This window comes from Camelina sativa, chromosome 10 (genome assembly GCF_000633955.1).
Source record: "Camelina sativa cultivar DH55 chromosome 10, Cs, whole genome shotgun sequence".
Lineage (NCBI taxonomy): Eukaryota > Viridiplantae > Streptophyta > Magnoliopsida > Brassicales > Brassicaceae > Camelina > Camelina sativa.
Window position 1 is genome coordinate 20,238,458 of NC_025694.1, and position 51,859 is coordinate 20,290,316.

Sequence of the window (51,859 nt, forward strand, 5' to 3'; positions counted from 1 at the left end):
ATTGTAACTTGTAAGTATGAACGAAAAATAGATGAGCAATCTCTAAAGAGTAGAGGAAGAGTGTTTGCTCTCTCTAGGGTGAGTGACTAATGCTAGAAGTAAAAATAAGCAAAAGTTCTGATCCCTCCCTCGTTGAAGAGAATGTAATATCCCTACTATATCGGATAAAAAGTGGGGGTTTGGAACGGATCCGGGTCTATGTATAGGTTTGAAGTTGAACCGATACAATGCGCTCGAGTGTTTTTCACTTACCACTTTTGTTTTCTTGTGTCTGTAAACAAACAAACGAATCCTAAGATTTGTAGGTGACGTAATTTTCATACTATTTGTAACCTAAGATGTGTCGGACTAGACGTCGAGTTGTTTCCTCGATATAAGCTCTTGTAGTTGTAGCTTTAATCCCTAAGTAAATCAGAGATATGAGTAGAGTTAATAATTTTCATCGTTTTGACTCGGAAAGATGTTGAATAAGTTTGAACTTTTGAATATGCCGCGTAAAATCTAAAATTAAAAAATTTACAAAAGAGTTATCAAACATTCATATAAAACATTTTCGAGATTGTTATTATTATATAACTTTTATAATAATACAGACCAGTTTTGCTTCGTTTGCTAAACGAATAAAACAAAGCTGTACTTAAAACGAAGTGTTTGTACAATGTCTGAATACTTAAAGAACAACATAAAAACATAACATCAGCTACTAAACTTATTCACCACAACAATGTCATTACCTTGTTCTTTTTGAATCAAGAATCTGATCCTTATTTACCCAAAGTGGCCAAACCCTCCAACGAATGTCCGGCCAAGGGACACCGAAAGATTAAAAAGACACATAAACCACTAAGCGGATTATGCGAGCAATGAAGAAGTAATGAAGTTCTACAGGAGACTTACGAGGAGGAGATGAATCGTTTAAACACTGGCGCCAAATCCACCACCACCCGGGGTAAGAATCTGTAGGATTTCACCGGCTTCCACGTGTACGGTATTCTTACCTCCAAGGTAGATTCTCCGTTTGTCTTTAGTGATGAGATAGTTTGCTCCACGAACTCCGTTCTGGCCACCGTTCAATCCACGTGGCGAGTGAACTCGTCTCTCTGAGAGGATACTAACAACCACAGGCTTTCTGAACTCTATCTCTCTCACTAATCCATCCCCTCCTTTATGCAACCCTTTGCCTCCACTATTCTCTCGCAATCCAAATCTATGCAACAGAACAGGGTACCTGGTAAAACCCATGTGTCAGTAAAGTAAAAGTAGGTCTGACCATTCAGTTTTTTTTTTAAATCTGTTTTTGTTTGCTTCTTATGTCCACCCCTAAGTGGAGGACATTGTACTTATCCTAATTGAGTTTGTAGTGGATTGTAGCTTTCTTAATAGCTTAGCATATAGCTACAAATCTAACAAGTTAATTAAGAGTTCAGTACCTTTGCTCGAAGATCTCGGGATCAGTCATCCGAGTGTTAGTCATATGGCATTGGACTCCGCTTGTCCCGTCCCATGTCGGTCCAGCTCCGCATCCTCCACCAATGGTCTCATAGTATCCAAACGTGTCATCTCCAAATGTGAGATTATTCATGCATCCTTGGGAACAAGCACAAGCCTGGAAAGCAGTTAGAACAACATCTGTAACTCTCTGGGATGTTAGAACGTTGCCTCCAACAACAGCTGCTTTCTCGCTTGGAGACAGGAAAGAACCAGCGGGTATGCGAATTTCAACCGGAGCTAAGCAGCCTTGGTTTAGTGGAATGTCGACATTAACTAGACAGCGGAGGCAGTAAATAACTGCTGCAGATGTAACTGCTTCTGGGGCATTCCAGTTACCATAGACTTCCGGGCTTGTGCCTGTAAAATCGAAGAAGGCTTCTCCTTTGTCAGCATCGATTGTGAGTTTTAAGTGAATCACGGATCCGTCATCCATGTAATCCTCTTCTTCTATGGTCACGGAATTACCAACCCTTGATTTAGGCGTTTCCGATGAGACTCTAATAGCAACAGACTTAAGCATTTCTCTCACTGCTTCTTCTGCGTTAAGCTGCACGTATTTCATGTAAGCCTGAACAGTTCCAAGTCCATATTGCTCAATCAGCTCTTTAATTAGAGCAATTCCTCTTTGGTTTGCAGCTATCTGAGCTTGAAGATCCGACAGATTGTCCTGAATCCTTCTGGTTCCCGGAATCTCAATTGTTGTCTCATCAGAAGAAGGGAATTGAAGAAGTTTAACGATTCCTTCTTCCTGGAAAACACCTTTTTCAACAACTTTAAACGATTTTATAGCAGCACCTTCTTCCCAAATAGCCTTTGAGAACGGGGGCATGCTTCCTGGAGTTATGCCTCCAACTTCTGCATGGTGACCTCTACTAGCCACGAAGAACACAAGCTTCCCTTTGTCAAAAACAGGCGTGATAACGGTTATATCAGGCAAATGGCTACCACCGGCGCACGGATGATTAGTTACTAAAACATCTCCTTCGTTCAGATTTTCACCCCAATGTTTGAGCTGCCAGCGAACTGTACTCGACATGGCACCCAGATGAACTGGAACATGTGGCGCATTAGCAACTAAGCCGCCATCAGGACTAAACAAGGCGCAAGAAAAATCCAACCTTTCCTTGATATTTGTTGATATGGAAGTACGTTGCAAGGTTCTTCCCATTTGCTCAGCTATACCCATGAATCTGTGATTAAAGATGGACAGCTGAACAACATCTGCAACATTCTCTGCAAGCTTTACACTGCTAGTTGCAGATTCTACCTCGATTTTAATGTTCCCATATTTTGTGATGATGGCTTTGCACTGAGGTTCTACAATAACTGTACTATTCCCGTTCATGATGATCGCAGGGCCAGGAATCTCATGGCCAAAACCTAAGTTCTCCAACTTGAACAACGGTGTGTCATGCCATCCACCTTCAAAGTAAACCTTGTAGAGCCTTTCAACCTTAGGAGTACCAGGGGCAGCTTCAACTGCCCGTGGTTTTAGTATACTAGTCACTCCAATTCCCCTAACCCGAACATCACATATAAGGAGATCTCGGTTTTGAAGTTTAAATCCATACTCTTGCTCGAAAAGCTTGAGAAACTCTGCAGCATAATCAAATGCCGAGCCATCTCCAGTTTTCTTACCCTTTACCATGATTGCTGTATCTGTGCCGTCATATCTTATATTCAAATACGTCTCAGTGGAGATATTTTCATCCTCAAAACCCTGCTCCTGGAGTTTCTTTCTCACTTCTCCTAGTAATAGATTTTCCCTTCTATAGGCCTCTGAAAGAGTTTCAGGGCCATAAACAGCTGAATATGGCTCTTGAGCATCTTCAATAACATCTGCCAAACCCATTCCATAAGCACTCAAAATTCCGCAGTATCTGTGAACAAGAACTTCTTTCATGCCCAAAGACCTAGCAATTGCGCAAGCATGTTGCGGTCCAGCACCTCCAAAGCATGCAAGTGCATGATTCTTTGTTTCATGACCTTTCATCTCTGTCAGTTGACGTATGGGACGACACATTGTCTCATTAGCAACACTAATAAATCCCATTGCTGTTTCCTCCACTGACATGTCCTTAGCAGATGGATCCTGGCTCTTTCTATAAGAATTAATCTGTGCAACAAGCTTTTCAAATGCTACTCGTGTTGCTGCTACATCTAAGGGTTGATCTTCGTTAGGCCCAAAGATGGATGGAAAATAATCAGGAATAACAAACCCCAAAACGAGGTTTGCATCAGTAACTGCTAGCTCTCCTCCTTTCCTGTAACAAACTGGACCTGGGTGCGCACCCACAGAATCAGGTCCTACCCGGAAAGCACCAAACTGAAACTTCAGCTTCGACCCACCACCAGCAGCAACAGTGTTTATGTCAAGTTGTGGCGCTTGTATGATTGACCCAGCAATCTGAGTTTCTATCACTTGCTCATAACTCCCATCATAACGGCTAACATCCGTTGATGTACCACCCATATCAAATCCAATCAGCGGTTTTACAGTTTCAAGACCAAAGAGTGTCTGTGAGTAACCAACAACTCCTCCTGCTGGACCTGATAACACAGCTTTGTGCCCTGAAAACCTACTTTCCGGTGCTAGACCTCCATCAGATTGCATAAATAGAACATTCACTTTCCCAAGATCATCATCAAACTTGGAAATGAAACCCGACAAATACTCTTTAATCACCGGTGTCAGGTAAGCATCCACAGTGGCTGTTAGACCCCGAGGAACAGCCCGAACCATTGGCGTCAACGCAGAAGACAAGGACACATGTCTAAAACCCAACTCTAAAGCCAACTTCTCAACAGCCATCTCATGCTTTGGAAAAGTATACGAGTGCATCAAAACAACAGCCAAACAACTTATCCCTTTATCAAGCAAACCCTTCAACAACGGTTTCAAACCTTCTTCATCAAACGGCTTCACAACTCTAAGAAGCTCACCAGAAACTCCTTTAATCAAAGACCCTGAATCATCATCATCACCATCAAGCGCAAGCTCAACTCTTTCATCAACCTCAACCACCTCTTCATAAAGATTCGACGGTTTCGCCACAGTAAGATCAAAAATATCAGGCCTAGCTTGATTACCAATCTGCAACAAATCCTTAAACCCTTTAGTAACACACAAAGCTATCCTTTCCCCTTTCCTCTCCAACAACGCATTCGTTGCCACAGTTGTACCCATCCTGATCCACTGAATCTTATCAGTTGGTATCTTAGACGTTCTTGGTATCTTCTTCCCTGTATACTCCTCAAGTATCCTCCTGATTCCTTCAACAGGAGCATCATCGTAGTTGGATGGATCTACTGATAAAAGCTTCAACACACGACCATCAGAATGCCCTGGAATCTCAGCGTAAACATCAGTGAATGTACCTCCCCTGTCCATACAAAACCTTAGCTTCCCTTCAACTACAGTCCCCATCTCACACCTCTCTGCATCATCAATCACAACTCAAACCACATAAATAAAGCTTAAATCAAAATCAACCCAACAAGTAAATTTCGCTAATCACCATGACACAACACAACAACAACGATGCTAAGAGATCAATTCAAATGAAACGAGGAGAGTCAAGTATATGTATCAAAATCAAGATAGCCATGGAAATACCTTGAAGATCGCTGAAGGGTCGAGTTTTTAGAAGAAAGCGTCAACACTGAAGTGGGAGGATGATGACGAAGAGTGGATCAGGTGATGATGATTGATGATTGATGAATGAGATTGGGATATGAAGGATCTCTCCATTAAAGCCAGCTTCCTTTGGTTTTCAAGGTTGACTAACTAAACCATTTTGGTTTTTGGTTGGTTAAAATTTAACCGGATAATAATATGTAGATTTTGTAAAATCGTTTAGTTGAGCATGTTTCCAATCAGACTACTGATTTGCCGACAATAAAATAATGAGCCTAATAATAATAAAATTATACATTTGAGAGAATAATGAAGGTGACGATGACAGGTTTGGACCATTCTGTGTAAGGATTTTTTTGCTTTTCCGGTTTGATTACCAGTTGGTTAGATTAGAAGTTCAACTTAGAACTTAATCGAGTATGTTTTATCAAAGGTTTTAATTACTCTAGCAAATCATACTTGATCTATGTTCTTTATTAATCCATTTTTTTCTTTTTTGAATTTTCACACAGATTAAGAAATGTTTTAAAATGACATTTTAAATTTTGTTTTTATTGAATATTATATAAGTTTTTTTTTTTTTTAAGTAAGAAATAGCATGAATATGAAATGAGAATAAAGAACAAGTAATTTTTTGAAACCTTTTCTTTCAAAACATGGATCAATTAGGAACAAAGGAATACATTTGGGGTTAGATAGCTTTGCATATCTTTTTAAAAATAATTATTGGTGGACCGTGGACGCATGTTAAACATATTCTTTTTTGTCGGCCTCATAGAGTTATATATCACTCTTCATAGACTTTTGAGAGTTTTTTCACACGTGTGTTAACCAAGATACACTATGGAAAACCTTGAATCGTGCCATGTATTATGAAACAACGATCTCTACTCTCCCTCCTTTCTCTGCGAAACTTACGTGCTTCTGCATATTAGTTGACACAGCAAACAATTTATTTTAATCTAATTACGGTTCGCAACTAAATGCAATTTCTAACCCTAGTATATGTAGACGTAGTAATGTGACAAGAGGTCATTTTGATGATATATGTGTAATCTTTCCATAAATAAAGAAGCACAACATAACAGAGAATACTTTAGATGTGATCATGTGATCATGTGATCAATATTTAAACCAAGTTAACGTAATTGTTTCAGAGTATTTAGTTGGATCCGATTTAGAATTTAAAGCCAACATGTGAATTTCATAATTGTTTGCGTTTACATGTGTATATAAATGATACGTGCTATGTTAGTGTGTGCTATGGTTTCAAATTTGATATATACTAAGATTTTGTAAACATATTTTGACAAGTTCCCGACGTCATTTACCTCATGTGCTTTGTAATGGTTCTTTTTCTCAAATATTCCAATTTTCCGACGTAAGCCATCGTTATCTCCGGCTTGTATCTTACCGGAGCTCTCCAAATGAACTCTTGCAATCCTGGCCGCGACCTCGGAAGCATCTTGGCATTCTCCCATTAACTTCGTGATGTGAGACCTAGGTAGCCTTAGTGTCACCCTCGTCGGCCCAGGTCCAGGCCCATCTCCACATTCTAAACTACCGACACCGATGTCGGAAACCGTTCTCCTAGAAAGCATTAACATCTCCAGACGCTCCTTGGCGCCAACATGTATATTACCAGACATAACTCTCCGGTATGGAAGCTTATTCCTCTTATCAACCAACGAAAGTTCCACCAGAAAATACGTTTTATTCGGCCTTAAGATCTTATTTGGCTCTAGCGGTTTGGCGCGAACTCCTAACCGTTTCACGGTCTCCGGGTCTAGCAGCACATGTCCGGGATACTCCTTCGTGGCGTCACTCGCTGTTACCGGAGTTTTGAGCTGGAAAATATCACCGTTGATCTTCATAACTTTCACCTTGTTTCTCCTCACCATTATAGTGTTTCCCATTTTTTTTTTCCTTTATTGTTTTAATTGTATAGATCTCACAAAGCATGTGCTATCTTTTTATATGTTGAGGAGGTTTGGTTAAAGTTTTTTGATTGGTGTGTGAAACTTTGAAATTCTCTGGAGATTCCTATTTTTTTTTAAAATAAAGTCTTAACGTTGAAATTTAATTAATTAATTATGTTGAAAAGAATAAACGTGAAAAAGTCGGTCCATCTCGATACATTTGCTCATAGCTTTTTTTCTTGCTAATTTAAAAAGCAATCAGTAGTCGCCAAGATTATCTTAATAATAATGACCAGGTACGTATGTTATATATTCAATTCTGTTAGGCGGTTATCCAAATATACTCCGTCGCCATATCTACGAGAAATTTTATTCTAGCTTTTGTCCTATCCCAAATTTCCATCATTTGAAGTATGCATTAATACAACCCTTTATACAAAATATGCATTTATGGTTCTTAAAAAAAAAAAAAAATATTATTCGTGGCTTTGATTCCATTTGCATGATTCTCCGAATTCATCAGTGTTCTAGTTGGTTGGAGGATCGAGTAGAGTACTGATGCATAAATTATTCAAATGAATTCGGAGGTTCAAAGAGACAGTCAGGAAATAAAATGAAGCGGCCGTGAACCATTAAAAAAAAAAGTGATTTACCGTTGACATTTTTGCCAAATAAACGATTTTATTTTGATTTTCTTAGTTTTAATATTTTGTAAATTTTAAAATACCTTTAATTTTGTTTATATTATTCTCTTAAAAAATTTCAGAACTAAAATTCAAATTCTTTTCTGCTATAATTTTATTTTGTTGTTGTAAATAATTATTTTACCAATGAACTAACCATTAGTTTTTTCTTCTTCATTTGGTTTTATGTTAAGAAAGAAACCACTAGTTAACGTTCGTTTCAACTGAAAGGTATTCTCTTCGGTCATTTTAATCGTTTTTAAAGGTATTCTTTGCTACAGCTATAGAAAAAAATTGTTTAAGTGAATAAATTAATGATGGTGTCTATCAATTCTTATACATATATTAAAAATGTATTCTACAAAAATTAAATGCATATGTTCTTCATGTAAATTTCCAGAAAATTTGAAATTTCTAGTTTTACTCCAACAGAAATCACATTATATTTTCAGATGTCAAAAAAATATCAAAAAATCACATTATACATTTTGAAAGCTTCCTCTCGGTTGGTAAGTGATGTTAAGCAGATTATTTGAAGCAAGTTGTCGGGTTTGGATTGATTGGCCTTAATTATGTTCTTCGTATCATGACAGTGACAGATTGACAACTTAATTAATACTTTCCACAAGTATAAGCTCACGCGATTGATAGACACATGAGGGACCAACTCTTAGCTATTGGACTTGGGGGATCGGCGCTATGAAACTGGACTGCAAGCTTGGTTTGCCACTCGAGTTTAGTAGTTTAATGTATTAAAGTTTAGTTTTTCAAAACTTATAATAAATATGCTGTACTAGTTGTACCAAAGTATTTTTCATTTTAAATATAATTTAACATTTATTCAAAAAAAAAAGAAAAAAAAAGCTCATCATCAAGATACCTTCCTTATTTGTAAGTCACGGTGTTTCCTAAAGCACATAAAAGAGAGATAAAGAGTAATCATATGGTTTAACAAAAAAATAAATTACATAACATTAATTAAAGTAGTACCAAAACAACAACCAAGAGGAAAAAAATGCTAATTAACATTTAACTCTTTCTTTTTGTTTTTTGTCGTCTCACTTAGCTCATTAACATTTAGTTTATCAATAATTATAGCTCTTTATTATCATATATATATTTGAAAAAAATTAGAAAAAAAAAGAAAACAAATAGAGATATTGACTTGACGAAAAAACGTAACCCTGATATCCAGAAGTCACAACTTCGTTAATTTATTCTCTCGCCGCCGGTTTTAGAACCTTATTTTCAGGTCCGGTTTACTGTAGAAACCAAACCGAATCTCATCGACGAACTGGTTTTGGTCCGGTTATTAAACAGTGGAGTTGCACACTTAAAAAAGTCTTATGGATCAAACAAAGGCTAATCTTTAAAGGTCAGCTCCTGATGCCATTCTCCCTCCCGACAACAACAACCACTTCTCTTCGTCGATCTCTGAATCATCACTTCAACCTTAATCGAAATCTCCGGTTTTGCTCAAACCTTGAATCAAATTATAAATTTAATCCTGGCTGTGTTTATTTAATTCGATATTTATATTTGTGTTGTTGTTTTTGATTGATGCTTTAGTAAAAAAAAGATCGAGAAATTGGAGAATGACGACGCCTCCTGTTCTATCTCTCGCTCTTCCTTCAGACACTGGTCGTGTTCTTAGTATCCAGTCCCACACTGTTCAGGTTCTTCTATATCGACCCTTTAAGATTACTTCTTTTATTGTATAAATTTTTCAATCTTGATTTGTTGGTTTCAACAAGAAAGAACAGAGCTTTATGCAATTGAACCTGAATTTTGGTATAAATATGTAAGCTTTTGAATGTATTAGTGATAAAAAGATTCTACTTGATCACTTTTGCTGAATTTTTACATAAAGGTTTAGACTTTATTGAATTGAAGGATAGTTATACTCGGTTCCTTAATTTACCAATTTTTGAGGATAGTCTTGTGTTTATTGGTTCTATTCTATGAGAGTACTATGATTGATTTTATTGACAATGAAACACCTGTTCATGTACTTAAGAGTTGTACCATTTTTTTTTTTTGTTAACTTTGTGTTGGCCAATATTGTGATGCCGTTTACATTTTAGGGATATGTTGGTAACAAATCAGCTGTGTTTCCTCTTCAATTGTTGGGGTATGATGTGGATCCAGTTAACTCTGTACAATTCTCGAATCATACGGGTAAGATTCATTCACAGTAATGTAGAGTAGAGCCTAATGTTCTTGAAACAAGTGTTTATAGTGTTTTCAGGATTGGAGTATGCAAAACTACTGATTTGGCTGCTGTACTAAATTATTTATTTTCCAGGGTATCCTACATTCAAAGGACAGGTTTTGAATGGTGAACAATTGTGGGATTTGATTGAAGGTCTTGAAGCAAACGATTTGTTGTTCTACACTCATGTATTAACAGGTTCTCACTTTGAACACTAAATGCCTCTTATGCTTCAAATGCTGTTGTATCGTTGTTGGGTCAAATCTGAGTTTGACAATGCTTTTGGTGGGAAGTTCTTTTTTAAAAGAAGCAGTGCTTTTTATGTTTTTAAAATACAGGATATATTGGATCAGTGTCGTTCCTGGATACAATTTTGAAGGTTATCAATAAGCTTCGCACTATAAACCCAAATCTTACATATGGTGAGTGCACTACTACACCCGCAAAATCCTTTTGCTTTCTCTATTTACTCCCTTGAAGGTTTCTGTGTTTTGGATACCTTGGAAGTATTAAAACAAAGATGTAGTTATGTTTCTCTGTAGTGAAGGCATGATCTGATATATGACCAAGATCTCAATGGTTAAATTATGCTAATTTAAGTCTATTCTTATTAGTATGTGATCCGGTGATGGGCGATGAAGGAAAGTTGTATGTGCCTGAAGAATTGGTACATGTATATCGTGAAAAGGTAAAATGTGACTAAAAGAAATGTGGTTATGTACTTTTATACTTTATATACGACCCTTATTCTCAGCATAAACGATTCATTCACTGAGTTCAAAGATTTGTTTTCCTAATCTGGCAATCCATTGCCTATATTTGTAAGAATAGTTGATGTGAAATCTCCTGATGGTATTATTTTGTGGTTAGGTTGTTCCCCTGGCTTCTATGTTGACTCCTAATCAGTTCGAGGCAGAGAAGTTAACAGGATTAAGGTACTTGATTATTAGCGAAACTTGCATTCTATTAGCCAATGAGGTCTCATGGAATGGAATTGTGTTTGAAGTGGTTTTCCTAGATCATCAGTTCATATCTTTTGCTCCTATGAAGTTCATGCTCACATGAGAGTGAGATTTAGCTCTTTGCATGAGTTAGCTGATAGTTATATTAGTAGTGAAAAGTATGAGCACAACACATCGGGAATCCCCAATGTTTGATATTTTCTCCTGTTATGGCTCCAAACATCACAGTCCGAAATAAATGTACAGGATAAATTCTGAGGAAGATGGCAGGGAAGCTTGTGCGATTCTTCATGCAGCTGGTCCTTCAAAGGTTTGTATTCTTGAGCTGCCTAAATGGGTTTCCAAATAATTTCGTGTTGGTTATGATCTCCATCTGTAGAGAGTTGAGAAGCTACTTTGCATAGTGTGCAACCATTCAAGATTAGCTTTACTATTTCTATAAAAACTCAATGATTTTAATGGTTGGCAGGTGGTGATCACTAGCATTATTATAGGAGGCATTCTATTGCTTATTGGAAGCCATCAAAAAGGAAAGGTAAGTTTTTGGAAAAGTATAGCTTTTTTGGTAGCCTGAGTATGTAAAGTGGCTTACAATTGCTTTTCTAGTCCTTTTCCGAGTAAACTGATCTTAGTTTTTTTCAACCTCAGGGTCTGAAGCCTGAGCAATTCAAGATTGAAATACACAAAATCCCTGCTTATTTTACGGTACTCACTTCAGAACTTCCAGGCATTTAAATGTTAGCATAAATGTAGTTTAAGTTTGTACAGATGAAGTACAGAGTGGGTTGCTAGTGCTTGGCAAGTAGGAGCGTTTTGTTCCAGTGGTACTGACATGTTAAGGCCAAGATGAAAGTTTCCTTGATGCCGGAATTTGGAACATGCTAATAAAATACCAATCATATGGTTTTCACTTCTGTTTCTACATTGTTTTTGTTAAATGTTGAAGTTTTAAGCTCTTTCGGATACACCACTTGCAGGGAACAGGAGATCTCATGACTGCTCTTCTACTTGGTTGGAGTAATGTAATGCTTCTTGATTTCCTTATGAAAGCAAAATATTGTCTATCTGATTGTCCTTATACGCTTTGACGTTTATTGTTTAAATAATTTTAATATGTAGAAATACCCTGACAACCTTGACAAGGCAGCTGAGCTTGCAGTTTCAACGTTGCAGGTAAGTCTTTTACCTGTGTGTGCTAATTGTTATTTGGAAGACATGGAAACTAATGATTGAATAACTCTGTAATGGTGTGTAGGCGCTATTGCGAAGAACACTAGATGATTACAAACGGGCGGGGTATGATCCCACCTCGAGCAGTTTGGAGATTAGATTAATACAAAGCCAGGGTGAGATTCGTAAACCAAATGTTGAACTGAAAGCTGAGAGATACAGCTGAAGCAGGTGGAAATGTAACATATTTATCTCAAATAAAAAAACATAGATGATTATGGGGCTACATTAATTATGCTGCACGATTCTTTTATGCATATAAAACCTTTCAGACTTTAGAGTAAGAGGATGTGCAAGAGCTCTTATAAAGCGTTTAAACAGTGGTTAGACAGATGGGTTTTTGGCTGTTTTGTTTGGATACTTATAGTTCATCATTTTGTTAGTGTTAATACGTTAACAACAAAAGACGGAGTGAAGGTATGCATTCATCTCTTGCAAATCTTTAACAGCGCCTTGTCTTCTTTATGGGCGTGCAACTAGAGGGCCTAATGAAGATCTAATCATGTTTCATATTTGTTGGTATTTGCTCATATGCATGTTTAAGTTAACTGTGTCCACATAACTGTGTACTAAATGAAGCTCAAAGGCCATAACCCTGGGGATTGGAATACTTGGATTTCTGAAGAGAATTTGATGATATGGGGTGCATATATAGCTCTATGCTGATCATTTAGCGTTAAGATTGTTACCATTTAAGTATAGTTTTTAGCTAATGTAGGAACAGAGCTCTGTTCTTCCACGTTCTTAACAAACACTGAACCAAACACAAAAAGACTATACTAATATGCTTGAAATGAAACCAAGGAGTGAAAACACATATATCTAGTTACGCTAACTTCAGTCAGTAGTAAAAGCCATGAAGTGGCCTTGAGCTGAACTGTTCATGATTCATAGACTGAAGTGGTCTTGAGCTGAACTGTTCATAATTCATAGACTGAGGAACAAGAGATTGACCGTTCATCATCTGGCCCCGGAAAGCTCTCTCATTCATCATCATATTGTTCACTCTTCCTCCACTCTGCATATTCATTGCTTCTGCTGCAGGGTATGCAGTAGAATATCCAAGATCCATGTCCCTCATCAGATTTGGTTTCACCTCTTCATAGCTGTTGTGTCTTTGCGGTATCTCCCCAAATAGCTCTTGGAAATCTTCAGGTGAATTGCTCAGATCAATGTAATCTGCATCGTTCATCATCACAGGTTTCATGTTCATCATCATCATCTCTTCATCACTCTGATTATGACTCTGCCTTTCATAACTTGGGACATTGTTGAGATTTCTTCCGAAGTTTTGTGTGTTCCCCAAGCTTCTGTTCTCTTGGTTAAGACCAGCTTGATGGTAAGGGGTCAAGAACATGGGCTGAGCATGTTTCCCTATTCTGCTCAACTTCTTGACCAAAATCTCTGGATCTAAGTTACCTCTAACAATCACTACTTGCTGATCTGTGTCTATATCAACAGAGTAAACACCTGAAACCAAGAACCATGGGACAAAAACTCATAAAAAACACTACTTGGACCAACCTATAAGATTAAAGATCTTATGTTCTGTTTATTCGCACCTTCAACTTTTCTCAGTGTTTTCTTCACTTTCCTCTTACATCCTTGGCAGTTGATGTTAACCTGGAGGAAATATGTCTGTCACAAAACCAAAAACGAGGTTACAATGTTGGAAAGTAAAAAAAAGAAGAATGTTTGTGTCTGAACCAAAGAGAGAAGTGATGTTTTACAGTACCTTCAAAGGTTCATAGACGTTTCTTGGCATTCTTGACTTCTGGACTTGATGATCTTCCTTAACTTCACTTGTGTTTTTGGGACTCTAAACAAGACAATGTGGTTGTATATAAGTAGAGAAGTAATAATGAGAGATATAGATATATAGAATATATGGAGAGAGAGACAAAGATTCTGGTGGACATTGAAATCTCGATCTTGTCAGCTTTTTGAGCAGGTAAGTCCCAGAGGACAACACACCAGTTTCTTGTGATGAAGATGGTTTGTGTTGGTCAACTATCACTGGCTCCTCTAAGTGTTAAATTTCATGTGAGAATTGTAAAAGATAATAAGAAAAAGTAAAAATAAATATGGGGAATAACCGAATAAGTATGGAGGAGGACCACTTGTAAGAAACTTTTGAGTATTTGAAAATTTCAGAGCTTTTGAGTATTTATGTTTTTTTTTAGGTTATAACTTCTTTATCAAGCATAGGTCTGCGTTGTGGCTACACACTCTAGTCTCTGTCGACTCTCTTCAAAGCTTCTTCAGCTTTTAAATTTATTGAGAACGACTTTATTAATTCGAACTTTCTTATTCTTTTTCTTATTACAATGAAAATTAACTAATTATATATTTCTTAAGATAATTTTCAAAATTTATAGTATAGATTCTAAAAAGAAATTTATCAACACATCAACTAATTAAGCCTGAATAATAAAAAAAAAAATCAGACAGAGTTGACAATTAGGTTTTAGTTTGGATACTATGGATTCATTTTTCAAAACCTGAAAACCCAATAAATTGAAATATCTGCTGAACTTAACCATACCAAATAGAAATAAAATGCCAAAGGCTAAATCAAGCCAATAATATATGACATTTTTGGTCCATATATTTTGAACTAAATAACCTGCAACCATTTTTTTTTACAGCAATAATCTGCCAACCATTAAACCTAAAATGTTAGTATTTATCCTTGAGAAGTACAAATATGAAACTAACCTTAAAATGTGTAAAACAATTACATTCAATTGCTATTAGAAAAAATTAATTTCAGTTAGTTAATTAATTAAATAAAGAATTAATAAAAAATAAAAAAACGCTAACAGATCAAATATAAAAAAATCTTGAAAAAAAAAAATTTCTCTCTCTAGTAAATTATGGACGAAAATTACTAAATATTTTTTTTAAAAAAATATAAAACAATCAGAATTTCAAAAACTAAGATTTTATATCCAAGTACACAATATAATTATTTTTAATAACTAAATTTTGAAGATTTTGTTAAGATTTCAAATTTTGATTCTCCTCTCATCTTTATTTTCTGTTATTTACAAATTGTTTTAAATTTTCATATAATACTTAAGATTAATAAAATGCAGATTTTTTTCTCCATATGTTGTGATTTGGATTTTTTAAAACGAAGATATATTACTCAATCTATAAAAAAAGTGTGTTTTAATTTCCACATTGGTAAAACTAAATTTATATAGATGACAAATTGATAATTTTTATTTGTTCACAATTATAATATTAAAATTACTATTTCATATTTCACAAAATAATGATAAAAATGCAACAAATAAGCATTATAAAACTGTAATATACGTCAAACATAAAATACTATAATATTATAAAATAATTAGTATTCAAAAAGGCTAATAGATTTACAGAAGAATTAAAAATAAATATTATCTCAAATAAAATAATTTTTTTAAAAAATATAACAATAAATTTTATTGTTAGATTTTTTTTAAATGATAGTATTTTATTAAAAAGCTATACAGTACCATAATCATAATTATAGACTGTATTATTTGGGTATCTCAACAATACAATATTAATATTTTTGAATTTTATTTTTAGTATTCTTAAGTTTTATTTTTGTAAACCAAACTGATAAATAGAAATATGACATGTGTGCTCATAGTTTCTAATGGGGTTCTCGCAATCTGTAGTTTGAGAAACGTTGTTTCACATTTTTCTTCCTCTCTCATACTTTCTCATATTTTATTATTTTTTTTGGTTTATATACGCTGGGAACAAACTCCCGATGGAGTTGGTGGTCTTATGTGTGATTTAAACGAGTACTATACTAATATCATTTAAACTTTTTTAACAAATCTTAGAAGATAGATTGAATGACTATAAAATGAAGTGTCATACATAACATAATGAAATGTAAGAACAAAGACGCAACATCACTAAATTAATAACAAGACATAAATAACCAAAAAACAAGAGAACCTACAAAGACAGTTAGACATCTTTTAATCCCTGTCGACACATACAATCGTGCTTGATTTAACTTCTGATATATACAAAGCTCCATCCCCACACTTCTTCACGCAATAAAGTAAACAAACATGAATTATTTTTATCTTGAGAGGTTTGAAAACTCACATCAGGAATCCTCTTCGTCTCCAGCGGTTCATGGCTACGAAGAGTAAGAGATTCGATATGAGAACTTCTCCACTTCTGGAGTCAATGGTGCAATACTATTTACAACCACATTGGAGACAGGCAAAGGGCACCTTGTACCAACAATAAAGTCATTGTAACTTGTAAGCGTCATAATAACCAAATTTAAATGTTACCTTTAAGAGGCATTCGCCACATCCTTAAGTTCACAGAAAGTGAAAAAAACAATCGGGTTTTCCCTTTTAACAAGTGGGATGCTACATAGTGATAAAGGATCTATGTGTGTTATGATGATACACGACCTATAGGGGGAATATGAAGAAAGTTGCAGGAGAGATGAAATTTCCTGGGTGGTAAGGGAGATATGTGGGCTCAAAAGTTATGCTTTAGAGGTAAAACGTATCTGCCCATTTACACTATATGCTGCTTTTGAAATTTTAATCAGTCACCTGATTATTGTATTACTCGTCCATATTCATTACAAGGAATTTCATAAGTCTTCATTACAAAATTTTGCCCACAAAACCCTACGCAACTACACATTAGGAATATATATTCATTAGAATCTATTATCCGAGTATAGTTCAACACTACAAATATTACAAATTTACACTGGTGTTTGTTCAATTTTATAATAATTATTTTCGTTACATTAACTGTCCAAAGAAAAAGTGTACAACTGTTGACAGAACCATCAAAACCGTAAAATTTAGAGAACCTTTTAACACTTGCTAGTGTTGAGTCCACAAACGAAAATTTGATAAGAAAAAAAGAAAAATCAAAGTAAAAAAATTGTGCCAAATTAATCTAATTACACTGCAAGCATGTTGATTCTTTTGCATGAGTTAATGGTATATTATTTTATAAAAATATTTTACATTTTATTACAATGTCTTTTCATTTTCATGTATTGTTTTGTTTTCTAACTTCCTCTTTTATATTTTTGTTATGATTTTTTTTTAATATCGTATTTCAATTTAGATATATTTCCATTATTGTGATCCTTACAATGCCACATCTCTTCGACACAAAAAATCGACTGAAAATAAGGTTAGATGAACAAAATTTAAAATTTTGAAACAAATGTTTATATATACACTTTAGGTGACTAAAAGTTGTTTATACAATTTAATTGTAAAGAAAAAGTGCTTATATATTATATCTCTTTAGTCTTAAGGTTCAGAAGTATATAAATTTTTGAGAATTGTTGTTGGTCAACATGCAGCCTGATTATAGATTCATTCCTCACAGTTTATTGCATGACGAAGAATTGGAGATGAAGATTTCGTGTAGAAATTGACCAAAAATAGAAGGGAGAAGTGTATAGAAGGTCATTTAAATATGTTTTTACATTTCTGTTGAGAAGGTCTAACTGGTGTCATCAAAAAAAAAAAAAAATATTGTGATGAGTGTCTTAAAAATAAGAGAGAAGCTCTTTAAGAGTCTTCACTAAAACTTCCTCTAAAAAACAATATTTATAATAATAATTAACATAAATATTTTTTATGGAACACTCTTTTTTTTGTAATTATGGATGGTAATAAGCTTAACTATCACCATCTTTGTTATTTTTTAACCCTTTTGTCGTTATAAATATATATATAAGCTTTGACCTGATAAAATTACTTCCCCTAAGATATATCTAGTTTATAAACTCAAAGTTATATGTAATATAAACTCAAAAATTATAGAAATATTAAATAAATATAATAAATAATGTTATGATTCATCAAAATATTTTCTTTAATATGCTGTTAGAATTTATTTTATCATCTATTTCCTCGCAACTAATTTTTTTTATAATCAAAATTTCTATTATTATATATATAAAAAATGTTTCTTACGTTCTTGTATAGTATGAGATTAAGGTCCCGATTGGTACCGACTATTACTTGTGGTTGTAGAGACTTTGGCTTTAAAAATTTGATTGTAAAAAATTTGGCTGCAGAAACTTTGGCTGTAAATATTTTGACTGTTAATTTTATTTAAATAATTTGTCACTGTAATTTTTTATAATTATATATCATTTTATAAATATATATCATGATAAATATTAATCGATATGTCACATAGTGACAAAATAATTATTTTTTTAATAACAAAATTGTATGGAAATACAATGGTGATGATAAAAATAATAAATTTGTAAAGAGAACTGGATGTCCAAAGAAAGAAAAAAAAATGCTGACAATTAATCTACAAAAAAAAAAATTGTAGACAGTTTTTAATTCTGATGAAGAAAGAAGTTTTTTTTTTAAAAAATTTTGTTGGTTTTACAATGTCATTTTGAGACTTTAAAAAAAAAGAAAAGTAAAGAAGGAAAATATTAAAGTGACTGTTGAAACTTTAGAAAAAAAAAATCATAGAAATCTTATTGTCAAATAAAATGCTTTTAAGATTTTTACATTTTTTAAAAGCTTTAAAAGCCTTCACCAATCAGGACCTATATACTGATGATTTAACATTTAGACTAGATATTTTTACGTTTCATTTTCATTTTAATTATTCAATAGTTATAGTAATGATACTAATATTCATGAGCTAGCCCGAAGAAGGGGCAGGTTGTGGCACTCCCCATAAGTGTTGATGTCATTGTCACAATCGTGTATTATTGTCGATTTGGTACACCCAGAGCCGTTGCAACAGTTGTAGAAAAAGAAGCAGCAGCTTCGGACATCTAAATTTGAAAAATAATTAAGGCATATATTTATCAAGGTCACATACTCACTATATATAGTTTTATCCCTATGGGTTTATAATATTGCAATTTTATTTAAAACATGTTCTTAGAGTACCTCCATCAAAGTATCTAAGAGTATCTAAAATATTAGATGTGATTAATTTTTTTTTGTATGATTTAGTTTAGAATCGTTGTTTATCTAAGATATTTTTGTTAGGTTTAGAAACTTGTGTCTATCAGTTTCTGATTGGGTGGGAGAAAAATAAACTTTTCTTTTATTTTTTCTTTCTCTCTCTCGTCTCTATCTTTGATCGACAGAGAAAACAACACGACGATAGAATCAAACCGATCACCGTAATAGACACCATCGATGTGCGAAGTGCCGATCATCCGGCGTCTCTCTCGAAACCAGTAGCCCTAATTTTGTAAGATCTCTCAATTGGGTTTGTAGTAATTTTCGATCTGTCAATAATTTTAACGGATGATCTGATTTTTTTTTTATTGTCTCTGTTTTGTTAGATGCGACGGAAGCTTTGGACGAGAATCAGTTTTCAGACTTAACGATTGTGACTCCGGTTCAACATCAGCCTGAGCCGATCGAGTCAGTTATTACTACTACTCATCCATCTCCGACGAAGAGTCATGGACGTCAGGTGTCACGGAGGAAGAAAAGAGCGGGTGGATTAAGAATAGGATACAGCAGACACGAGATCAACAATCTCGACGAAGACGAAGATAATTCCGTCAGTCAACAATCCGATTCCATTAGTCAAGTATCGGATTCCGTCGCGCAAGTGTTTGATTCCGGTAACCAATCTTTGGACTCTTGTACTCCTCCCGCTGATGTCGATGTTGCTGTTGTTGTTAGTAATGGTAGCTATGTGGCTGCAACAAAGCTGACTTTGAGTGATTCATACTTGTCTCTGATTATTTAGTTTTCAGCTTCTGATTATGTAGTTTTCAGCTTCTGATTATGTATTTTATTCTTAGTATTGCTTCTAGCTAGTGTGCTATCAGCTTTTATTTGTTCTGTATCTATCTATGTGTGTGGTTATTTGTTCAAAGTGTTTAAATGGTGACAATGCAGGACTTGAAGAGAAGCAAAGGAAGGTGGTTCCAGTTACGCAATGCCAAACAGTTCCAGATGAGTTATCTTACTCAACTATATTCTGTTTACTTATTCATTGATATCTTTGATGGTTTGGTTGCATTAGTGAGCCTATTTGGTAACAAATCAGTTTGATTGACACTGTTATTGTTCATTGATGTCTCTTTCTCTTTCTTAGTCTTTTGGATATTTGCGTCATGAATTTGCATCATTAAATTGACAAGATCAGTTTGGTAAATGTCACACTTAAACACTCAATGCTTTGTAACTTGTCATGTTTGCTTGTATTGTCACACTTAAACACACATTGTTGGTTGTTGTCACAGTAATACACTTATTGTCTAGTGTTAGGTTATACTCAATGCTTGGTAGTTGTCATTGATTGCTTGTTATGTCACATTTAAAAACCAAATACACTTACACCTCACTTCTAGTTATATATTAAGTGTTTAGCTGAACCTAAACACTTACCTTTCTTCTCCTTTACATACCTAACCAGACAATCAACCCTTCATTATTCTCGATCCTCTTTTAAACTCAACCCAGAAACTTGCCTATGGACCCATTTAGTGAAGCTTTAGGTTTTCTGGACCTGTAAAGTAGTCAACAAGAAAGCCACACCCTTGAAACCCATTCGCATGCTGAGGAGGACCCTGTAGGTGAACAAAAATCAAATGAGCGTAGAAGGAAGTGGTCACACACAGAAGATGTGGCCCTCATCGGTGCTTGGCTCAACACTAGCAAGGATCCAATTATTGCTGTCGATCAAAAATTTGGTACTTTTTGGTCACGAATTGCAACTTATTATGCTGAAAATCCTAAGCTAGTTGGTGTATAAAAGAGAGAGCCTAGTCATGTAAGCAAAGGTGGCAAAAGATCAACGAAACAATCTGCAAGTTTGTTGGAAGCTATGAGGCTGCAACAAAGCTGACTTTGAGTGATTCATACTTGTCTCTGATTATTTAGTTTTCAGCTTCTGATTATGTAGTTTTCAGCTTCTGATTATGTATTTTATTCTTAGTATTGCTTCTAGCTAGTGTGCTATCAGCTTTTATTTGTTCTGTATCTATCTATGTGTGTGGTTATTTGTTCAAAGTGTTTAAATGGTGACAATGCATGACTTGAAGAGAAGCAAAGGAAGGTGGTTCCAGTTACGCAATGCCAAACAGTTCCAGATGAGTTATCTTACTCAACTATATTCTGTTTACTTATTCATTGATATCTTTGATGGTTTGGTTGCATTAGTGAGCCTATTTGGTAACAAATCAGTTTGATTGACACTGTTATTGTTCATTGATGTCTCTTTCTCTTTCTTAGTCTTTTGGATATTTGCGTCATGAATTTGCATCATTAAATTGACAAGATCAGTTTGGTAAATGTCACACTTAAACACTCAATGCTTTGTAACTTGTCATGTTTGCTTGTATTGTCACACTTAAACACACATTGTTGGTTGTTGTCACAGTAATACACTTATTGTCTAGTGTTAGGTTATACTCAATGCTTGGTAGTTGTCATTGATTGCTTGTTATGTCACATTTAAAAACCAAATACACTTACACCTCACTTCTAGTTATATATTAAGTGTTTAGCTGAACCTAAACACTTACCTTTCTTCTCTTTTACATACCTAACCAAACAATCAACCCTTCATTATTTTCGATCCTCTTTTAAACTCAACCCAGAAACTTGCCTATGGACCCATTTAGTGAAGCTTTAGGTTTTCTGGACCTGTAAAGTAGTCAACAAGAAAGCCACACCCTTGAAACCCATTCACATGCTGAGGAGGACCCTATAGGTGAACAAAAATCAAAGGAGCGTAGAAGGAAGTGGTCACACACAGAAGATGTGGCCCTCATCGGTGCTTGGCTCAACACTAGCAAGGATCCAATTATTGCTGTCAATCAAAAATTTGGTACTTTTTGGTCACGAATTGCAACTTATTATGCTGAAAATCCTAAGCTAGTTGGTGTATAAAAGAGAGAGCCTAGTCATTGTAAGCAAAGGTGGCAAAAGATCAACGAAACAGTCTGCAAGTTTGTTGGAAGCTATGAGGCTGCAACAAAGCTGAAATCAAGTGGCCAGAATGAAGATGATGTCATGAAACTGGCTTATGAAATCTACTTCAATGATTATAAGGTGAAGTTCACCCTTGAGCATGCTTGGAGGGAGCTTCGCCATGATCAAAAATGGTGTGGTTCTAATTCTGCGAAAGGTAATGGAGCATCAAAGAGAAGGAAGTGTGATGATCTTCATTCACAGTCATCAAGCTTTGTTCCAGTTACTCAAGTAGAGAAGGAAGTTCGGCCTATTGGTATTAAGGCAGCAAAGGCGAAAGGTAAAAGGCTTGTAAACAAGCCAATAAATCAGCCCGAAGGTTCTTCTCTAGTGGAGTTCCAGACCATGTGGGAGATAAGGCAAAAGGAATTTGTCTTGAAAGAGAAACAGAGTGTGATTAAAGAGAAGCAAAGCAAACATAAAATGCTTGACCGTTTACTTGCTAAAACATAAAATGCTTTGAAGAATAAGATAATTAATGACATGTTGTCAAGTTAGTTTCAGTTTGAGTTTATGATTGCTTTTGTGTTGTTTCTTTCAGTTGTTGTATGATTCTTTTGACTATGAGTTTATCGGCTATGTAATGAATTTACCTTGTTTTAATGATATGTAATGGTTTTACAATGGGATGTGTTTTACAATGAGATGTGTTGTTCATGTAGCTTGGTATTAAATGAGATATCTAGTTTAGTTTGGTTGTATGATTGATTTGTGTTTCTATGTGTCTTTCTATCAGGACAAGAAGAAGATCACGGACATTGTTGCTCTTGGTCACGGACAAGAAGAAGAAGACATTGTTGCTCTTGGTCACGGACAAGAAGAAGAAGAAGACATTGTTGTTGCTGGTCACAGATATGATGCTGTTGGTCACGAATATGTTGTTGTTGGTCACGGTCACGGACATGTTGTACCCACGATATCAAGCTCCATTATATAACAACATCTTTGTAAACACATAAATGAGAGCTAGAGCTTATTCCATTTCCATTTTGTATCCACAATATCAAGCGTTTACAATATATTCTTCTTTTTTTCAATTTATTTTTCTCTTTACAGTTTATTTTTCCTTTTTTACAATATATTCTTCCTTTTTACAATAATTTTTTTCCCTATAAAATGGCATCTTCTTCTAATAACATTGAAGAAATGATGGATGGGTATTTTGATCATGCAATGGACAATTATTTTGATCAAGCATTCGAGAATCATTTCGATCATGCAATGAATCAATTTGCACCCGAGAAGAAGAATTGAGTCCACATTGAAAGAAAACGTGAAGAGGGTCACCAACGCTTATGGGATGATTATTTCCGTGAAGATGCAACATATTCTCCTCAAATCTTTCGTCGCCGTTTCAGAATGAACAAACCCTTGTTCATGCGTATCGTCGAACGACTCTCAAATGAAGTTCCATACTTTGAACAAAGAAGAAATGGTCACGGAAGACTTGGTCTCTCTGCACTACAAAAGTGTACAGCAGCCATTCATATGATGGCATATGGTTCTGCAGCGGATGCCTTTGACGAATATCTTCGGCTTGCTGAAAGCATTGCGATGTTATGTTTGGAAAATTTCACTGAAGGAATCATTCATTTATTTGGAGATGAGTACCTACGGAGACCCACACCAGAATATCTTCAACGATACTCAATATTGGAGAGGACCGCGGATTTCCCGGGATGATAGGAAGCATAGATTGTATGCACTGGGAGTGGAAGAATTGCCCGACTGCATGGAAATGTCAATATACCAGTGGATCTGGAAAGCCAACAATTGTTTTAGAGGTTGTAGCTTCACAAGACCTCTGGATATGGCATGCATTTTTTGGAGCTCCAGGTATATTAAACGATATTAATATTCTCGATCGCTCACCAGTTTTTGATGACATATTACAAGGTATAGCTCCCAAAGTGAAATATATTGTCAACGGACAACAATATCATCTGGCTTACTATCTCACTGATGGTATTTATCCAAACTGGGCTACTTTTATCCAATCAATTCGAATTCCACAAGATCCGAAAGCATCCTTATTTGCTACATGCCAAGAAGTTGTGCGTAAAGATGTCGAGCGTGCTTTTAGAGTCTTACAAGCTCGATTTGCCATAGTCAAAAACCCAGCTCTCATGTTGAGTAAGGTAAAAATTGGAAATATAATGAAAGCATGTATCATATTGCACAACATGATTGTAGAAGACGAACGTGATGGGTATACTCAGTATGATATGGCCTCATTTGCACGAGACGACTCAAACAGAACTTCACAAGTTGATTCTGCGTATTCTACAGATATCCCTTCAAATCTCGGCAATATAATGGGAAATGTGATGACAATTCGAAATCAAGTTCGTGATAAAAAAAATGCATGATCGACTGAAAAGCGGATTTGGTTGAGCATATATGGGAAAAGTTTGGTACAAATCAAAATTAAAATTAATCATTTTGTAATCTATTTTTGATATGCTTTTATGTCATGTTTGTTTAAACTTTTATTGAATGCAATATTTTTAAGTTTTTAAGAGTATACAAGTCTTATAAATTTTAACAAAATATCATAATAATTTACAATTACAAAGAAAAATATTTTTAAGAACCTCAAATTTAACAACCTTCAATGGACCTACGAAATGTTAAAGTTTTTTAAAAAATTCTTAATTTCACTTTTATTCAAAATTAAGAATAAAATCTATTTTAATACTTTCATTACAACTTTTGATGGAGGTACTCTTAGTATGTTAATGAACTAAAAAGAACTACACACATACATTATGCGTAAGTTTTTTCTTACGACACCTACGCTATTAAACAACTAGACATTAAAGTTACAAATTCAGTTTTGATAGCTTTCTCTTTGGTGCTTAAGCGTTATCTTTTGATTCTAATTAAGATAACACAGTAACAATTTTTCCTTCAACATTTTCTCACCAAATTGATTCTATCAAACTTAAACCGTAGTTATATATTTTTTCTTTTCTATTTATTCTGTTTGGTTAAATGTTCTTTTCCTAAAATTACAATGTAGTAAAAAAAAATGTTTAAGAACTAATATTTAATTTAGTTTGTTTTTTATTTAGTTTTGTTATAGGAAGTTTTGTGGACATTTTTATTTATTTAATCTAAGGTATTTTATTTTTGTTCGCTTCTTATACTAATTAGTCTTTCGCACGGCTGTGGGTGTACCTCAAGACGCCCTCTATGCTCACGCGGGTAGACAATTGTACCATGATTGTTTTAGTATTGCTTAATCGAGACACGTAAGCTGGATGAAGGACAAAACAAAATATTGACGGCTCAATTTCAGCGAGAAATAGAGCTCCTAGACTCGAAGTTTCTAGGGATGCAATGTAACTGCAAGTTCGGACCTTGTCTCGAGTAAAGGAAGCTAACAATTTTGCTATGAGAAAACTTCTATTAGAAGATTTGTGGCTTAACACCACTGGAGTACCTTACCAATCAGTACCTTGACTATATTACCGTAATGTGATGTTAATGAACATATATATATATATATATATATATATATATATATTTTTTTAATACCAAACCTAAACTANAAAAATGTTTAAGAACTAATATTTAATTTAGTTTGTTTTTTATTTAGTTTTGTTATAGGAAGTTTTGTGGACATTTTTATTTATTTAATCTAAGGTATTTTATTTTTGTTCGCTTCTTATACTAATTAGTCTTTCGCACGGCTGTGGGTGTACCTCAAGACGCCCTCTATGCTCACGCGGGTAGACAATTGTACCATGATTGTTTTAGTATTGCTTAATCGAGACACGTAAGCTGGATGAAGGACAAAACAAAATATTGACGGCTCAATTTCAGCGAGAAATAGAGCTCCTAGACTCGAAGTTTCTAGGGATGCAATGTAACTGCAAGTTCGGACCTTGTCTCGAGTAAAGGAAGCTAACAATTTTGCTATGAGAAAACTTCTATTAGAAGATTTGTGGCTTAACACCACTGGAGTACCTTACCAATCAGTACCTTGACTATATTACCGTAATGTGATGTTAATGAACATATATATATATATATATATATATATATATATAATTTTTTAATACCAAACCTAAACTACTATAATTTTTTGTAATTATTTAATGTCTGTTTCTCGGTTCAAAAAGTTAAGGTTGAAAAACGTAAGGGACAATTCCTATTATAACCGAGATAAAACGTTTAAGAACATCACATATAACTGATTAAATAAAGTAAGAAACTCTCCTTTGATCAACACATCATCATTAGAGGGCATCAATTTTTTACAAATGTTCAGATTATAAAATCATATTTTTTTTACGCATTATAAAATCATATTTATATAGGTTAAGTTGAACTAAAACAATTTAAAAATCATAAAGACATATATATCAATAAAAATTGTATGTAACTAAACTTTTAAATACATATAAGACTAAGAAGAAAACTAAAAAGGACTCTAAACCTATAATCACTTTAAACAAAATTATTTTGAGTTTACGTAACATTCTATTGTGTTAGAAAAGTAAACCGACAAAAATGAGCAAAACATATGTAAATTATAAGCAAAACATATGCAGAGTATAAGCAGAAAAGTAAGGTTTTTTCTTAAGTGTTTTTTTAGTGGCATGACATAGCTCTTCCATTTCCATGTAACCTATTTGTTAGTTTATGAATATATTAGTATTTTAGAGAAAAAAAAAATAATTGGTAAAAATTTACAATTCTGTTTTGAAAAAATTTCATTTGGGTTTTCATCTTCCCTTATGGTTTTTTTGTTAGTAAAATGCATTAGTTATTGTATGTATAGTTGTAGAAACCCAAAACTGAAATACATCTTACGAAATTATACTAGTCATGGAACAAGAAATAGTTTTTAATACTTTTATGTTCATTAGAATTTTGGAATAATCAAGTATACACATATAAAAAGTAAAGTATTATATTGATTTTACAAAACACGTTTACACTAAATTTCGAAATAATTCTCTCATATGGTGAAAATTTGATGGAATTTCTGATCGCTGAAAGTTTTGTATAGTATCTTTATTTCTCCTAAAATCCGTTTAAATGTGTGTTCATTCTCTAATGGATTGTGTTTTCTCTGATTCTTACAAGGCATCATGGATCCAGACCAATAGTATTAATTAGTCTAAACAGAAACGAGATTACGAAACTTTATGAGATATCATGACTTACTTAATAGAATGCCTGTCTAGCGGCTATTGCACCCACTAGGCATTTTGAGGCTCTTATTAGGATAAAGAGAGTTTTAGATAATGATTTAGACTTATTTGGTCTCTATTACTTATTCATATGGAAAAAGGTTAGCCGAAATGTTCCTATATAGGTCTATCAGAATGTTCATAGAAGTTCCTATTCTTCTTTATTTTTTTTCCAGATTTTGTATCAACTTCTCAGATGGCAAACATAATATTTCTTGGATCAGCCTGCTGGATCTGGCTTCTCCTACTCAAGAACTCCAATTGATAAAACTAGTGATACAAGTGAACTTAAGAGGATCCAAGAGTTTCTATTAGTTAAAATAACTTGTGTTTTCTATAATCATTTTTTCTTTGTGCTTGTAATGCTCTTGGTCTAAAGTTATTGACTAATACTATATTTCCGATACCATCCCAGCATGACGCAGTCATAACCGTATTTGTTAGCTACATTCAGTACTTCAAACGCTCCCATCTAAATTACTTTCCAAGTGATACAATCTTTATACGTACTAATTTTTTTATTCGAACCTAGCATAAATGAAACGGTTTAGGTTTTGTTGGGCCCAAATCCTGTGAGGGGGAGGAGTGTTTTAGCACATTCCTAAATCTCACACATTTGGTTATAATAAGTTGAGAATGATTTTTCTACAGAAAGAGAAATCATTTTCAAAGGGTATAGTACCACTTAAGTCAAGAAAAGAAAAAGGAGTAATTGTTGTTTCAGATGGTTGGGTGATCGTACTAGAAAACCTCTCATTAATTTCATTGGTATTTTTAGAAATGATCCTCAGTTTCTCAAGGCTATAGAATGTTTTAGCAAAAAGATTCATTTTTTATTTATAATTTGATGAAAAAATTAGGGAAATATATAAAATAGGCATTTTTTTGGAGAGAGATTCGATTTTAGCCATTACAATAGTGAAAGGCATTATAATACACGCGAACATCACTGTGACTGTGACTGACATTTTTACCCTTATGTTTTTTTTAGCGTAATTGTCATGATGTTAGAGGGGAGAAAGAGAGTTCTTTCTAAACTGAATATATCAGTCATCAACTTTGCTTTGTTTCAAAGTCTACAATGCAAAAGATTATTTTATAACAAGATTGGTTGTTTCAGGCGAAGAAGAGGTTGCTGGTGAGGGCAGTTGAGGTTTCAGGCAAAGAAGGGGTTGTTGGTATGGATGCATCTAATCTAACCGTCACGGAGAAAAACACCACCGGTGATTGAAGTTGGGTTACGGCGATAGGCTGATTGGAATCACAATATTACTTCTGGTTCATCATAAACACTACAAGTTTTAACTACTTGAGTGATAGAGAATAAGCCAAAAACACATTTTTTTCTCTCTCTGACACGGTTTCCAATGGCGAACCGCTGGTTCCCTGATGGTCGTGCTTCCGCCCTGAATCCGAGACTTGCCACCGCTGGTGGTATCCTCCCTCCTCCGCTCCTCCCTCTTGACCCCCCTGACCCTTCCTCCCCGTGCACCCTTTCTAACTTTCCTCCCATTTCCCCTGCTGTCACCAAAGCTTCGAGGAAGCCCTCATCGCAAACTGCCAAATCCAATAGGCCTGCTGTGAGTATCTCTCCCCCTGCTGTTGCTTCTTCGGCTGATCCTACTGCCTCATCCTCCGATGTGGAAATGCAACTAAATGATGACGGTGCCACTGCCCCCATTATTCCAGTCATTTCTAACCCTAGATCTGGCTGCACTGTAGCAAAACCCCTTGCTACCAAACAACAATTTACTGTTTTTGCCCCAAAAACCTCTTCTCCATTACTCACTAATAAAGCCTCTACCTCCCCTCTCCTAACCTCCCCAACTCCAACTCCCGTCACCATTACAACCCTCCCTCCCTCAATCCCAACCACTCAAACCCCCACTGACCCTTCGGACCTAACCCCTGTCTCCACTAAATCACTTACCTCTGCTGAAGTGATACCAGAACCAACTGCTTCACAAGCTTTGCCCCCACTTCCTAAGCCTAAAATTTTGGTGGATAAGCTTAGAAAATCAAGTGATAGAACTCTTCGTCGGATTGCTCCTGCCACGTACACTGGCTCGGGTAGACCCACAATTCACATTCCAGATGAAGTCTTCCACCGAGGTGCAGAGATGCACAAGGATTTCATTCTCTGTTTCTTCAATGGTAGGCCCCCTCTCTTTCACCAGATCCAAAGTGTCCTCAACCACATGTGGGGGCAAGGGACGCCGCCTGGAGATTCATGTTAACCACCATTCGAACTCAGTCCTTGTGCGTATTCCAAATGACTACATCCGGGCCAAAGTTTTGGAAAAATGTATCTGGTACATTGGGGACTCTATGTTCCATACTGCTCCTTGGGCGCCCCAGTACTCTTCAGCTACTCCTCCATTGGACTCAATCCCCATTTGGATTCACATGTTGGACATTCCTTTAGACCTGAGAACCACTGAAGGCATTAGTCTTATAGCAGGTCTAGTGGGTGAGCCTAAGGAAACAGATGACTTCACCCTTAACCTGGTAAGCTTGCGGGTTGCTCATGTTAAAGTCCTTGTTGACCTCACGAAAAAACTGCCAGATATAGTGGAGTTCACTCGAGATAATGGTCAAGTTGTAGAAGTCCCGATTGAATATCCTTGGCTCCCACCCACTTGTACCCACTGTCATGAACTGGGGCACATCGCAAAAAACTGCTTTCAGTTGCCTCCTCCTCCTCCCCCTGAGCCTACAAAGCCTCGGGCTGTGCCTAAAAAAGCAAGTAAAGACAAAGGAAAATCAGTTGCCCAGGCTATTTGGAAAGAAAAAGACTCTTCGCAGCGATAAGAGGACTCTCTACCTTCCACTTCTGATCCGCCTTCTATTGTCGTGGAAAGTTCTGTTGATATCTCTACCTCTGCTCATCCCCCTACTCCTACCCCTCCTCCTCAAACTGCTATTCCCGCGATCACTAACCGGTTTGCAGTCCTTTCTCAATTAGGGGCTCCCTCTCCCCTTCCTCCTGCTCCAGCCCTATCAGACCCTCCTATACCTAGCCATTCCCTTCCTGACCCTAAACAAACTACACCTTTTGAGTCTCATACCATCTTAGCAGTCAATATCCCAGAATCTGACCATGATCTTCCAATGGTTATTGGCCTTCCTGCAGCTTTCACTCAAGAGGGCACCCCTTACCCCTTCTCTCCCAAAAAGCTTCTTAAACGCTCTAGATCCCAGCCATCCCTTTGCAGTCCCCCTTTGCAGCCCACTTCACTGCCTTCTAGCCAATCTACTACACCAACCCCCTTTTTGGCTACTACTCAAGAGCTACTATTGGCTACCACTCCCCAGGGAGTGCCTCCAGCCCTTCCTTAATGGATACAAAACATTTTTTTTGAAATATCCGAGGCCTAAATGACCCGGATAAGCATCAGCCCTTTTGTAATTGGCTTAGGCTTCATCAGCCGCTTTTTGGAGCTCTTTTGGAAACACATATCAAAGAAACTAGTTTGAACCGAGTAATGGAAAAGGTTTGTAAAGGATGGAAGTTTACGTCGAACCACTTATCTGATGAGGATGGCCGTATTGTGATAATTTGGAAGGAACCCGTTGAAGTTCGAGTCCTGCATCAATCGCGTCAAACCGTTACCTGTGAGGTCAACATTGCAAACAAGATTCAGTTCGTATTTACAGCTGTTTACGCTTCCAACTTAAGAGAGGAAAGAACTGACCTGTGGGTGGAGCTCTTACGGTTGCAACAGATGTTCTCCCTGGATANTACCCTCATACTACCAAACCAAACAGCCTTTGTGAAGGACAAACTATTGCTTGAAAACACTATCCTCGCTGCTGAGCTCGTGAATGGATACCACAAGGCTTCTGGACCAAAACGCATTGTTCTTAAAGTCGACATTGCTAAGGCGTTTGATACCCTCTCCTGGGATTTCCTTTTTAACTGTCTAAAAGGTCTTTCCATTCCGGACCAATACTTGAGATGGCTCAATGCTTGTGTATGTACCCCTAACTTTACTGTTGGTTACAACGGGATGGTGCATGGCTACTTCAAGGGGAAGCGGGGGCTCCGTCAAGGTGACCCTCTCTCACCGTACCTGTTTGTCATTGCAATGAACAACCTATCACTTTTGTTGAATAGAGCAGCTGAGGAGGGTAAGTTTGGATACCATCATAACTGTGCGGATACAAAGCTAACTCACCTTTGCTTTGCTGATGACCTTCTTATCTTTATGGATGGATCCCTCTCCTCAGTTCAGAATGTACTCCAAGTGCTACAAGATTTTGAAGAGCGATCGGGTCTAGCCATAAGCCTTCAAAAGTCTTCGTTTTTCACAGGAGGTCTGACAGATGAAGAAGTACAGTCAATTGCTGCTTCCACTGGTCTAACTCATGGGTGTCTTCCAGTTCGGTACCTAGGTGTCCCACTCTGCACCAAGAAACTAACCCTTCAAGACTGTGAGCCTCTACTGCAACAAGTGAAAGGAAAAATAAGCAATTGGAGTGCAAAACACTTATCTTTTGCAGGCAGGAGGCTGCTCATAAATACGGTAATTGCAGGGATCTCCAACTTCTGGTGCTCCACTTTTCTCCTCCCAAAAAAGTGCATATCTAAGATCCAATCCCTATGTAGCGCTTACCTGTGGCGAGGAAGCATTGAAGGTCGTCATACTGCTCGAGTTTCCTGGGAAACTGTTACAAAACCAAAGGAGCAGGGAGGATTGGGAATTAGAGACCTTACCATCTGGAATAAGGCGTGCATTATAAAGCTTATCTGGCTCATATTTTTCCAGTCAGGGTCTGTGTGGGTTGCCTGGTTTCGACTGCGGTTCTTGAGGGGATCCCTTAGTAACTACTGGAAAATGAAGAAAAGGCAAGGTTTTTCCTGGTTAGCAAATAAATTGGTGAAGATGAGGGATACGGTTTATTGCTGGATAAAGATGAAAGTTGGTAATGGTGCTACCTGCAGATTCTGGTCAGATAATTGGTCTCCGTTTGGTAACATAAAGACCTATCTTTCTGCCCCTGCTGATTCTCGACTTGGAGTCCCCCCTAATACCACTCTTAACCAACTCTTCTCGCAAGGATGTTGGCTCCTCCCCCACGCTAGAACAGATAAACAGGTTTCACTTCTCACATTCATAACCACTTTGAATCTTAACTCACAGGAAGACTACTATGAATGGGAAATTGAGGGTCGTACCTACAACCGCTACTCTACCGGCCAAGTCTACAATCTGCTCTGTTCTGTCCATCCTCCGGTTCCGTGGTGCAAGGTGGTTTGGAACAAAAGAGGCATACCAAAGCATAGCTTTCACTCTTGGCTGATGGTCTTGAATCGCTGTCCAACCCGAGATCGTATCCTCAGCTGGGGTCTCCAGACGAGTCCTACTTGCCTTCTCTGTAACTCTCAGCCCGAGACAGAATGTAGTACAGAAAATCTGATGCTGGAGCACAAGACAGAATGTGCAACTAAAGGCTGTTCGATTATGTCTGATGGGTGGCGTGACTCTGTTGTGCAAAAGACATTATTAACTTTTTTGTTAACTCTCCATAGGGATCCGTTTTCATCAAATCAGTTGATGTTTCAACAGATGTGAAAGATGCTAATTTGCTGTTGATAAGCTTGATCGTATGATGGAAAAATTTGGGGAATCTAATGTTGTCCAAGTGATAACGGACAATGCGTCAATCTATGTAAAAGCTGGTGAGTTTGTTACTTTATAAGATTCTGTTTTTTCTGATTGATACTAACAAGTCTTTGTGTTTTATTACTATTGTAGGCCAATTGCTAATGGTGAAAAGACCACATCTGTATTGGCTTCTTTGTGCAGCCCACTGCATATGTTGGAGGATATAGAAAAACTTCCTATGGTGAAATCTGCAACCAAGAACTGCATCTACATGTACGACAACATCTATAGTCACACTTCTCTTGTGAATATGATGAGGAAATTCACAAACCAAGAAAATATACATAGACCAACTGTTACTCGGTTTGCTACATCATTCATCACACTTGCGCAGTATCACAAGCAGAGGAAAAACTTGAGAAGTTTTGTAACTTCTGAAGAATGGACTGATTTAAAGTGGCCAAAGGATGTAGGAGCACTGAATGTGAAAAAGTTCATCATGAGCAACATATTTTGGCACAGCGTGTTGTATGCACTGAAGTTAACAAGGCCTCTAGTTAAGGTTCTTAGGTTGGTTGATGGAGAGAAAAAACCAGTTATGGGGTACATTTATGAAGCCATGGATAGGGCTAAAGAGGCCATTGCTAAGACCTTCAATGAGAAGGAAGAACAGTACAAAGATGCATTTGCAATCATTGATAAGAGATGGGATTGACAACTCCATCATCTTTTGCACGCTGCCGGCTACTTTATGAATCCAGAATTTCAGTATAATCTAGAGTCTAGGGTTAACTGTGAAGAGGTTGTGAAAGGTCTCTATAGTGTTATTGAAATGTTGGTTACTGAACTTGCAAATCAAGATAAGATAGACACAGAGTTGGCGGTGTTTAAAAATGCTGAAGGACTCTTTGCGATGCCCATGGTGAAAAGACAAAGGAAGTTAAAAGCACCAGTTGAGTGGTGGTCTTCTTATGGAGGATCTACACCAACACTTAGAGACTTTGCTATTAAGGTTCTGTTGCAACTTGGTAATACTATATTTTGCTTCTATTACACTCTGGTAATACTAGGTACAACTAGTAAAACATATACAACTGGTAAAACAAGCATAACTGGTAAAACAGGTACAACTGGTAAAACAAGTACAACTGGTAAAACTATATTGATTGAAAATACGAATTATTTTTTTAAAAAAATTGAAAAATCCCCAAAAATTCCTAAAAATGCAAAAATCCCCAAATTATATCACTCTCTCGAGATCTCCATTCTCTCTTCTAGAAATATACGAGATTATCCATCAATTCTTTCACAATCTCGGATTCAGATTCACTCATCACTTGGGTAAGATTTTTTTCTTCCAATCGCTATTTTCTTTTAATATTGTCTCAATTTTTTACGATCTCGGTATCTTATTATTCCGTTTCTTATCTGAATTTCATTAAGTTTGCTAACATGGACGAGGAGGATCCATACTACAGAGATATGAAAAGGAACAAAAAATTAATCGACGGATTATCTGCCTACGCTGATGGTGATGGTGACTACGATATTCCTACATTTTGTTCATGTGGTGCACGCATCATCGAAGAGATTTCTTCAAACGAAGGAAGGAGATACTTCAAATGCATTGTGTCTGAGGTGATTTAAGTGTACTGGCATTGATTCGTTTATTGTCGTCATAAATTCTAGTGTATTTACCAAGTTTTGTGCAAGACAATGGCTTCTATGTTCGTAAAAACGGGGATGATGCTGTGAAAGAAGAGGTGAGCAAATTAAGGATGGAGGTTAATGAGCAGTCCGTGAAGCTATGAAACCTCGGATTTCAGATGGAGCAAATGCATATGGAGATTGGAAACCTAAAAGAGTTTGTGATAAGTGTTGCAGATTCCAATGCAGAAGATATTGCAAAACTGAATGAATTTGTGTTCCATATGACTTGATTCTCATAATTTATCTTGTCTGTACAATCTTCTTTTATCTATGTGTTGTAAGACTTCCCTTAAGAATTCTCTATGTTTTATCATTTTTTATTAAGTAAAACAACATAGTTTTACCAAGTTGCTCAAAGACAAAAATAATTTAAGATATTAATACCAAGTTTTACCTAGTATTTCAACATATTATCAAGTAAAACAATATAGTTTTCCTAAGTTTTACCAAGTTTCTCAAAGACAAAAATAATTTAAGATATTAATACCAAGTTTTACCGATTATTTCAACATAAAATCAACACAACATAGTTTTTCTAAGTTTTACAAGTTGCTCAAAGACAAAAATAATTTAAGATATTAATACCAAGTTTTACCAAGTATTTCAACATAAAATCAACACAGCATAGTTTTCCAAAGTTTTACAAGTTGCTCAAAGACAAAAGTATTTTAAGATATTAATACTAACTAACTGTTATACTCTAGTTTTACCAAAAAAAACAAATCTTACCTTTGATTTCTCTTCCAATGATGCAACTCTCTCTCCCAATGTTGTGACTTTTTCTTCCCACCCATTAAGACTATCCACAATTTCTTTCATCTTATCTTTCATCTCACTTTTAAAGGTGTTTCAGAGATCCACGAAATCAGATACACTAGGGTATACCGATTCTTCAATCAAGGCTCTTTCCTTGTTCACGTTCTCATGTTCCCCTCATACTCCTCCTACACCTACTCCTCCTACTCCTCCTCCTACTGCTCGGGACTGAAAATCTTCATTGAACATGTTTTCAAACAAGACATGATATCCTCGTATATAACGTTGCATCCAAATGTTGACAACAACATCATGTGCATCATCGACGTCATCTTCTTTAGTGATTCCAGCCATAAGAGACTTCTCATTATCATTTTCAGGTATTAGGATACTATCTATGTCCTGTAAACATATAAAGATTAAAACCTATTACCCGAAACTCATTCATATGCAAAGGATAAATAGGATGATAAGAATAACTATAAAAACTAACCTTAATTGTACCAAGTTTATCATTTATTCTCTCAAGAGGAAACCCTCTCAGTTCACTTTTCTTGAACTTTATCCTACACATCCTAGGACATGTAACGTCTCCTCCTGGATTATCTTCTACGAATTGAGTCCTCAAATGTTGAATCGCCTCAAATGCTAAAAGCTAGACAACAAACATATAGTTATACTTAGCTTCAATTATAAGAACAATTAGCAACATCCAATACTAAATACATTTTACTTACCTCCAAAGGAATACATAAACATGGAACTGGCCATAATACACCGTTTGTGACGATCCCATCAAAATGATCCATCGTGTGAGCTATCGATCCAAGCATGTAATCAAAAGAATATCTCCCCCAAGGAAACATCTTACAAAAATTAAGATCATTAACCGCGTTTTGCAAAAAATCATCAATTTCTGTTGCTTGTTCTCATGTCTTTACCGGTGCTCTAACAATGCTGGATAAGAAGTATAGGACATCCATCTTCAACCTATCTCGAGACCGTTTCATAGGTACCATCTCCTTGAACTTTTCTCTCACTTCTTCACGAGTTACCTTCTTAGACGAAAAATGATTATTCACAAAGGTCTTACTTCCAGCTTTGTTATAGTTAATTGGATAGTTACGGCAATTGAATCCTGATAACAAGGCGTGTTACTTGATATCATAAGGGATGTGAACACCATTAACAACAAACCAAAATTCCCTTTTCTTTTCAATGCATGCCGTCCGGAGAAGGAGCATCCACATGCCCATAACCTTGTGATTTCCATCCCTTGGCAAGTGCCAAATGTGTTTTAACTGTGAATGGTTCTCATACCAAATCCTCTCAAACGTAGTGAGCGGATGCTTCAATTTATCAAATGTTGTCAAAACTTCCTTTATATAACACCTCGTAGATAACTTAATCATCTTGTTATACTCTGCCGCTGGGAATTACATTCTTATAGGTTGTAGTGCCATCGGTTCATCATCATCGGCATCCTGCAACAAACAGTTGTCTCAAGTATTACCAAGTTATACCAAACTAATAGTTCTACCAAGTAAAACTAGGTTTTTCCAATACATATAGTTATACCTAGATATACTAGTTTTTCAAACCCAAGCAGTTATACTATGTTATCCTAGTATTACAAACCCAGAAAACATGTTTTCCCTACTTCTACATGGTCAACCAATCGGTACTACGTACCATTGCCTCGGTGGAGTCGCCCGAATCGGTCTCTCCCAATGATGAGTCTGAATCTACTTCTTCTTCGCCATCGAGATCAGGCTTGGTCTCTTCTTCTTCGTCGTCACTTCCGACATCCTCTTCGTCTCCCTTCTCATATACTCCCGCAGTCTCTGAGCCAACTCCCTCATCCTCTTTACCACTGCTTTCGACTTTGTCATCATCATCTCCATCACCAATCGCAGGGAGATTCGCAGGCTAAGAAATCTTCGCCGGCTCCGAATTTTGTTCTTCCTCAGCAATTTTACTCTTCTTAGTTCACCTCGTCTTCACCATTTTGCTAAAAATTCATGAGTGTCCACAATCAATCAAACAACACAACAATTAAAGCCTCCAATTAAAGTGAGCAAAGGATCTCTCGTTTCTCTTAGTATCCTCTAGTTTTTCACGAAGAGAGAGGAGGAGACAACCGTTTGGAATTAAAAAAAATAGTGGAGTAGATAGATCCGATTGGGTTTGTGGGTCGTTTGTGGGTGAGGGAAAAAAACCTAGGTATTTTGGTAATTTCTGATTTTTAACTAGGGTATGGTTGTAATTGTGTTTGTTTTCGATTTTAAAATAAATCAAAATAAAAAATGTTTTGTATGGGGGAGTTTTCAGATTTTTATTTGAAATTTAGGGACTCCTCAGACGATTCCTCTCAAATAACATATAAATAGAAGAGCTAACTATATATTCAACTGGAGTCAAAACTATGACCTTGATTTATATGTCCCTGAAAATAAAATTTGAAACATATTTCCCTCCAAATCAAAATTTGAAATTTTTTTAAAATGTAAAACTAGATGATATTTTTTTAATACAAAGGAGTCTTTCACCTATATAGGTGCTTTAAGATTTTAAGTCATTCATCATGCAAGTTTTCTTAATTAAAACCTAAAGAAAGCCTATTTTTTATGGTCTTTCAGCTAAATGTTGAAAACAATAACATTTCCTTAATTAACTAAAAATAGCTAGGCTTAGAATAAAAGAGAAAAAAGTTGTTTTACCTTTTTTGACTGAACAAAACCAAACCAAATCAGTGCATGGAAAAGTTCTATAGATCCAAAGGATTCGATGGTCCCTCTCGAATATTACTCTATCTCAAGATTTGAGAATGTATGTTTCTAATAAAAAGATGTGTCAAACTTTCATTTTTTATCTTAAAATAACTTCTTGTTGACTTGTCTGCCCAGTTGCTTTCATAACTTATAAGGCGGCTCTCTTTTTCTATCAACCTTATCTATGAATCAATGGTTTTGCTTGTAGCATAAGTGGTCCTATGATTGACTTTGACCTTAAGAAAAAAGTTCCATTCCTTTTTTCTTGTGGGTTATATGCGATTTGTATCATATTGTTTTGTTTTCTACTAAACTAAAACGATGGAGGTTGCTTCATTCGATCGTGCGAGTGAGCTTAAGGCTTTCGATGAAACGAATACGGGTGTGAAAGGACTCGTAGACGCAGGAATCACACAGATTCCACGCATTTTCCATCACTCATCTGCCAACCTAGCAAGCCCTAAATCCCTTCCCTTAGACTTGCTACATCTCGAGACGATCCCAACGATCGATCTCGGAGGACGGAACTTTGACACCGCGATCGAACGCAAGAACGCGGTTGAAGGGATTAAAGAAGCAGCGAAGAAGTGGGGTTTCTTCCAGGTGATCAACCATGGAGTTTCACTTGATCTTCTTGAGAAGATGAAAGATGGAGTTCGTGGGTTTCACGAGCAATCTCCACAAGTGAGGAAAGAGCTCTACTCTCGCGATTTGACCAGAAAGTTTCACTATTCAAGTAATTTCGATCTCTACACTTCTCGAGCAGCAAATTGGAGAGACACAGTTACTTGTAACATGGCTCCAGATCCTCCGAACCCACAAGATCTTCCAGAAATTTTAAGGTATATCTATGAATCCATATCTTTAACTTGATGTGCAAGTCAGCAAGTGTAATCTCTCTATTCATTTCTATATATGGCGAATTGTTTTAGGGATGTCATGATAGAATATTCAGAGCAGGTGACGAATTTGGGTGACTTTCTCTTTACGCTACTATCAGAAGCTTTAGGGTTGAACCCTAATCACCTCAATGACATGGACTGCTCTAAGGGTTTGGTGATGGTTGGCCATTACTACCCACCGTGTCCAGAACCTGACCTAACTTTAGGCACAAGTCAGCACGCAGACAACTCTTTCCTTACCGTCCTTCTTCCAGATCAGATCGGAGGCCTTCAGGTACTTCGTGAAGGGTACTGGTTCGATGTTCCTCATGTTCCCGGAGCTCTAATCATCAACGTCGGAGATCTCCTACAGGCAAGTTTGCTCAACCAAAACATTGTTCCTCAATTATGCACAAGTATCCATATAATGCTAGATTTGCTTAAGTGATCGTCCTCTTGGTTCAAAGGTTTTTTTGTCTTTTTGGGTTTTAATGCAGCTTATAACAAACGACAACTTCATTAGTTTAGAGCATAGAGTACTGGCGAACAGAGTAACTAGAGCTCGGGTCTCTGTAGCATGTTTCTTCACCACTGCCTTGAAACCGAATCCTACAGTATACGGACCCATTAGAGAGCTTTTGTCTGAAGAAAACCCTCCCAAGTACAGAGAGACCACCATTACAGACTACACTGCTTTCTTCGTTGCCAAAGGACTTGACGGAACCTCTGCTTTACTCCACTTTAAAATATGAAACATTGTGAGCTACTACTTTCATACATATACGACTCATGATATATTTTAAGATGTTGGAACTTGGAGTGTGAACCACATGTAGAAATAATAAATTAATATTGTTATTTCGGTTTGGTTCAAATAAAGGTGTAAATTTTTAAACGATATTGTTTCATTATAGCCTATAGAAATGATTAAACCATTACACTGTATGCAAAGTTTAACAGATCCAAAAGGATTCAAATTTCAATGGTATCTCAAGATCTTGAGAATAACAATCAGTTTGTCTAGTAAAGAAGAAAGTTGTCTATTTTGCGGAAGAATGGTGTGAGATCCATTTCCTTGGCCGGAAGCTTCTGAAATGGAGGCTCCAACCATGTCGGAGAGATGCCTAAACCCTACTTTCCTAAGATTTTTAGTTCATTGTTCATTCATGATCACAGAGTAAGCACAATTACACAAACTGTAAATAGCTGATATAGATAATATGGGTTAAAAATTATTCGTTTCCCAATAAAGGCCGAAGGTACAAGCACCTGAATAAACAGTAATCTAATTGTTATCTTAAAATTTTTTAATTACTAGCAATTTTTATGAACTAAAATTATATAACTGCGGAGATTTTGATACAGAAAAAAAAAGGCAAACTTTGTTTCTTTATTTGATGAATTGAATTGAATGAATAATTTCAGATAAAAGTGTGAGATTTTGAAGAGAAAGGAAAGACTTTGGTTTGGTTGGTCTCATAGAGAGAGAGTGAGAGACTAGTTGAAGCAAAGTGTGAAAATACATATGCAGTATATGATTTGTGTAAAAATTAATGTTGAGTGACTCGAGTCTTTAAAATATAATTAAATTAAATCGATGACGTAGTTTTTGTATGTATTTTACCAAGGATCTTAATAACGTCATATTTTTGTTTTTTTGTTTTATTTGTTTATAAATAAAAGTCTAATAACGCGTTTCTCCTTACCAAAACAAATAGTGCAACCGGAAAAGAAGAAGAAACAGAGTGAAACTTTTTTATAGACACACATGAAAAATTGAAATAATAAAAATGCAACATATCTACTGATGACACCATATTGTTTGTATGAGATATCTAAAGAGTTGACTCATCAAACGTTTGTTTCTTTGGCTCTGTGTCCTCAGGTGGGGAAGAAGGAGATTCCAGTGAAAGCTGAATTTGTGGTGGTGGTGGGTTCTTTAGAATTGAAAGGTATCGAGGTATCCGTGGTCGCCAGTTCGTATACTCAACATCAACAAAGAACTCAAAAGCATGCTTATACTAGGGTGCTTATACTAGAAGTTTAGCTAGCTCCCATCTGCTTAGAATGCACTATAGGTCACTTGGTCGGGACTATTGTTGAGCATTGAAAATTTCGTCTCAACGCCTTGAGTTGACATATGTGTTTATATTAATCATACCGCCAATCAAGCAAATCATGTTACTTGTCACAAAGGCTATTGGCTTATATTTAAATGGCCAGTTATATTAGTAGAATTCATCAAGTTTTTTGGACAGAGTAATTCTCCCTCCAGGAGCCGGGTTATACAAAGCTCAACACAAAAGCAGTATATCAGAGAGGCTGAAAAAATTAGAAGTAATGTCTACTAAATTTTCATTTAATAAACTATTATTTGGTGTTAATAGTTTTTAACACCTTAATTTTTTAACTTAAATCAAAGATTACATAGTTATAAAGTAACATACAAATACAACCAATACTTAAATATAATTAAAAATCAAAAAAGTAAAATAACATGATGCATTATGTCTGATGTAAGATTTACACACTAATGAATACTATAAAAATCCTTTTGAGTAAGCAATTTATCCGATTTTTATTTTATTTTCCTATTATTATTTAATAATTTAAGTTATATTTACAATTACTTACCTAAAAGTAAGAAAAAAGCAACTTTAAAATATTTGTAAATAAAAATAGTCTTGATTTCATAACTCATATAATCATATTTTTCTTAAAAAACATAAATTCAATTAATATATTCATTATCTTATTAGATAAAGTTTGGTTTTGAAAGTTAGTCATTAATAAAATTTTGACATGTGTCAAGTTTATATCAATTTGAGATTTTGACATGTGTAAAAGTTAATATTTAATAGGACGGATTTGAAAATTACAACAAAAAACAAAATATTTTGTTTTAAATAATATTAATAATGAAAAATATAATTATCAAAAAATTATAAATGATATTTTTTTAAAAATAATTATAATTTAGGATATAATTTGAAATTATAACATTTATTTTTAATTTTAAGTTATTAATTCTACAAAAAAAATAGAAATGAGATTAATGAAAATATACAGTTAATTATTAATTCTAAATTTAATAAATACTCACTTCTATATAAACATAAATCGTCTCATATTATTCATTTAACAAAATAATGTATTCAAAAATCTTGCTTTCAACTTTGTTCTATTGGTAAAACTTTTTTAATGGAAAGGTAATTTTTTCTTATTTTTATTTTTCTAAACCAAAATTTTCTCCTACTTTATCCTTTTTCAGTTTCGAATAGGTAAGATTAATATGTGCGTCTTCTTATACTAATACTGTATTTTTGAATTTAATGTAGTATTTTTAGATTGTTTTATTTAATTTCTCTTTTCACCTTTGAATTATTTAGGATTCATATATTATCTTGATTGTAATTTTCTATTATTTATATATTAAGGTCAAATTAATTTCCTTCTAATTTCCCAACCTTGATTGGTTGGTCATAAACCCTTTCTGTGCAAACATAATTGTTACCATTCATTCAATCTCAAATTGAGATAAGGAGTAGAAGCTCATCAAACTAATGGTTAGATAAAATAGGCTAATCAAACATAAGCTTACAACAAAAATAGATAGATAGATCGAAAAAAACATAAATTGTTGTTGATAGATTCCTAGGAGTTCCGAAACTGTGACACCCTGGTTTGCAGATATGTTTAAAAGAATTGATTTAACCACCTATGTCACCAAAGTGCACTTATCTTTTCGATCACGAGTCCTGAGAGAACTCCAAAGTTAATCGTGTTTGAGGTGGAGTAGTTTAAGGATGAGTAACATATCGGGAAGTGACTGTCAGAACTGTGCGAGTGAGAACCAAACACAGGGAAATATCATATGATGATTTGTAGGGTCAGTAAACAAGTATTTAAAGCCACCCAGATTTAACAGATCGGCCGTCGGATATAGATGGGCCAGGAGTAGATGTAGGGCCCACTAAGGAAGTTGGTTCCATGGAAATAGGCCACTAAGCAAGGTGGCAGTCGGGGCGTTCCAGAGACAAATGCTACATCATGGTGTGAAGAACACTTCCACAAATACATTGAAAATTTAACATTAGTTACTATCAAAAGATTTTGCGACGTTAGAAAATGGTCTTTAGTTTCATTGGTTGTTGGAGAAAGCCATTTTGAGATAGCTAAAAGACGTGAACATATTCTCTCCATACATGAGGAGGCCAAAGCAAAGGTTCTTTTTATGGTGGAGGAGGTTGGACACAAGGTTATCTCCCTAAGGGAAGAAGGTGGAGGAGGTTGGACGCAAGGTTATCTCCCCGAGGGAGGAAGGTGGAGCCAAGGTTCTCTTCATGGTGGAGGAGGTTGGAGGCAAGCTTCTCTCCATAGGGAAGAGGGCAGAGTCGAGGTTCTCTCCATGGTTGGTTATACACTATTGTGATGATTCATCATTGATTATACTATGTAATATATTTTTTATTCAAAATGTTTTTTGAGACAACAATATTAGTATTTAAAAACACTATGTAAAAGTGAAAGTAAAAAGACATAATAGTTGGCTTAATGTGTTCATACAAACATTTTCTAGGTGGTGGTAAAGAATATATTTGTAATATACAATATATTTAGGTGTAAAAAATACGCTTTTAATGGTAACATACATAAAAGATTTGTAAATAGATATAAATATGTATATTATAGCAAACATAAAACTTATAAATAACGTAAACCAAATTTTAATATATTTTTGTAAATTTTAATGTAATTTACAAAACTTTAAGTCCGCATAACGGGCAGGTCCTTATCTAATAACTAATAAAATATAAATTATACAAAAATGTAAATATTCTAATAATATATTATTTAATTGTTATACTTATTAGTTTTAAAATTTCATTGATTTAATTTGTATACATACTTTTATAAAAATTAAGAAAAGTTAATTTAAATTAGTTTATAAATATATACAATTAACAAGTTGTATATTAGTTTATATATGCAGTGGAGAGTTAATGCATGCTTACATTATTTAAATTATCAAAAAGATGTTGTATGCTGATGTGTAATCATCGTCAGATGTTTAAGTTATTGGTGATGTGTGGTACATGGTTGGGTGAAGATTTAATTTTAAAAAAATTCATTTTGTTCTTTTTGTTCCTCTTTTCTGTCTCTCTTTCATGAATGCAGCGAAGAGATTTGTTTCAAAATTGGAACAATAATCGGAGGAGAATGAATCGATATTTGAGACCGAGACCATCATGATGAAACCCTAACAATTCGGTGGTCACCATCTATGAATTTAGTGAACCAAATCCAGAAAACCTTTCAGGTTTGTATCTATCGATTCTTGTAACGCCCGCGAACCAAAACTCTGCGTTTTGGGGATGGGTGTCGATCGACACTCATGTGGTATCGGTCGACACCACTTATTTCTGGTTCGACCAGATTGATTTAATTATCGATTTGGACCGGTTTGGTTTAGGAAAAAACCATTGAACCGAGATATTTAAGTGGGAAAACGACCTAGGTCGTGTTTTATTGTTGTCTTGGTCGCCGTTTGTTGTTTTTGAGAGAGAAAGAGGAGAAAACAGTTTCTAAGAGTTCTTGTGAGAGTTTGTGAGTTTTGAAGGCGTTTTTGGAGAGATCTTGCTGTGAGAGTGAAGATCCAAGGTTAGGAACGTGGTGGGAAGGTTTCTGTGGTGGTAACTTCATCGTTTGGGCTTAGATCTCATTGTTGGCTAAGGTGAGTGCATGACCATGGCTTATCTAAGCTAAGATTTCTGTTTCTGTGATATTGTGTGTTGTTTGGTTGTTGTTTTGGTTGTTTGTGAGTTTTCGTAGCTCCTGAGGCTAGGATTCATTCCTGGGATTGTGTGGGACGAAGAGGAGAAGTTTGGAGGCAAGATTCGAAGGTTCTGTTCGAAGGAAATCACTGCTCGACAGTGGTGTCGGTCGACACCAACGCGAGGACGGCTCGGGAACTTAGCGAGTGTCGATCGACACCGAGTGGAGGTGTCGGTCGATACCGTTAGGCTTTCGGGGGTGTCGAGCAGGTGTCGGTCGACACCCAAGTGGTGTTGGTCGACACCAGATATCCAGTGTCGGTCGACACCTTCTGGTATCGGTCGATACTCTTCTGACAGTAACCGGATCGTGTCGGGTCACTTGTTCATGTTCCTGGTTTGTTTTATTGTTGTTGTTTGTGGTTTGAGAGATCTTATTGCTTGTGTGTATAGCCCAATATATGGGAGGATTGCCTCACTGAGTATTTATCAAATACTCATGCATCTCAATTTGTGTTTGTGGTGCAGGTAAAGGCAAAGTGTGATCGTGGAATCAAGGCAATGAAGAGGAAGATGTTCTAGGGACTCGATTGATTGTTGTCTGGTGTTGCTAGGTTGCTAGAGTTGAGTCCTAGAATGTTCTTAGGATTGCTGGTTCTCTGGTTTATACTGTTTGGATCATTATTTTATGATTTGGAATTAATGTTGGTTATTGGATTATGATTGGTGAATTATTGGTTAATGGTATTGGTTATTTCAGCTGTTAATTGTGATTGTGGTTAGGTGTCTAGTGGGTATGGGACCACTAGTCATAGTTATTTATTATTATTATTTTTTTAAAAAAAACGGGTCAGGTCGTTTCAGTTTGGTATCAGAGCCCTTACGGTTCTAGGTTTGGGTTCATTAGGTTTCTGTTGTGTTGTCTGGGATTGCATGTCTTGATTGATTATGTGAGTTAGTCAATTGTGTGTGGCATGGAGTCCTAGAACATCTTCTTCGAGCCTACATTGTGATTCCACTGTGAGTTTTGTTTTTGTGTTCTGTTTATTGTGTGCTTAGCCTTCTGCTCATGGTAGTGCAGATGGCTAGAGAGGATGTTGTTGCTGGTCGTGGTCATGGACGCGGACGTGGTCGTGGTAGGGGCAGAGTCCCAGTGGTTAGTGAGACTGCGGACCAGAGTGTGACAGCAGAGGGTGTCGGCGAGTTGCAGGGTGTCCACAAGAGGGATTCCATGAGTGTGGCCGGAGGGGGCGGTGTTGATGCTCCAGTAGCCGGTGATGTTAGGGCCCCAGGTGCAGGTGTCCCAGTTGGTGGAGTCCCGGGTGTCGACCTTGCGGGTTTGCTGGCACAGTTGTTGGAGCGGTTGCCACCTGTGGCACCGGCTCAAGCTCAAGTAGTGCCACCAGTGGTGGCAGAGGAGCGGCAGCCAGTGGCTGCGGATGTGGGGGTCCATTCTCCTTATATCAGCATGCCGACAGAGATGGGCCGTATTGGTACCGAGCGGTCTTCGGGAGGTATAGATCCTACCGCTGTGGATGTGTGGAGGAGAAGTGTGAAACGTAACTTTCATACTTTGAGGTGCTCTGAGGGGTTTTGGGTGGACATTGGGGTTCACTATTTGACTGGTGATGCTCAGTTGTGGTGGAGTTCTGTGACAGCCAGGAGAGTGCAGAGGGAGATGTCTTGGACTGACTTCGTCTTGGAGTTCAACCGCAAGTATTTCCCTAGGGAGGCACTGGACAGGTTGGAGGTGCAGTTCTTTCAGCTAGCTCAGGGGACTCGGTCAGTGCGGGAGCTTGACTTGGAGTTTAGTCGACTTCTGAGGTATAGGGTCGGGATATGGAGTCTGAGGAGGCTCAGATCAGGAGGTTCTTGAGGGCCCTACGTGATGACTTGAGGGTTCACTGTAGGGGCGGAGTTATGCTTCGCGTGTAGATCTGGTCGAGATTGCAGCAGGGATTGAGGAGGATATCCGGGCACAGTCAGTGGCGGCTAGCCCAACAGTCCAGCCTAGTAGGGTTCAACATCAGGGAGGTTCTAGCAAGGGCGGTAAGCCTGCAAAGGGAACCAAGAGGAAGTGGGAGGCTAGGCAGACGTCGAGTGGTGCGAGTTGCTTCAGGTGTGCTACACATGAAGTGCCCCGTCGAAAGCAGATCATGTGTGCTGCTATTGCAGGGAGACAAGGCATATCAATCCCTATTGTCCCAAGTTGTAGCCGGTAGCAGTGACAACGTTGCAGCTGGTGCAGCCGGGAGGGCAGCAGGTGGCACGGATTGAGCAGGCGCCACGGGTTTACACAAATGTAGAGACTGGTGGGACCAGTGTTGGGGCGATCACAGGTATAATCTCTGATATTTTATCTTTGTGAATTCTTAGTAAGTTCGGATTTTATGTTGTCCTGTGATACANCTTATATCAGCATGCCGACAGAGATGGGCCGTATTGGTACCGAGCGGTCTTCGGGAGGTATAGATCCTACCGCTGTGGATGTGTGGAGGAGAAGTGTGAAACGTAACTTTCATACTTTGAGGTGCTCTGAGGGGTTTTGGGTGGACATTGGGGTTCACTATTTGACTGGTGATGCTCAGTTGTGGTGGAGTTCTGTGACAGCCAGGAGAGTGCAGAGGGAGATGTCTTGGACTGACTTCGTCTTGGAGTTCAACCGCAAGTATTTCCCTAGGGAGGCACTGGACAGGTTGGAGGTGCAGTTCTTTCAGCTAGCTCAGGGGACTCGGTCAGTGCGGGAGCTTGACTTGGAGTTTAGTCGACTTCTGAGGTATAGGGTCGGGATATGGAGTCTGAGGAGGCTCAGATCAGGAGGTTCTTGAGGGCCCTACGTGATGACTTGAGGGTTCACTGTAGGGGCGGAGTTATGCTTCGCGTGTAGATCTGGTCGAGATTGCAGCAGGGATTGAGGAGGATATCCGGGCACAGTCAGTGGCGGCTAGCCCAACAGTCCAGCCTAGTAGGGTTCAACATCAGGGAGGTTCTAGCAAGGGCGGTAAGCCTGCAAAGGGAACCAAGAGGAAGTGGGAGGCTAGGCAGACGTCGAGTGGTGCGAGTTGCTTCAGGTGTGCTACACATGAAGTGCCCCGTCGAAAGCAGATCATGTGTGCTGCTATTGCAGGGAGACAAGGCATATCAATCCCTATTGTCCCAAGTTGTAGCCGGTAGCAGTGACAACGTTGCAGCTGGTGCAGCCGGGAGGGCAGCAGGTGGCACGGATTGAGCAGGCGCCACGGGTTTACACAAATGTAGAGACTGGTGGGACCAGTGTTGGGGCGATCACAGGTATAATCTCTGATATTTTATCTTTGTGAATTCTTAGTAAGTTCGGATTTTATGTTGTCCTGTGATACAATGTTAGGTTCTCAACACATGAGGTTTGTGTAGGGACCTTGTTGGTGGGCAGGTTTAAGTCCTACGTTATGTTTGATTATGGAGCTACTCATAGCTTCATTATTCCGGAGTGCGCTGAGAGTGCGGGTATCGTGGGGGATCCCGGAGAGCGTACAGGAGTTGTCAGGGTTGCTGGAGGCAAGTTTCTGAGGGTCATTGGTAGAGCGANAGCCTAGTAGGGTTCAACATCAGGGAGGTTCTAGCAAGGGCGGTAAGCCTGCAAAGGGAACCAAGAGGAAGTGGGAGGCTAGGCAGACGTCGAGTGGTGCGAGTTGCTTCAGGTGTGCTACACATGAAGTGCCCCGTCGAAAGCAGATCATGTGTGCTGCTATTGCAGGGAGACAAGGCATATCAATCCCTATTGTCCCAAGTTGTAGCCGGTAGCAGTGACAACGTTGCAGCTGGTGCAGCCGGGAGGGCAGCAGGTGGCACGGATTGAGCAGGCGCCACGGGTTTACACAAATGTAGAGACTGGTGGGACCAGTGTTGGGGCGATCACAGGTATAATCTCTGATACTTTGTCTTTGTGAATTCTTAGTAAGTTCGGATTTTATGTTGTCCTGTGATACAATGTTAGGTTCTCAACACATGAGGTTTGTGTAGGGACCTTGTTGGTGGGCAGGTTTAAGTCCTACGTTATGTTTGATTATGGAGCTACTCATAGCTTCATTATTCCGGAGTGCGCTGAGAGTGCGGGTATCGTGGGGGATCCCGGAGAGCGTACAGGAGTTGTCAGGGTTGCTGGAGGCAAGTTTCTGAGGGTCATTGGTAGAGCGAGGGGTATCGATATTCAGATCGCGGGAGAGTCTTGACCTGCGGATTTGCTTATCAGCCCAGTGGAGCTGTATGACGTTATCCTGGGGATGGACTGGTTACATCGGCATATGGTTCATCTGGATTGTCATCGGGGTAGAGTGGAGTTTGAGCGTTCATGAGGGAAGTTGGTTTTTCAGGGGATTAGACCGACTTCAGGGAGTCTCGTGATCTTGGCCATTCAGGCTGGGAAGATGATCGAGAAGGACCGTGAGACTTATTTGGTTACTATATCTATGCCAGAGTCAGTGAGGGAGTCTACGGTTAGCGGTATTCAGGTTGTAGAGGAGTTTGAGGACGTGTTCCAGTCGTTGCAGGGATTACCACCTTCTCGGTTTGATCCTTTTACGATTGAACTGGAACCAGGGACGACACCGTTATCAAAGGCTCCTTTCAGGATGGATCCAGCAGCGATGGCAGAGCTGAAGAAGCAGCTAGAGGATTTTTTGAGCAAGGAATACATCTGTCCTAGTGTATCACCATGGGGAGCGCCGGTGTTATTCGTTAAGAAGAAGGATGGGAGTTTCTGCTTGTGTATTGATTGTAGAGGTCTCAACCGGGTCACTGTGAAGAACAAGTACCCTCTTCTAAGGATCAATGAGTTGTTGGATCAGTTGAGAGGTGCTACTTGGTTCTCCAAGATAGATCTGGCGTCGGGTTATCATCAGATCCCGATAGATGAGGCAGATGTGAGGAAGACTGCTTTCAGGACGAGGTACGGGCATTATGAGTTTGTGGTGAAGCCGTTTGGGTTGACTAACACACCAGCTGCGTTTATGAGATTGATGAACAGCGTGTTCCAGGAGTTTATGGACGTGTCTATCATCATTTTCATCGACGACATCCTGGTTTATTCTAAGAGTCCTGAAGAGCATGCAATGCATTTGAGGGCAGTTCTGGAGAAGCTGCGGGAGCAGAAGTTGTTTGCTAAGTTGAGCAAGTGTAGTTTCTGGCAGCGTGAGATGGGTTTTCTGAGTCACATTGTGTCTGCAGATGGGGTTTCTATAGATCCGGAGAAGATTCAAGCTATCAGGGATTGACCTAGACCACATAATGCCACGGAGATCAGGAGTTTTCTCGGGTTGGCAGGGTATTACATGAGATTTGTGCAGGGGTTTGCGAGCAGAGCATGTTCTATGAATAAGTTGACGGGTGGTGTCGGTCAACACCAACGCGAGGATGTGGTGACCAATGTGGTGTCGGTCGACACCGACGCGAGGACGGCTCGGGAACTTAGCGAGTGTCGGTCGACATCATGTGGAGGTGTCGGTCGACACTGTTAGGCTTTCAGGGGTGTCGTGCAGGTGTCGGTCGACACCCAACTAGTGTTGGTCGACACCAGATATCCAGTGTCGGTCGACACCTTCTGGTATCGGTCGACACTCTTCTGACAGTAACCGGATCGTGTCGGGTCACTTGTTCATGTTCCTGGTTTGTCTTATTGTTGTTGTTTGTGGCATGAGAGATCTTATTGCTTGTGTGTGTAGCCCAGTAGATGGAAGGATTGCCTCACTGAGTATTTATCAAATACTCATGCATCTCAATTTGTGTTTGTGGTGCAGGTAAATGCAAAATGTGATCGTTGAATCAAGGCAATGAAGAGGAAGATGTTCTAGGGACTCGATTGATTGTTGTCTGGCGTTGCTAGGTTGCTAGAGTTGAGTCCTAGAATGTTGTTAGGATTGTTGGTTCTCTGGTTTATGCTGTTTGGATCATTAGTTTATGAATTGGAATTAATGTTGGTTATTGGGTTATGATTGGTGAATTATTGGTTAATGATATTGGTTATTTCAGCTGTTGATTGTGATTGTGGTTAGGTGGCTAGTGAGTATGCGACCACTAGTCATAATTATTTATTATTATTATTATATTATTAAAAAAAACGGGTTAGGTCGTTTGAATTCTTTTCTTAATTATTGAATTGAGCTTTATATTTTGTTGGTGTTTCTGTTTATAAAATAGATTTTAATCCGCGGTACACCGCGTGCTTATAATTTTTATTATTATTTATATATTATATTTTATTTGTTTGTTAAATAATTTAATTATTTTACACAATCCTAGTTAAATCAACTTAATTTTATATGTCAAATATTCTAATATTAATAGTGTTTACAAATGATAAAATGAGGATTTAACCCGTGTTAGAACAAATTTAATGATATTTTATAATTCCAACATTTCCTCTGTATAACCCATCTACTATATAACCATATTATATAGTAGTTTAGACTTTTTTAATTTTACATATTCTTAATATTTTAAAATTATATTAAGTTTATATATATTAACCAGTGTTCAAGAAAGCGCTACGCGGTATGTGGGCGGTGACCCAGCGCCTAGCGCCTAGAACGCCTAGTCGGGGTTTAGACGTTTTTAGGCGGTTTAGGTGTTTACAATATATAACATTATATATATGACGTTATATATAAAATTAGATAAAAATATATGTTAAAAAATAAAATATAATAAATCATAAACTTAAAATAGGAAAATGCATTTATTTAATTTAGATTAATAACATGTTCATTTATAAATATGTATATAAATATAAAACTTAAAATTTTAAATATATACAGTTATTTTTTTCCACAAAAAAAAATAAAAATATATACAGTTAAAAAATTAAAAATATATATTAAAATAATATTATGTAATTTTAGGCGGTTCACGTGGTCGTCTAGGCGGTTGCTGAGAGCCTAGCGCCTAGACGGCGCCTAGGCGGCCGCCTAGACCGCTTTCTTGAAATATTTCAATAAATGTGAATCGAAGTTCTTCACGTTAAGAATCAAAACTCACATGTTTTGGAAAACAAAAAAAGAATT

The 51,859-nt window shown here is 37.0% G+C and overlaps 5 protein-coding genes across 7 annotated transcripts; 2 read left to right on the plus strand and 3 right to left on the minus strand.

Annotated features, from left to right (window-relative positions):
* LOC104719455 (5-oxoprolinase) lies at positions 542-5,218 on the minus strand. 2 transcript variants are annotated; one of them, XM_010437390.1, is made up of 3 exons: positions 5,108-5,218; positions 1,431-4,929; positions 542-1,228 (listed from the first exon to the last, which is right to left on the minus strand). In XM_010437390.1, the coding sequence occupies exons 2-3, from the start codon at positions 4,916-4,918 to the stop codon at positions 916-918; spliced, it is 3,801 nt and encodes a 1,266-aa protein (XP_010435692.1). In that variant the 5' UTR covers positions 4,919-4,929; positions 5,108-5,218; the 3' UTR covers positions 542-915. The 2 variants fall into 2 exon arrangements, with proteins under 2 accessions (XP_010435692.1, XP_010435693.1); XM_010437391.2 differs by having other exon boundaries at positions 1,431-4,947; positions 5,108-5,199.
* On the minus strand, positions 5,378-7,046 carry LOC104719457 (uncharacterized protein At1g66480). Its single transcript, XM_010437392.1, has 2 exons — positions 6,460-7,046; positions 5,378-6,052 (listed from the first exon to the last, which is right to left on the minus strand). The coding sequence occupies exons 1-2, from the start codon at positions 7,042-7,044 to the stop codon at positions 5,999-6,001; spliced, it is 639 nt and encodes a 212-aa protein (XP_010435694.1). The 5' UTR covers positions 7,045-7,046; the 3' UTR covers positions 5,378-5,998.
* On the plus strand, positions 9,092-12,503 carry LOC104719458 (pyridoxal kinase). 2 transcript variants are annotated; one of them, XM_010437394.2, is made up of 13 exons: positions 9,092-9,199; positions 9,310-9,406; positions 9,815-9,908; positions 10,036-10,140; positions 10,281-10,364; positions 10,557-10,630; positions 10,813-10,877; positions 11,151-11,214; positions 11,374-11,439; positions 11,553-11,609; positions 11,882-11,926; positions 12,024-12,077; positions 12,160-12,503. In XM_010437394.2, exons 1-13 carry the CDS (start codon positions 9,117-9,119, stop codon positions 12,298-12,300), a joined length of 1,029 nt encoding a protein of 342 aa, XP_010435696.1. In that variant the 5' UTR covers positions 9,092-9,116; the 3' UTR covers positions 12,301-12,503. The 2 variants fall into 2 exon arrangements, with proteins under 2 accessions (XP_010435696.1, XP_010435697.1); XM_010437395.2 differs by having other exon boundaries at positions 9,112-9,199; positions 9,300-9,406.
* LOC104719459 lies at positions 12,928-13,958 on the minus strand. Its single transcript, XM_010437396.2, has 3 exons — positions 13,870-13,958; positions 13,697-13,772; positions 12,928-13,604 (listed from the first exon to the last, which is right to left on the minus strand). Exons 1-3 carry the CDS (start codon positions 13,897-13,899, stop codon positions 12,976-12,978), a joined length of 735 nt encoding a protein of 244 aa, XP_010435698.1. The 5' UTR covers positions 13,900-13,958; the 3' UTR covers positions 12,928-12,975.
* Positions 38,401-39,983, plus strand: LOC104719460 (1-aminocyclopropane-1-carboxylate oxidase homolog 3). Its single transcript, XM_010437397.2, has 3 exons — positions 38,401-39,009; positions 39,100-39,421; positions 39,546-39,983. The coding sequence occupies exons 1-3, from the start codon at positions 38,489-38,491 to the stop codon at positions 39,798-39,800; spliced, it is 1,098 nt and encodes a 365-aa protein (XP_010435699.1). The 5' UTR covers positions 38,401-38,488; the 3' UTR covers positions 39,801-39,983.

What these genes read in the sequence shown, in the direction of transcription:
- LOC104719455 (XM_010437390.1), bottom strand. Translation starts at nt 4,918, where the DNA reads ATGGGGACTGTAGTTGAAGGGAAGCTAAGGTTTTGTATGGACAGGGGA. An exon ending in CCCGAGATCTTCGAGCAAAG is followed by an intron (nt 1,229 to 1,430) that starts GTACTGAACTCT and finishes GGGTTTTACCAG; the next exon opens with GTACCCTGTTCTGTTGCATA.
- LOC104719457 (XM_010437392.1), bottom strand. Translation starts at nt 7,044, where the DNA reads ATGGGAAACACTATAATGGTGAGGAGAAACAAGGTGAAAGTTATGAAG. An exon ending in ACCATTACAAAGCACATGAG is followed by an intron (nt 6,053 to 6,459) that starts GTAAATGACGTC and finishes ACTAATATGCAG; the next exon opens with AAGCACGTAAGTTTCGCAGA.
- LOC104719459 (XM_010437396.2), bottom strand. Translation starts at nt 13,899, where the DNA reads ATGCCAAGAAACGTCTATGAACCTTTGAAG. An exon ending in ACGTCTATGAACCTTTGAAG is followed by an intron (nt 13,773 to 13,869) that starts GTACTGTAAAAC and finishes GTTTTGTGACAG; the next exon opens with ACATATTTCCTCCAGGTTAA. An exon ending in AACACTGAGAAAAGTTGAAG is followed by an intron (nt 13,605 to 13,696) that starts GTGCGAATAAAC and finishes TCTTGGTTTCAG; the next exon opens with GTGTTTACTCTGTTGATATA.
- LOC104719458 (XM_010437394.2), top strand. Translation starts at nt 9,117, where the DNA reads ATGCCATTCTCCCTCCCGACAACAACAACCACTTCTCTTCGTCGATCT. An exon ending in AACCTTAATCGAAATCTCCG is followed by an intron (nt 9,200 to 9,309) that starts GTTTTGCTCAAA and finishes AGTAAAAAAAAG; the next exon opens with ATCGAGAAATTGGAGAATGA. An exon ending in ATGCAGCTGGTCCTTCAAAG is followed by an intron (nt 11,215 to 11,373) that starts GTTTGTATTCTT and finishes AATGGTTGGCAG; the next exon opens with GTGGTGATCACTAGCATTAT.
- LOC104719460 (XM_010437397.2), top strand. Translation starts at nt 38,489, where the DNA reads ATGGAGGTTGCTTCATTCGATCGTGCGAGTGAGCTTAAGGCTTTCGAT. An exon ending in GATCTTCCAGAAATTTTAAG is followed by an intron (nt 39,010 to 39,099) that starts GTATATCTATGA and finishes GAATTGTTTTAG; the next exon opens with GGATGTCATGATAGAATATT. An exon ending in ACGTCGGAGATCTCCTACAG is followed by an intron (nt 39,422 to 39,545) that starts GCAAGTTTGCTC and finishes GTTTTAATGCAG; the next exon opens with CTTATAACAAACGACAACTT.